The 72,089-nt window shown below is 38.9% G+C and overlaps 3 protein-coding genes and 1 long non-coding RNA gene across 5 annotated transcripts; 2 read left to right on the top strand and 2 right to left on the bottom strand.

The window, feature by feature from the left end:
- Positions 1-17,731: 17,731 nt before the first annotated feature.
- LOC309711270 lies at positions 17,732-19,627 on the bottom strand. Its single transcript, XR_014277924.1, has 3 exons — positions 18,947-19,627; positions 18,713-18,776; positions 17,732-18,323 (listed from the first exon to the last, which is right to left on the bottom strand). It is a non-coding gene; the product is annotated as an uncharacterized lncRNA (long non-coding RNA).
- A 103-nt stretch (positions 19,628-19,730) lies between these two features.
- On the top strand, positions 19,731-29,846 carry LOC309700288 (photoreceptor-specific nuclear receptor-like). The gene is made up of 9 exons (XM_082523774.1): positions 19,731-21,897; positions 24,690-25,244; positions 25,636-25,786; positions 26,450-26,553; positions 26,695-26,997; positions 27,639-27,817; positions 28,443-28,683; positions 29,020-29,125; positions 29,421-29,846. Exons 2-9 carry the CDS (start codon positions 25,160-25,162, stop codon positions 29,551-29,553), a joined length of 1,302 nt encoding a protein of 433 aa, XP_082379900.1. The 5' UTR covers positions 19,731-21,897; positions 24,690-25,159; the 3' UTR covers positions 29,554-29,846.
- Positions 29,847-33,996: 4,150 nt separating this feature from the next.
- LOC309711143 (receptor for retinol uptake stra6-like) lies at positions 33,997-45,009 on the top strand. 2 transcript variants are annotated; one of them, XM_082541204.1, is made up of 17 exons: positions 33,997-34,233; positions 34,420-34,486; positions 36,570-36,655; positions 36,729-36,868; positions 37,134-37,300; positions 37,858-37,965; positions 38,339-38,406; positions 40,104-40,183; positions 40,295-40,356; positions 40,457-40,619; positions 40,720-40,795; positions 41,029-41,162; positions 41,558-41,675; positions 41,773-41,874; positions 42,721-42,884; positions 43,097-43,234; positions 44,203-45,009. In XM_082541204.1, the coding sequence occupies exons 1-17, from the start codon at positions 34,133-34,135 to the stop codon at positions 44,460-44,462; spliced, it is 2,034 nt and encodes a 677-aa protein (XP_082397330.1). In that variant the 5' UTR covers positions 33,997-34,132; the 3' UTR covers positions 44,463-45,009. The 2 variants fall into 2 exon arrangements, with proteins under 2 accessions (XP_082397330.1, XP_082397329.1); XM_082541203.1 differs by having other exon boundaries at positions 44,179-45,009.
- Positions 45,010-48,371: 3,362 nt separating this feature from the next.
- On the bottom strand, positions 48,372-56,322 carry LOC309706638 (immunoglobulin superfamily containing leucine-rich repeat protein 2-like). The gene is made up of 2 exons (XM_082533341.1): positions 56,068-56,322; positions 48,372-54,110 (listed from the first exon to the last, which is right to left on the bottom strand). The coding sequence occupies exon 2, from the start codon at positions 54,098-54,100 to the stop codon at positions 51,992-51,994; it is 2,109 nt and encodes a 702-aa protein (XP_082389467.1). The 5' UTR covers positions 54,101-54,110; positions 56,068-56,322; the 3' UTR covers positions 48,372-51,991.
- Positions 56,323-72,089: the final 15,767 nt, after the last annotated feature.

Here is a 72,089-nt window from a genome sequence, read left to right as displayed (position 1 = left end):
GGTATAGCTCTAAAGAATGTAGCATCATGGGCAGTGTAGTCCGTGCTGCAGGGAGAATGGAGTGCCATACCCGTTATGTGTCTGTGAGCGCGAGAAGGGAGAAAAAGGCGAGTGGAAAAGTATGAGCTGTCATCGAGCAAAAATGGGAGCTGGAAGCATGTAAATATAATAATAACCACTGCAGCCAAGAAGAGTGCCTGACGAGCCCAGTTGTAAGTAAGCTATTAAGACTTGACTGTACACTGTGTTCGTATTTTCCTCCGAAACAATAAGTTCCATTGGAGCAGCCTTTCAACACCTCTCTTTGTCTCTCGCAAGCAAAGTTGACCGACACAACAAAGTAAAGCTATTTTTCGGCTACGAGCCCGACACAGAATCCGCCGTATTAGTCAGAGGTCCAGTTCGGAGCCGCGGACCTTCAGTAACAGTAATAAATCACAGCAATAGTACATTCACGTAGTTGTAAAAAGCATGATAATATATTAAGTAATCCAAAGTATTCAGAATACATTACTCTCATTGAGTAACGTAACGGAATACGTTACAGAATACATTTTGGGGCATGTATTCTGTAATCTGTAATGGAATACATTTTAAAAGTAACCTTCCCAACACTGCCGATAGGGCATTAACATGGAAAAAGGGGGCACAAAGACATACTTTTCTTTCTTATTCTCATTTTTAAATAAATAATTATCTGAATCTTATACCCAAAGTTTTAATCTGATGTAAAATGAATAGAAGTCCATTACTGTATATAGTGACTATTAAGTCTAATAAACCCTAGTAAGCTAGTACTTTTTCCTTTGGGAAGATACCATCTGTGCAGTCTGCAATTCTGTTGAAGAAAGACGTTGAATCTATTTAATTATTCTTGAAAAATAATTTATTTCTGTGCATTTTTTCCCCCACACTGCATCAAATTAAAGTTGATTACATCGATTAAGCATCATGAGGTGGAGGGTGGTTCCCTATTTTTTTTGCTGGGAGTTTGCAACCCTATTAGTTAGGTTGCTTAATATTTCTGCTAAGTACTCTTTAAAATACCAGAATAGGAAGGATGGAGTAGGTTTAAGGTTATTAGTTTGATCAGTATTGCTGAACTATGAAATATTTTGGGTGCAGTGTATTTTTTACATACAGGTATAACAGAATAGCTTTAGTGTTGTTGTTTATTTAAACTTGAGTATGAACTTATACAAAAGGCAGCAAGATAATAAAAAAACAGTTTTATTGATTAAAAAACACACTATTCGTATCAGTATCGGCAGATATCCAAATTTATGATATCGGTATCGGACATAAAAAAGTGGTATCGTGCCATCTCTAGTTTTTAAAAAAAAATAATTTTTGCATACATATCTATAAGTATTCAGGTCAATTTGTGAGTGAGATGCTATAATATCTCACGCAGTACTTCATAGTAAAAAAGTAAATACCTGAAACTTGTAATCCTACTCTTTGATCATAGATGACATTGACAAGGATTATTCAATCCTTATATGGGAATACTGTCATATTCCCATATATCATTGTGATGTTGTTTATTCTATTACTCTTGTTCTCTTCTGCTTGTTCTCTTTTTTTCTTTCTCAACAGGTGATCCAGGTGATCGATATATGCATTTTTTTTCTTTTTTTTTTCTTCTGCCCATTCTGTTGGTTTTTGTTTTTTGCCCTTCTCCCCCGTCCCTCTTCTCAGCTGTTTCTCTTTCCCTCTTTCTTTCTCCCCTTCTTTCCCCAGTCAAGTCTGTCCCGTATTCAGCAAGTGAAAATAAAATAAACAATAAAAGGTGAATCAAATGGACCATTACGGCAAGGCTGGGATGGTCAATTTGGTAAAGTAAATCCGTTGGGCATCTTTCTTTGCCTTTAGATAATAATTCTGATGGCAAAAGAGCCAAACGTGACAGGCAAAAAAAAAAAAGAAAAAAAAAAGAAAAAAAGACAAGGATTATTCAAATCTTCTTAAGCTGATTCTCAATTTAACTGTAACAGGAATTTCAGTGCCCAAGATATCAAATACTTCACTAACAACACTGTAAATACAATAAAAGTTTAATCTTATAATTGGAAATAATAAATTAAATTTATATACCTTTTAACAGCAATTAGCTCTGGTGTTCTGAGTAGGTTTAATTATCATTTGGAAGGATAATATTGTGCCATCATAAAATTATTTCTTTCAATTTCTTATTGAATGGAAAAATGGCATCAGCTGAGGACTTGACTGAAAGCACGTACAGTAGATTTTGCCCTTTTCTGACTGGTTGTAAGCTTTTTTCTTTACTTTTATAATGCGCTTTGTTAGAACTGGATGATTTTAAGTTTTCATTGTTTATTGGCCTTTGACTGAATGTTTTTACTTTATCATGTACTCCAATATCTGCCGCTCCTCTGATGTGACCACGTCCACCCCCCTCCTGTATCCTTTAGAGGCCATTACAGATGCACGAGAGGCCATATAGTCTGCTAGCAGTGTCCAGCTCTGCGTCTCTGTCCTGACCTAGATCTCTGACAGTAAACAGCTGCTTCCTAAAGCGATGTCGTGCAGCCATCAGCAGAATGGCCCGAGAGATAAATGTCAGATTGGACCTCGGCTGAGCCTCTTGATACAGCTCAGGGTTTGTTTAGGAGATCTACAAACCCTTAGCAGTGAATGGCTGTGGGTAGTTGTGTTTTATGTGTGTGTTTTGTTGTTTTTATTTAACTTAAAACTGTTCACATTCAAGGCGTACAAGAGACAAAAAAAAAAAAAAAATCTTCACACTGCCTGAAACTTCACTATAACTTTATAATTATCCTTGAGGTTGGGGCTGTTACAGTTGGAAGAGGATTGCAGTTGGTTTAAATTAGAGATGGCACGATACCACTTTTTAATGTCCGATACCGATATCATAAATTTGGATATCTGCCGATACCGATATGAATCCGATATAGTGTGTTTCAACAAAACTGTTTTTTTAAAATATCTTGCTGCATTTTGTATAAGTTCATACTCAAGTTTAAAACAACAACTACACTAAAGCTATTCTGTTATAACGGTATGCAAAAAAAAAATATTTCATAGTTCAGCAATACTGATCAATCTAATAAACTTAAACCTACACCATCCTCCCTATTCTGGTATTTTAAAGAGTACTTAGCGTAAATATTAAGCAACCTAACTAATAGGGTTCCAACTCCCAGCAACAACAAAAATAAATAAATAAAAAATAGGGAACCACCCCTCACGCTCCACCTCATGATGCTTAATCGACCTAATCAACCGTAATCAATTTGATGCAGTGTGAAAAAAAAATGCACAGAAATCAATTATTTTTCAATATATTAAAATATTAAATAGATTCAACATCTTTCTTCAACAAAATTGCACACTGCACAGATGGTACCTTCCCAAAGGAAAAAGTACTATAGCTTACTAGGGTATATATATTAGACTTAATAGTTACTATATACAGTAATTGACTTCTATTCATTTTGCATCAAATTAAAACTTTGGGTGTCAGATAATTATTTATTAAAAGCTAGACATTTTAAATGAGAATAAGAAAGAAAAGTATGTCTTTCTGCTCCCCTTTTCCCTGTTAATGCCCTATCGGCCTCCCTGACTAAACTTTGCTATATCCGCCCTTGCACAGTTACCAGCGTCAGCTACGTAGAAAAAGATCCTGGTGTAGAAAGTAATATTAAATAAATTCTAACAACAGCTTATCAAGCTTAAACGTGCTGCTGTTGTTTATCCGCTGGTTTCCTCTTTCTGGTGCAAAGTGGGCCAAAAACAAACAAGAGAGACGGACTCGCGACGGACTGATTGAAGTAGCAGCAAGAAGAGGCAGTTGCTCCATATATCGGTTGTTAAGCTTAACGCAGGAATGCTTTACAAACATTCAGAGATGGACTTACACACTTGCTTTACTTCTCTCGGGGATAACTTTGTCGGAGATGAAATGCCGGGTTGCTAGCGAAGCTCCACATGCTATCCAGACCACCGACAGGTCCCGCATGCCACAGCCGCTCTATCACGTGATGCATACTGCTCCGACGTGCTAACGTTCTGAGGCGAGTTACGGCGTGTTGCAAGTTTTGTGAGGTGCTTTCGTGATATTTAATGGATCGGATTACATTTTTTTATTTTTCTCCGATATCCGATCCAGTAATTTAGGTCAGTATCGGACCGATACCGAAACGTAATATCGGATCGGTCGATCTCTAGTTTAAATGAGACAAATATTTTGCAGGGTAATATGCAGAGCATGTTCCACAGCTGTCCATAAAACAAATATATGTGGTATAATTTCAGCCTCCAGTGTTGTTACTTTGCAATTTTAGTATCTATTTAACCGGGATCCGAAAGGTCTTTCAAATAAAAAACTGTCTGTGCCTCCCTTTCATAAATACCCATATGGGCCTCTGTACATATACAGTATACTATACAGCACTGTGTATTTTGTTCCCTAGTGTGATATGACAAATGGCTTAAAATGCCATTTAAACAATAATCCAAACCCAAAACTGTGTTAGGTTGACTAAAAAAATATTTGTTGTATTTACAGGATGTCTTTCTCCATTTAGTGAATAAATAGCAATTGTGACAAACTGGAGTGATATCAGCACAATATTAAAGGTACTGTCAGTAATCTTTTTTAGATTATTTAACAGAAGAAAAGGATATTGATTCATAAATCTATCTCATAAACATTCTCATAAACTTGTAATTAATCCATTAAAAACATTTAGGAGCAGGCGCCGGTTTGTGGAAGCCACCATGTTCCCCCCACCATACTTAAATACAGTGACATCACCCTTTCAAATAATCGCATTTTACCCATGTGGCTAGAGACTGGTTATTAGTGGTGCAACGGATCAAAAATCTCTTGGTTCGATTCAGATCATGGTTTTAATTCATGGATCGGATCAATTTTTGGATCAGCAAAAAAAAGAAAAAAAGAAAAAAAATTAACATTTACTTATTTAAGTATTTTTTGCCTATTAAAAAATTCAACTCAAGACTCATTCCACGCAATTATATGAAAACAAATTAAGGTGCAACACGATAGATGATAACAAGTAAGACTGGTTTCTGAGTTTCACAGCTGGGGTGAACAATGTTAAGCATCAGGCTTTCAAATGAATTAAAAGTCTGTCTTGGTCTTTCATTAATTAATAGGCTGGTGTGAAAAATTGCTGCCACACCGCCCCCTCGGCTTGTGCTTCCAGATTTCTGGTAGTTAGAATGACTCGGGGGTGTTGATTCATTTAAACTAGCATAATCATCCTGCTGCAACCAGGCTTCTGTAAGGCAGAGTAAATCGATTTGTTGATCAATTATTAAGTCATGTACTAACAGAGGCTTGGAGGAGAGAGACCTAATATTTAATAATCCACATTTCACTGTTTTACACTTTGGTTCAGATGTGGATACTGTATTGTTCTTTCTCATTTGTTTGTAAGTGTGTAAGACATACTGTATGTGGATTAGGAGGGAATAGAATCATTTCAGGGTCACAGTCTGCTTGCTCAACAGGTGTGTGATAAATAACTGGCACCATGACTCGTAGTATCTGATTTGGTTGTTCCTGCTTGCAGGGTTTTAAAGACTGTTGTGGTCTTCATTTGAATATAACCTATTTCATCTTATTGATGCTTGTTCTTTTCTCTGTTAGTGTGAGGAAAGACACCTCTCATATAAACATTCATTTACATGGAGAGGGGAAAAAAAGAAGTAAGAGGGAAAAAGTACCCTAGTCAGAACTGGGCTTTAGGTGTTGTTCCTGATACTTTATGTTGCTACAAGACCAGGATTTTGATTGCCATCCCTACTGACAGCAGCTAACAGTAGCTAACGAAATTTTAACAACTCATCTCAGTATCACTGCGATCGGACAGAAGTGAGCTTCGTTGACTCATATCGGACTCCTTTAAAAAAGCTTAACAGCCTCTTCCAGAATGAATAAAGTCTTGCCAAGTACTAAGGAGAAACTCTGGGGATCTGGTCCGCAGTCAATTTTCTATCTGAGTACCACAAAAATATAAGATTGACCATATTCATTTTTATTCTGATTTACTGCTAAGTGTTTCTATTATTTAATACGATTTTTAAAATGTAGTATGAAGAAAATTTTTATAGGACATGTTTGTCCTATAGCAGCCACCACATTTGAATTGGGAGGGACGAATTTAATGGGAGGCAATCATTTTAATAGCAACAATTTTGTTACAAAAATTGTTACTATTTTTACTGCTAAGTCTGAAAATTGTTACCATCGGGCAAGAGGCAAGTTACACCCTGGACAGGTTGCCAGTGTGTTGCAGGGCTAACACAGAGACACAGACAACTATTCACACTCACACCTAGGGTGAATTTAAAATCACCAATTAAGCTAACCCCACTAACTGCAAAGTCCTGGGACTGTGGAAGGAAGCCTGAGTATCTGGAAAGGACAGGCTCCAGCTAGATGGTGACATCAAACCCAGGACCTTCTTGCTGTGAGGCAACAGTGCTAACCAAACAAGCCAAATTTTAATTTATTGGACGTTATAAATGATGACAGTGAATAATCGAATATGATCCCACCAGTAATGTGTTTGTATCACTTTGGACCAGGGGTCTGAAACTTAAATAAGCTGTGGGCCACTCCTGGCACTGTCATCTCATTGGAGGGCCACTTTAGTGTTCAAATAATACGAAACAAAGAAACAAGAAAACACCCACAAATACTTCCGAAAATTTAGTGTTGCTGTTTGGGTTTTTTTTACATTTCAAATATTGTATAACAAGATAAAACTACAAAAGTGAAAGCAATTTTTCCCCATCACTCTTAACTAACTGAAGCCCTTCATGTAACCACCAATTAAACAAACCAGTCCTCTCTTTCCGGCCAGACACGTGGCAGCACCTCTGCTATAGTTTTGTTCATATTTAACCAAATAAAAATGCAGACATAAGTGTACACATATTTAAAGAACTTATTTTAACATTGCACTCAACAACAAACAAATCCTCCCTAACAAAAAAGTAACTTCAAGGGCCAAATTGCATTATATTTCTTCACGTCAACATACAAGTAGGGGTGACTTGGGCTGCAAGTTGTCCCTGGGCTGCAAGTTTGAGACCCCTGCTTTAAACAATACAGAGGCGGACCGTTTGTGTATATATGGATACTAAATCACGTATCAGCTGCCAGGCCAAGCAGAGCAAACTTCTTGCTCAGGCTTAGCTGTCCCAGTCCCATCACCCCATGCCCACACTCCTGACACTGAACCAGCCACACTGATATCTGAAGAAGCAGGCAAGTTCTTTGATGTCAAAGAAATGTCTTATTTCAGGAGGCCCCTTGGGAAAGTTATCTTTTTCTACACACTATTTTATTTGTAATAATACTAATAATATATTATAATTATAACCCACATATACAACACCTTTGGAGAAGTATGTTCTTTGTATATTTTGACTGTTGCAGGTGATGAGACCTTTTAGTAAACTATAACTGATTAAAACCTACTTGAGTTCCACCAGGCCTCAGGACAGAGACACAGTTCAGCTGGCTATAATTTGTTTCAAAATTAATATTGAAAGGATTATTTAAGTTCTATTTGCCAATATTTAATATTATTAGAAAATATGTAAGGAGTAAAAAATATTAGTATTACACCACTTTATAGAGAATTTAGATTTAGTTTCAGCCGTAAAGCTGATGTATATTTAATTGTTAGGTACCAATCAATGAAAAAACAAAAAAACAAAACAAAAAAACAAAGCAAAAAAACCAAATGAACCCCTAATGATGTCATCATTCAGAATATTGAAATGTAAAACATGGTTTCAACAATACAACTTTCCCCAAATTAAAAAAATCTCTGTATCGAAGCAGAATATTATCCATATAACAGTGTTGTATTATTTTATCACGGTTTGCAATATTAAAGTGGAGTGGCCCAAAGTCTTTTTTTTTTTTTTCATGGGAACCCAAATTCCTGGTGGCACCCCTGAGACACACACACACACGCACACACACTGAGAGTGAAGCGAGAGAGAGAGAAACACAGTAACAGTGACAGGCTTAATGTGGTCAATTCAGGATCCACTGAGATGATTGATGTGGAAGATAAAGATTGCTGCCAGAGCTTTCCATATGACACACAGGTAAGAGGCTCAGCAGCCACAGTCAGATCCCAAAGGCAGCTTTATCATGCTGTTATATAACACACACACACACACACACACACACACACACACACACACACACACACACACACTGATGTGGCCGATGTAAGGGCGCAGCCACACTGCCATCGTCAGCACTGGCCAGATCAGATTTAACACCCAACCCCCTCGCACACACAGCCAATCTACCCTCCTCCTTGAGTTCCCTTTAGTGATCCATGGTAACACTTCTGTGTGTGTGTGTATGTACACGTGTGTGTGCGTCTTTCATTTGTGTGACCTGCTGAGGCCAGGCAGGTTACTGAGTGTCAGTGTAGTGATGTAATCCAGAGTCTATTGTAATGTGCGAACAACAGATGTAATAACGGACTCGTTCTCAAAGATGGACTCACAACAGAACCAATGAACACTGTCTGTTTATGCCATATAATAAATATTGTATGACACGTACATGCAAATGCAACCGTTTGTTTGTATTTTAATGCTGTTGTCTGTGAACTGATGCAATGCTTTTATAAAGTGTAATAGTTACAGTAGTGCTCAAATTTCATGTTGCAGGGTAACATGATGACGTCACAATATGTAATCTAGATTAGAGCCTGCAGGGACCTGAGATGTACCAGTGTGTTAAGTTTGCCCAACTCTTGATGTTAAAGAAGGAATTGGGAACCAAAGAAACAAAAACACAGTAAATACACACAGAGACTGTGTGTATTTACTGTAAGATTTATACATGCATATACTGAAACACAGGTAAGCGTGAATTAATTAAGCAGTTTTTATTCAAGTGAATAACCCCCCCCCCCCCCCCCCCTTAGATCGATTGATCTATCTATCTATCTATCTATCTATCTATCTATCTATCTATCTATCTATCTCAAAAACAAAAGAGACATTTTGCGGGACAGATAAAGGACGTTTTGTCAGTTTGAGGCCAGTGGATGTTCGTCTGTGTATTGAAGTATAACAGAGACTCATTATTGTCATTACATAACACGGCTTCTCTAATCATACGTTGAATCCTAATATTAGACTGCTCCCATGCTAATCGATTTGTCTTGGCATAATCTATGGCCTGCTCATGTAAGCAAGTCTCCTCCTAAAACTTGATGGTGTCACTGTGTACTGTAGCTTATTACTATTATGTAAACAGCTATACTGCTGTATTTGGCCTGGCTAGCAGGCTTCAGCCACTCAACTTGATGCTGTCTTCTAAATAGATCTGATCTGCAGCTCCACACCGTCGCTCTCCCACAGCAGGGATCGCTTTTATACAAAGCGGATGTTTTTGATAAAGAGAACAAAAGCAGTGGATGACTTTAAAATGCCTGTTAATTCCTTTCATGTTTTATTCTTCCCTTTTAAAAAAAAAAAGATTATTTCACTTTGATTGTTTCTAAATTAATAAATGGGTAAACCCTATTAGTAGTTTAATTTGGTGATAAAATGCTGACAAAGGAACACGTGATTTGTTTTTCAGCAGTTACAGTTTTTCTTGATTGGTTTGGCTCATTTCTTGAAACAGAAATTACATTCTCAAAATAACATGGACAAACCTCCAAACCTCTTGGTAAATGTTCACAACAGAATGGCATTTCTCATTCATTTTATCAAATGGCAAATGCCTTAGTACATGTCTCAATTGTCTCAGTGCATCTTTGCAAATGATTAAGTACAGGTAGCCTACAGTTATACAGTTAGCCCACATTTAGCACATTTTCCAAATGAATAGATCTCGTAGATCTAAACTGATTAGTTGATTCTCAGTCTAATTATCATTCCCTCCAAAAAATGTCAGCATGATTTCATTGTATAAGTACTCGCATGCACAACTGTTTGTTCAATTGTCAAAATTGGTCAAGAACATAATACCATGAATATTTGATAAATTGATGACAGTCATTGACAGTCAGGTGAAACTAGACTAACGAAGGGGGAGTGTCACACACAGGTGTTTTCCATGATTGTGTGCTGCCAAACACAGATATATAGTAGGGGTGCAACGATACACAAAATTCACGGTTCGGTTCGGTTCGATACTTTGGTGTCACGGTTCGATATTTTTTCGATACAAAAAAATGTTCATGCATTTTTAATTTGTCATTTATTAAAATTATAAATATATATTTTAACTCAAAAGTACAGTTTTTAAATTTAACCCTAACCCTTGTGCGTGTTTTTTATTTTGACAGCGAATGCGCACCTGCGGACCACTTATGTGCAGCCCTGGTTATTTAGCTCGTCATATTGCAGCCACAGAAATTCTTTTGTCCATGAAACCATAAAGCTGCACTTTCTTTTTGCCTTATAGTCTGATTTGTCATAACTTCTTCGTTTTGTGGTAAGCTTTTCTTTGGCTGTCACTTCTTCACCCTGACCTGTCTTATTTGGCTCAGCAGAACTGAAATGCTTTTACACACTCACTCACATAAGCTCAGCGATTCTCTGCGCGATCAACCTCTCACATGTTTAAGCTTGCTGCGGGAGATTTCACTTGTCATGTTTGCATAGTAAGCTAACGATTAATAAGACGATGTCAGAGGAATTGGTGCACAAATTATCATCACTCACAGATCAGTGCTGTCGCTCTCTATACACAGTTCGCACGATTGCAAAGTGAAAGCAAAAAAACAAGCGCAAATTCAAACGCGACTTCAATATGTCACATATTGACAGTGGCTCACCGATGCCAATGACATAATTACCCAGCTACATTTCTGAAAGAATGCAAAAGCATTGACATATATTTTTCCTACAATAGCCCGACGGGCAGGGAAGAGATAGATTTTGGTAGCCCGACTGAAAAAATCGCTAGCTCCGGGACGTCGGGCTAGCGATATTGCGAGCCCTGTATCTGATTGAGGAATCACTCATCTTTGGAAAAGAGAGTTTATTACAGAGAAATGGCTCTTTCCAAAATAAAAGCTATACTATCCGCTTCTTCTGGGCTATATTCTCAGCAGCATAAGGAGAATCATGTGCTAACAGCTGTCTAAATGACTCGGCTAAAGTTAGTAGCATGCTTGCTTTTTTTTGTCTGCTTCCACTTGTCTTTGCACTAGGATGATGTCGGCGTAAATGTGCAGTCATATTCGTTGTGTTCCCACTAGTGCTTTCAGGTTAATCTCGTTGAAATGACCTTAACGCCACAACACGGCAAATCTCCGTTAACGAGCTACCGCCGATCGCTCCGTGCATGGGGCTAGACGGCCAACACGTTAACGAGCTAACTGCGCTAGCACACTAGTTCACACCAATGTAATTGAGCATTGCATGGCACATCCAACATACTGTTTTACTTTAGTCCATGACTCGCTTACCTTCAGGGTCATACGTCACATGAAAACCAAAATAATTCCAAACGCCAGAACTGAATGAGGGTGGGGGAGGTGCCCTGCGCTCTTCCTTCTGACTATGCTGTCTGTGTTGAGCGCTCAGTGGATCTGCGCTGGACAGTGCAGCCTAGGCGGAGTAGTCGAACACAGATTCACTGAGCGCTCAACACAGACAGCATCGTCAGAAGGAAAATTGATAAAATAAATTACAAATGTTGTATTGTTCGATACATATGCGTACCAAACCGAAAGCACTGTATCGAACGGTTCAATATCGATACGAATATCGTTGCACCCCTAATATATAGAGCTTGACCAGAGCCAGTCCGATCTCTGAACATGGATAGACAAGGCCAAGCAAACTGACAAGGGGAAGTTCTTCCTCAAGGAAGAGGAGGAGGAAGAAGAAGAAGAAGAGGAGGACTGAGAATGTGTGGTGGAGGAATAGGGGGAAGAGGCCGAGGTGCGCGAAGACACTGTGCTGTCCCGAATGAAATTCGGGCCACAATTATAGACCATGTCATAAACCATGGCCTCACAATGGCAGAGGCAGGTCGTCGAGTGCAGCCTAATGTGCCTCGCTCTACAGTGTCCTCCATCATCCAAACCTTTCTCAGGGAAAACAGGTATGTACTCTATTTAATCTATGATGGAATTATATGTTGTATAGGACAGGGCACTATGTGTGAGGCAAAAAATGTATAACTTACTGTAGAGATTTTGTGTGCATCTGCCTACAGTAGTAGGTCTATACTAGCAGGTGGAGAGGACTAGTGGAATGTTTTGATACTAAATATGACAAGAAATATATTGAACAAATTACTGTAAACTATGGAATTACATAATTTATACAGTTTAGAGTAGTATTCCAGTCACTGTGCAATGTTGCATTAGGATTGTGGTGAAGTTACTGTGAGTAAAACAATAATACAATTACACTGATAACTTACTGTATTCTGTTCTTTGTGTAGGATTGGACGACAACCTCGCGTGGGTGGCAGAGGAAAACTTCTCATTGAACAACAGGAAAGAGAGATTTGTAACATGGTGATGGCAAATGATGCCATCACATTGAGGCATATCCGTGATGCCATCCTTCAGGACAATCATATATTCCAGAACATAAACACAATAAGCATCTCCACAATAGACTGGGTTTTGAAGAAGCATCAGATGACAATGAAACAAATCTACAGGGTACCATTTGAGAGGAACTCTGACAGAGTAAAGGAGCTGCGCTACCAGTATGTAAATGTAAGTCAGTTACATACTGGTCAGTTACATTACAGGTACATACTGTACCTGTAATCACAGTAAGCAGTAGTTCACTTATTTGGTTTCAATACCTCCTTTACCTGATTTCAGAATCAGTATTTGCTTCATCTGACTTCAACAATTTCAACAGAAAACTGCAGTTTACTGTATGATACAATTCTCATTACAATCCTTATTTTGTTGTCCCCCAATCAAATCTATCTAATACTGTAGGTTTTACTGTAACATCTCAGTAAGTCATCAGTATTTCCCACTCCCCTTTCTATCAAATACCCCTGCAGTACTTCCTCATAGGCCTATCACTAGTTTAGAACCACTGGAGTAGTAGCCTGTAGTATATTGAACCTGTGGGGGAGAGCATGTAATTGTCTAACTGTAGTATATGACTCTTCTGTATGACTGATTTTATGTTCTTTACTCTATTTTAGAGAATAATGTCATTGGAAGGACATGAGACCCCTTACATCCTGGTGTTCGTGGATGAAGCAGGCTTCAACCTGGCCAAGGGCCGAAAACGTGGCCGTAATATTATTGGCCACCGGGCCACAGTGGATGTCCCAGGTCAGCGAGGGGGCAATATAACTATGTGTGCTGCCATTTCTGAGAATGGTGTGGCCACTCACATCCCCAGTCTTGGCCCATACAACACACACAAGCTCCTCATCTTCTTGGATCGCCTATATACCAATTTTATCCCTGAAAATGAGAGAGGTCTCATAGGGCCTCACCTACCCATTTATGTAATTGTGTGGGACAATGTCAATTTCCACCATAGGGGCTGGTTTGCAACGCATCCCATGATGGTCATGGGGTTCCTACCACTTTACTCTTCTTTCCTCAATCCGACAGAGGAGTTTTTCTCTGCTTGGAGGTGGAGAGTGTATGAGCATCATGCTCAGGATCAGCCGTCCCTGCTCCATGCTATGGCCACAGCGTGTGACGACATTACAGGAGATCAATGCAGGGGATGGTTGCGGCATGCACGCCGTTTTTTTTCCTCGTTGCATCGCAAGAGAAAGTATCCGCTGTGATGTGGACGAGAATCTGTGGCCAGACGGACAACAGCGTGTAAATAATCAGGAGGGTGAAGACAGTGGACAAGAGCAGGAGAATGAGTACAGCGACCACTGAATAAGTCCTTGTTTTTTGATTTTGTGTTCATACAATTTGCTACTGTAATGTACATTTTCTTTTTACATATGTATGAAACTTTCTTTGCCTGTGAATAAAAAATGGTTATAATTTCCTTGGTAGTGAGAGTGCAATCTGTGATGTCAAACCTTGGAGGCTACTCTTTTCTGTTGTATATTGTTGGTCCTCTGCCATAGTGACAAAACATCTAAACATTTTGTATGGCAGTACTCACACAATGCCAAAGGGACGATGCATTTTGGGGGCACTGACTATTCAGATTAGAAAGAAATGTAGTTTTGACACATGAGTGAACTGTTTTAGGAGAGATATGAGCTTTTGCAGGTGGACCATGTTGTTGTGATCAACCATCCAGGTTGATTTTGACAAAAGCACCAAGAATGATGAGAATGTCCGATCTGTGTCGAGAAATGAGCCAAAACTATTGAGAAGGATCTTTGCCATTTTGGAGACACTGACTGTTTAAATGAGAAAGGGATTTAGATTGAAGCCTGAGTGAACAGTTTTGGAAGAGATATGAGCTTTTGCAGGTGAGCTATAGTGTTGTGCTAAACTGTAAGAGTGTTTTGCCAAATGATCTTAGAGTTTTGAGAATGTAATTTCTGTTTCAAGAAATGAGCCAAACCAATGGAGAAAAACTGTAATAGTGCTTGTAGTTTTGCATTTGTATGCTTATGTGCTTTTCAAACATGGGTTTGAACCATGTCTCGTAGTTTTCAGAATGATCTTGAAATAAGTGGAAAAGTAGAGAATGGCAGCAAATATTCCTACAATTGACCTTTGGACTAAACCAAGTTAGGCATGCTGAGGCCTACTAAGAGCATGACAATCTGCCTGCTTTGAGCTGATTGTTTTCTTACCTGGAGGGTAGATGTAGGAGCAGTTATGACAAACAATTATAATTTTTACTGGATGACCTTACCCGATGTTAACATGTTCTCATCTCTTCCACAAAATCCTGAATAAAATAGCAGAGAACTGTAATTACAAATTTCTACAACAGAAGTATTATGTAGACTCAAGTAAAAATCCAAGTGGCTTGTGCGACATATAATAAATCTGTTTTGTTTTTTTTCATATGCCGTGCGCAGTGATTACAGTCAGCCAAGTAACAATACCGATAGGCAAAGTAAAGGCTAATTACTGGTTGTGAAATGAAGGTGAAGTAGTGCTTGATAAGATCTGCAACAAAAAAGTACCACAGCCATTTTATAAACCCAAATATCTCAAAATTTTTAACTCCAGCGTTCTTAATCCATTTTGGTAATTATACCAATCCCAACCTTCTATACCGGAGTTTCAATAAATAATAAAGCAATAATGCAGCCACTTACATACTTCCAAGCTCATAAGCTATTTAAAGGAACCACCAGCACGTTCTGTGTAGATTAAAGCTGCATTATTTATGAATCTGAAGCAAGTCACATATGAGGCGGTCATTTGAGCACCTACTGGTGAAATTGCTGCTTTTCAAGCTTTTTAACTTCCTAAAATTTTCCAATGAAATGGTAATAAGCGATGGATATTATATTGCCTATAAATACACATACAGTACTGTGCAAACGTTTTAGGCAGGTGAGAAAAATGCTGTAAACAAAGAATGCTTTCAAAAATGGAAGTGTTAATCACTTATTTTCATCAATCAACAAAATGCAGTGAATGAACAAAAGCAAAGTCTTAATCAAATCAATATTTGGTGTGTCCACCCTTTGCCTTCAAAACAGCATCAGTTCTTAGGTACACTTGCACACAGTTTTTGAAGGAACTCCACTGGTAGATTGTTTCAAACAAGAACCAATCACAGATCTTCTGTGGATGTAGGCTTCCTCACATCCTTCTGTCTCTTCATGTAATCCTGGACAGACACGATGATGTTGAGATCAGGGCTCACTTCCAGTACTTCTTGTTCTTCTTTACGCTAAAGATAGTTGTTAATGACATTGGCTGTATGTTTGGGGTCATTGTCCTGCTGCAGAATACATCTAGGGCCAATAAACAATCATTTATATTTCTGAAAGCATTCTTTGTTTACAGCATTTTTTCACACCTGCCTAAAATGTATATGAATATGTAGAATATGCATGCAGGGAGAAGATTTTTGGTACTGGATGTTTTTGGCCAGTCAAATTAGAGCAAACTTTGGTTACAGGGTTAATTTAGCTATAAAGTCAAAAGATATGCCCATTTTATAACATAGTGAATATTGGTTTATTTGAAACAGGACCAATAAACTGACCAGCCTAAAATGTCTGATAAAAACATCTTAATTCAAATGTATTGATATATTCAAGTGCAAGAAAATATATATGCTGCTTAGTGCATTATTGTACATACAATGTGTACATCCTTCTACTATGGAACGCCAGGACTGCCATAATGAATTAATTAAATACACCATTAAATAATTAAGAATTCGCTGAAGAGGAAGGAACACAGTAACTGATTCATCATAGCATTTCCCCAATTTACCAAAAAGATCAGGATAGAAAGAAGAGAGCAGACATAAAATTCAAACTTAGGTTTCCAGGCATTTCATTATTGTGCATGAAGGCAGGCAGATGTGGATGCTGTTAACATTTACAGAGTCCGTCTCAACATAACTAATCAGTGTGTAATTGGGGGAATCCACGCGGAAAAGCAGCAGATCACTGACATCAGAAGACTAATTAAATGGTAAATCTTACAAAGGTCAACAGTGTGTTGGCTAAGGATGAAGAGAGTAGCCACCATATGGCTAAAGATGCCCTCAAGAAGTGTGTCTTCACTGCTCTTTTAATCTTTTGAGCTAATTGTGCCCCCCCTGCACCCCCAGTCTTCTCGTGATTGTGGCCAGTGCTCAGGCAGACAAAATGTGGTCAAACTCTAATCTACTTAACTGCTTGGCACTTTGTTTTTCCAATTATGGTTAGGCCTTGTTATTGTAGTGCTGAAACCCGCTGACATCAGCATTTATTTGGCTTTCTAAGCAAATTTTCTACTCAGAGTTTAACAGACGTGAAACAGTTTTTACAGCGTAAAATAAACAGATACAACCAACAATTTATGAAAGAATCATTTATCCAATGAATACACAGAAACAGTGTGAGGATACTGATCCGATCACTTTTGCTGAGCGTTGTAATGAGTTATTATTTAGCTATTCAGCCCACAACAGTTCACTCTCACTGCTCTCACAGTGTAAGTTTTACTAAAGAATCTCATTAAATTTACTGCTAACCAAGAAAGTGTCAGACTGGCTAATCAACACAGTGGAGCACCTGAAAGAGTACTTGAATGATTGTGAAGATTGGACTTGTATTCATGTTCAGACTTTGAGCAGAGAACACTATAGAAGAACAGCCCATTTTATACTTACCTTTCATTTAGGGAGATGTAAATGAATTGTAAGGTTGCAAATTTTGTAAGGTGCACTGTAAAATCTAATTAGTTCCCAGAACTCCAAAAAATTGAGGAAACTCGTTGCCTCAAAAAAATTGAGTAAAGCTTAGCTAAAAATGACTAAATTAGGACAACTTATTTATTTTGAGTACACTGTACAAGCTCATTTGTTCCCAGAACTCGAGAAAATTGGATCAAGTTTACTTAAGATGACCAAGTTAGGGCAACTTACTCATTTTGAGTACACTGTACAGCCTTGTTAGTTCCCAGAACTCAAAAAAATTAAGGAAACTCGTTGCCTCAAAAAAACTAAGTAAAGCTTACTTAAGATGAATGTTAGGACAACTTATACATTGCAAGTCTGCAGTATTAAGAATAACTTGATATTTCTGACTGTACAATACTAATTGTTTACTTACTGACAAACATTTCAAGTTCAACTAAATGAAAAAACAATTTGTGGTAACCTGAATATGATTAAAAATAATTAACAACACTTTTTGTAATGATGTTAAAATCAGCCCAACTTTTATTTTCAAACACAACAAAGTATAACAGCCAACATACTGGACACTGTTCTGCTGAACAACAAACAATTAATATTGCCATCACTGTTATAATGTTATAATCTTAAGTCTCAGATGTAATTATTCTGAATAATAAGTTTAGGTCTACCACAAGTTTGTTTTGTACTTACTTATATAATCAAAATAAAATATTTATTGTTCTGTCACAAGTGCAATCTCTGATTTAAACAACACATTTGTTTTTCATTCCAACACAGGAGCTGGAATGTTGTAATGTTTTAAGGATGGCTTGTTTCCAGTCCAGGCATTACTGCCTGAATGACTATCATGGATCGAGGTGATCCAAATGTAGGTGCAGAAGAAAGTCTTTAACTTCCCTTAAATACAGTGGCAGTGGATGTGGGTTGGAGATGCAATGAGCTTGAACCGGCAGGCGACCATCTTCACTGACCACACCATCTGTGACCGAGGACTCATCTCTCCTGGTGTCCTGCAAGCAAACAATCATATTTTTTGGAACATGAACTTAATTGCTTTCTTAAAACATTTTTTTCTGCATTTGGTATAGAACAGACTCCAATTTAGACAATCTCAAGCTTCCTCCCAATCAAAGAGGTGACAATGTCCCAATTGTCAGTCTGGATAGCCGTGACCACCACCCAACATACAATAATGTCATGAAAGCATCATTTTAAAAAGGGCTATGCAAACATGGCCAATAACTTTCATTCTAATGATGTGCAAAATGATTTGGGCACAAAACAAATTTTGTTGTTAGAAAACTTGCAGACTTCACTATATACAGTGTAGACCCTCTAAACTAAGTTTGGGGGATGTGATCTTTCAAGAAATGCAGACTGTTGTTGTTTGTTTACTTACACAGCATGTCTTGTAGAATTAACTGGAGTCACCAGCAACAGCATAGTGCAGTCATATCTCAAGTCTAATAACAGAAGACAGGAAAAGATCAGTAAAGAAACAACTTCCTCAAACCAAAGCACAAAAAAAAAACAATAAGTAAAACAGGCTGATCTAAAGTATGATGAAAGTTCAGCCTGATTAATATAAATGTCACTGACAGTTGCTAATATATTGGAAAACCAAAATACTTACCACTGAGTTGATGTCTTTCTGTCCAACAACAGGAGAGCCTCAAAGACAGTAAGAAGCAAGCAGAGGGAGAAAAAAAACAGAACATTTTTCAGAAACTGATTTGATCCTTAATGGCTGTGCAATCATTGTTACATAGAGTTTGCTTATGTTGTTAAATAAAGGCTAGATTTGACATTAATAGATGTCACAGATGTTCAAAAGCTGCCACAAAGCATGAAAAAAATGGACGTCTCTGAAAACTTCGGCGCATTTTTGCAAATATGTGATGTCTTGATAACTCGAGAAGATATTTGAACTTTACACAGCTACATTCGAACCTGAAAATATCTTAAAAGTTTATTTTGTGACCCAGAAAAAGTAATACGTTTTTTAGCCACGCTCCTCCGCCATTGCCACGCTTACAAGTATGCACAGGCTCTGACAAATGCGATCCTCCTTTTCCCCAGACTACCCTTTCTGGGTCACAATATAACCTTTTAAGATATTTTTAGCCGAGAATGTAGCTGTGTAATGCTCAAATATCTACTTAATTTATCAAAATATCACATATTTGCAAAAGTACTTCCACGTTTTCGGAGAGCTCTGTTATCCACCAGCGCGATAGCTGACTGGGAGGTCAAGGCTTGATAACAGTCTGCGAGCACAACTAACTCCTGGCTTATTGTTTTCAAACCCCCTGCGGTCTTTTGCTACTCAGGTTAAACATGATATATATAATTAGTTAGTTAGTTAGTTAGTTAGTTAGTTAATTAGTTAGGGCTATGGATTGAAAATACCCCCCACACCCCACCCCTAAAGGCTGCACCTCCCGAAGAATTTTGTCTGGGCTCTTAACTCACTTTTTTATTTCAAACAATCAACAGAAAATTTCACCGACATAGTTTTATGTAAGGTTTTTAAGGCTGTGGTGTTAATTTTTAAGTAACATGAGCCCAGCGGCAGCAGCAACGCTAGGCTAACACTAACTAGCTAGCAAGATTGTAAACCTGGTGCTAAACTAAGAGAAGCCACAAAATCAGTTTGAATAAGAGTAAACATTTACTCACCAAGTCAGTGTATCAGGTAAAGATCCACAGCAATGACAATAATCTCTTGAGCTGACGCTTTTCCAGGTTTGCTCTAGTGATGTGCGATACCACTGATTTCCTTTCCGATCCGATACCAAGTACTATTCAGGGTGGTATCGACGATACTGATCCGACACCGATACTTTGTACAAAAACTTATTTTATTTATTGTATCTCAAATTATAGTGTCATAATGATTACAGAACATCAGATTATTTGTTCTTATCACTTAATAATGCAGAGTTCATCATAGGGCTGGACGATATGACCCAAAATTCATATCTCGATATTTTTTACCTGGACGGCGATATAAGATATATATCTCGATTTTTTTTTAAAAGCCATAAAGTAAGAACAAAAAGAGAGTTCTTAGTCAAAGCTGTGTCCCAGATGTCACACAGGCACTTTTATTAACATAGAGCATAGATGTACATAAGATTTACTCAAAAATAAATTATGAGCATTTATTAAATAATAATGCTCCATAAATAAAAGAAAACAATGTTGTTTTTGTGCATAACAAAAAGCTCACAATTGTGCAGTCAAAATGTAAACTAAAAGACGCTGAGCATAGTAACAAAGACAGATTTCACAGCTGCTCTGTTCCCAACTTCTACTGTGTGACTGACAGCCTGGAGTTTGAAATCCTCTTGTAACCACGTCTCTTAACAGGTGCCATTTATAGTCCTTATACACAGTAGGGTAATATTACGTTGAAGCACAGTACGTATCACTCCGCAAAGGCTCCTCGGTAGCCGTAATGCTCTGACAATCCATCAAGCGGTGCAGCACCATAGCTTACCAAAGTTGTACTAAAACATTTTTGACTTTTGATTGCTGAGCGCTGTGTACCACATAAAATCGGTTCGCGGCCATCAAGGACAAACAGAATTCATACATAAGGCGCGCTGTCAACTTTTGAGAAAATGCAAGGATTTTAGGCTGTGCAGCGCCTCTGGGCTGCATGGCGTTAGCGTGGTTAGCTCGTTAGCGTGGTTAGCTAGCTAACACGTTGACGGCGTCCAGCCCCACGCACGGCGATGTGCAGTAACTCGTTAACGGAGATTTGCCGTGTCCATCTTGTCGCTTCCTGCAGGTGAAGCGATGGGGGAGGAGGGGCGAGGCCGAGTAACGTTGCGTAAAGACAAAAGTGGACGAAAGAGAGGCAAACTTGCGGCTCCACAAGTATCCGATTGTTCAGTCTGACGTCACTAGCCGTGTCTGGGTCTAAACTCCGCTGCAGGTCCATATATCAAACGATCACTATGGCATTACTGAGAGTTGTCTGTCTAAAGTCTTTCATCTTTAATAAAATGATCAGCGTTCTGCTCTACCAGGTGTAACAATTGAGTTTAACATCCAGGCATCCATGAAAACGGAATTTATGACATTTAACGTAATTAGAAGTTAGCAGGGAGTTAGCTCGCTAGCTTCTATCTAAATACAATATAGCATGTCCTGACTGCGGGGTTTTGGAAACAAATTAAAACGTACAGCTCTGTTATCACTTCCAGCATAAATGAAGACAGAAAACTAAACAGCAGTGACGTTTGTAGGGTTACTGAAGTTGGGCTAGCTGGTATATAATGATGTGCTACGTGACCGCTAGCGACACAGCTATGTTAGCATAATATAAACAAGCTAACTTTTTTTCCACTCGATAAAAGTTAACGTGAGTGTTCTCGGTGGTCAGGAACAAATGTAATCGCATGGCAGGATTTCTCCCAATTTTCCACCCGGACAACAAAATTGAAAAACCATATCGCAGAATTCATAGCGCGGCCCAGCCAATTCCAGTTTCCAACAATGACGGCAGCTACTTAGTTTTAATATTACTCTTATTTGTCTTTCTGGGTCGCAAAAGAACTTTTAACATATTTTCAGGTGAGAATGTAGCTGTGTAAACTTCAAACATCTGAGCCGACCAACACATCGTTTTCAAACCCCCGCGGTCTTTCACTGCTCGCGTTAAACATGATATATAAGTCACTTTGCTAACTTAAAAATGTTATTAGGCTTTTTCAGTGTTTTATTTGTTCTTGAGTAAATTGGTTTGGCTGAGATTAAAGTTATTAGATTAGATTAAATTAAATGTAACTTTATTAATCCCTCGGGAGGGTTCCTCCGGGGTTTTCACACAGCTGAATAAACGTCAAACAGAAAACTAATTAAACAAAGTGTGAGACGGTAGAGAGTTTACGCCAGAGCCCGGTTATATTTTAGATAGCAAGGAGCAGACGGCAGAGTCTCACTCCACCGAGGGAGCTCGTGATGTACTACCCGGCTTTCTTTAGACCGCGGTCGGGCCGGGTCCTCAGGTGGAACCAGCCTCTGAATTTGGACACGGGGGTGTCCAAATTCAGAGGCTGGTTCCAGGCCAGCCAATAATAACGGTGACATTTCGCGTATTTTATCCGATAAATAAACACTGTAAAATGTATTTATCCCCCCCAAACAGCCCTTTTGAATGTCTCCCTAATTCTGAGGTCTCAAGGTTGGCAATTATGGCCACAACACCTCACTTTTTTTGCCACATGTAGGATCGATCCGCACATCACTAGTTTGCTCAACATATTCCATAACAAATGCTGGCGCCATGAACATGCGGACTGATCCGAGAGGGAGGAGGACGGTAGTCACGTGGCATTTTCAAAACACATCTTTCATCCTTCCGCCCTGAGAAGCAAAACTTCCAGCTTACTTAGTTTTTCTAAGTTAAGACAACTCAAATAAATTGAGTTTATCAGCATTTTGCATATAAAGTACTGGTAACTTATTTAAATCGAGTTCTAATAACAAATTGATAAAAAATGAGTTCAGCCTATTTAATATTTTGAATTAAACACAATATTACATTTTACAGTGTGCTTTGTGATAACATTTATTTAAAAATTGTTTTCATAGCTTGTTTTTAGTTAAATAAAATATAGCTAATGGCAAGTTTTCAGAAATACAGAGGTCATGTGTAAAATTCTTCAACACACCCCACTGAATGCATATTTATTAATTCATCTGAAATATGTGTTAACTTGTTTATTGAAAAATTTAAATGCATTGTTAGGTTGTTAAATTTCACAAACTTACAGAAATAAACTCAAGAAAAGGATCCTTAGTGTCATCCATGACCCTGTTTAAGTCCTCAGAAAGCGAATCCATAGATCTCCAGAGTGTTTCTGTGTGTCTATTTTAGCAGTTATTTTCTATTCAGCTCAGTCCCAGTAAGAAGCCTTTTGTCAGAGAGCTCAAAAAACACACCATACGTGATTTTCTCTGTAATAAAAAGCAGACAGTTGGCTATTAGCTAGTTAAGAGTGTGTAATATATTGGAGCTTAAGACACCAGAGCTGAAATGCAAACAAACATTGGACTTAGATTTATCATTCTGCCAAAACAGACCACGAATGAACACTGTGAATTTTGCTGGCATATGCAGGATGCTGTTTTCTAAAGCGATTATGTCAGATGGTGTAAAACAAAATTAATTAAAGCGTTCATACGTCCAATCTAAGAGCAGTCGTTAGCGCAGTTATTCACACACGTTACAAGCGCAGAACAAAAAGCAAACAAACAGTGAATGAGTACAGATGCCACTGCGCAGATGTCAGAGACCCAGCAGCTTGTGTCCCCTCCAGATTTGCATCTTTCACTTGAACCGCTCAACTGTTCAAAGAGACAAATGATGAAAATGAGCGGGGAGGCACGAGGGCATTGAAGCGTCAAGGGATGACGATGATGATGGCACTAACAGATAGAAGTATTGTTTGACACCTGTTCTGAATTTTACATTTGAAACTTTCCAGCAACCTTCCATCTCTTATCTCTAGTTTGATGTAAAAATCATGTTAGCAAAGAATATTTTATAGTTTGCTTTTCTTGGTTTTGAGTCCTTTCGCACCTTAATCATAAAATAATGTAGAAAGCTTTTCTCTTAGCCATAAACTTACTGGTATTTTGGTAAAACAAGAACCCAGTCTTATTTAAATATGACAAGAAAGTTGCTTGTTTCATATTTCCTACCTCAGTTTTGCACGCTTCTCCTCACCTCCTCACCAGATCCAATCTCATACCTGCTCCGGCTAATAAACTGCCGCTTATGTAAATGCCACATGTATGATAATTCTAGCTTCTCAATAATAAATGGGAAAACCTCATGAATGAGCCAAATTAGTGCTGACCATCACATCAGCCCCCCCAAAACTCCATCATTCTCTCTGTGACCTTTCTCTCCTGGCAACCTGAGGAAGTGGATGATCTCCAGTTTGACAAAAAAAGGGGTAGAAATGGGAGTTAATAGGCAGCTCCTCTGCAAACACTGGGAGTCTTTATGAATAGGAGGCAATCACACAGATCAAATATACAGCAAGGGGAAATGGGTCTGGAATTCAGGAGGCAAAAAAAGAAAAGAAAAGAAAAGAAAAGAAAAGAAAAGAAAAGGAGGGGAAATACAAATTGAAGATGCTGGTAAATATAATAATGTGTGCCTCATGTAATTGTCCGTTTAAATGCAGATACTGAAGAGGAGTGTTGACTGATGTAGACAGAGGAGACACAAGGAGGAGTGCCTGGATGGGGACTGGTCTACAGTTACAAGACTTCTAGCACAGAGCTGGAGATTTTGTTGTCATTGCTGATTCTTTTTTGTTTGTTTGCTTGTTTGTTTGTTTGTTTGTTTGCAGACTTCATGACGATCCATGTCTGAGCAGCACCATTGTGCTGGCAATGTGACTGATTGATCAGTAGATGAACAGTAAAGATTAAGAGGATGACAAATAAGCATGCTGCTTACACAGCGCTTGGGGCTAATCCTACCCCCTCCACCACCCCCCGGGTTCCCTTTTGAGGACCTGCTGCTGAGGAGAGCCCACAGACAGTGACAGACATCGGAGGGAACACACACCCACACACAACCTGTTCACGTGCAACAAGTGTCAGCTGGAGCTCATGACAGGACCCCAGCTCATCTGAACAACCACAGCAGAGGTTGCAACACACAGCACGGGCTCACCCTGCCATCTGTCCACCGGGGACCACCGGAGGCCCTGCGGCCCTACGTATTTTTATTTGAAGCAACTGAGCAGAAGAGGACCAAAACCTTTTCTTATCTGCCTTCGTCAATCACTAGAGGAGATATTTTGAGAGAAAAATAATGGAGGATCACCTTACAAAGATGATGCCATCCTCTTCCCCCACAGAGTCATCTGGCAGCGGTGGGACTGATGACAGCAGGGGAGGTAAGAGCTCCACACCAACGACAACAAGTTGCCAATGGAGTCTGAAGAGTGTAACACTGACTTGGCTCGGTAACAGGGAGGAAAAGTTAGCACTTAAACAATATGAAAGTTTGAAACACCTGAAATTCTTTACTCAACATGCATCGGGTTATGAATGAAATCCAACACAAAAACATTAAAAACTCTCATAAAAACACATAATTATGAGCAAGCAATGCTTTTTTTAAATTATAGTTAAGGATTTTATTCAATTTTTGTGAGTGTTTAGACAGACTGTCCTGCTACCAGCAGACAGAGCTGACTGTACAGATGGCAGGCACATGTATGAAACAATACCAGCCCTAATGAGTGGCAATAACCGACCTACTCTGTGACTGTTTTTGACTCACAGCCAAGAGTCCTGCACCGGGCAAAGCTCTGAGCCCAGCTCTGGTCTGCAAAGTGTGTGGAGACACCAGCAGCGGGAAACACTACGGCATCTACGCCTGCAACGGCTGCAGCGGCTTCTTCAAGCGCAGTGTGAGGAGGAGACTCATTTACAGGCAAGAGGAAACTCAGCTGTAGACAGTTATTCCAGCTTCATCGTGTGACGTTTCCTCATCTATTTAAAATAGTCAATATTCAAGGTGAAAGGAATATAAACTCTGGTTTTAGCCTCTACAAACCCCATATTTTGCCAACTATTATTGTAAATTAAAGTGTTTCCTATTACTGTATAAGTAAATGCCTTTCAGATTAAAAAAAAATTGTAGCAGCACAAGTCAGTGTGAATGAAAAAAAATGCACTTTTTGCACTCAAATATAATAATAATAATAATAATAATAATAATAATAATAATAATAATAATAATAATATTGACAGAAAGTAACTAAGAGAAGTAAAAGTAAGTAAAACACAAATAGCTTTAATAAATATATATTAAAATCCCCTTTAATTCCATCTGTGATTAAAAGTAGAACCCAAAACTTTTCTTTTCACTTTTGATATTTTTCTTTTGATGAATGGCAGGTTAAAATTAAGGACTTAGCCACACTGGTTTACTCAGAATTCGGACATTTTCCATATACATTCTAATAGCTGATCTTTAGTAATTAATATGTTCTTACTGCTTTCAATATTCTGTAAGCCAAAAGAAAATAAGTGAATGTTATTTTGTCATTTTGAGTCGACTCTCCCTTTAAAATGCGTGACTGTTGGTTAACAGGTGCCAGGCCGGTACAGGCATGTGTCCAGTGGACAAGGCTCATCGTAACCAGTGCCAGGCATGTCGGCTGAAAAAGTGCCTGCAGGCGGGCATGAATAAGGACGGTGAGTCGTTTTAGCATTCATGAGCTTCATTAAACTGATTGGTGTCCAGTGGAACTCAAACATGAACCTGTGAGCGGTTAAAATCATTCCTGTATTATCACCTTAGATAACAGGTTGTGCCTTTCTGTCTCCCCCCTGCAGCGGTTCAGAACGAGCGGCAGCCCCGCAGCACAGCTCAGGTCCGCCTGGACTCCATCGATGTGGACCCGGAGAAGGAGCACCTGGCCACCACACGGGAACCCACCTCCTCTTCTTCCTCCTCCTCTTCCTCATCTTCTTCATCATCCTCCAATGGGTCTGTCATCACGTGGCCCCACATCACCTCCTCCATGTCCATCACTTCCTCTGTTGCAACCCAGCGCTGCATCAGTCCCCAGAACAACCACCGCTTTATGGCAAGCCTCATGACAGCTGAGACCTGTGCCAAGTTGGAGCCTGAGGATGGTGAGCAACAGTTGTCAAATGAAAGGTTTTTGCTGTAAATTTAAGGTGAAGCTTTCTCCTTCACATTAGGACTTGCAGGGGAAATGATGGTTAGAAAACACATATTCTTGGGTAAAACGCAAATGAGTGGGGTTCAGTACAAAAAGCAGAGCATAAGAGGGTGTTATCAGGTGGGCAGTGAAGAAGGTGGGGTTGATTTCAAATCTGTCATGGTTACATCTCCACTTACCGGAGCATGATGAGATCACCATGATGATCAATCCCATTCTGGAGTGATCAAAAATCTTTACTAGCTAACCAAATTTGCAACTCTGCTTAAATATTCTTCTAATTCAATTTAATATTTTAAAGTTACTATTTAGCAAACATCAGGTGAGTAGTAGCATGTACAAAATGCTAACATGTGAAACTATGATGACATGTTCTTTAGTCTTAGAGAGACTTTTTTTTGTCCATATGGGCATCTGCTGACTTTCAGCTGGAGCTCAAATTTTATGACTTTATTACATAGTAATAAAGTCTAATCTAACCTGAACTGAAGCACATCACAACTACCTGAAGTTTAGTTTGATCTGTCTATGCAACAAGTTGGTTTTGTTTCCTCTGCACTCTTGATTCTGAGCTCATCTTTTCTGTTTCAGTTGATGAAAACATAGATGTGACCAGCAATGAACCAGAGCAGGCGTCTTCAGAGTACCACATGGCTTTGTACCCGTCTGGTTCTGAAAATGTATACGAGACCTCAGCAAGGCTTCTCTTCATGTCCGTGAAATGGGCCAAGAACCTGCCCGTTTTCTCCAACCTGCCCTTCAGAGACCAGGTAAGCTGAAAGTGAGGGTTTTTTTTGTTTGTTTGTTTTTTAAGATAGTCTCTATAAACTTTTTCACTTTGCTTTGGAACTATTTTTAATAGGTTAAAATTGACCTCTATTCTTGTTAGAAAAAAAAGTATAATGATAAAAGACAAATTAAAGTTACAGATATAAAAAATATAAAATGCAGATGTCTCTTTTATATCTAAAAATATATTGAATCATGATTTATCTTTATATGCGACAATGACAGAAAAAGACAGAAATTCTTATTTTTATCTGTAAATTCCAAATACCGATGTCATTATGTGCTTACAGGATTACATATGTTGATGTAACTTCATGTTCATGACATTCATGACATGGCCACAATGACCACAAAGCACATTCAGCATTATGAAATGACAATATGACAGTTAATAGTACCACAAATACTGTCTGACTATAAATAAGTAAGTGAACACTGAATTAGTGGTCCCATTCCTGTTTGACAACATTACAATGTGATTGGCTCTGCAATAAAAGGGAATGTCAGGAATGAGCATCTATAGTTTTTCTTTGTGATTTCTTTGGGTCGAAGGTGAAGCTGAGTACAGGGGTGCATATTCAGTTTCTGGTTTTTCTTCTTCACCAGGTCATCCTGTTGGAGGAAGCATGGAGTGAACTCTTCCTCCTCTGCGCCATCCAGTGGTCTTTGCCACTAGACAGCTGCCCACTGCTGTCTTTGCCAGACCTCTGCCCTGGCATGCAGGGAAAAACCAGCTACACTAGCCTGGACCTGCGCCTCCTACAGGAGGTCTTCAGCCGCTTCAAGGCCCTCGCTGTTGATCCTACCGAGTTCGCCTGCCTGAAGGCCATTGTGCTCTTCAAGCCAGGTGAGGAACAAAACACTATTCAGTTGATTGTCTACAATCTGGCAGATTACCTTTAACATGATCACAGTACGTCCACTGTCATTGTTTTCAAGAGATAAGCACCACGCAGAGGCTAAAATTTCCCTCAGTGTGTTTTATTTAATTAAGATCACTATATTACCATACATGTCATTTAGTAATCATATCATCACTTTATAATTATGATGCCCATCAGTATGGTACATCAAAATTATAGAGTCTTTTTTTTTTTATTACATGGAATGTTATACAATTTTTGTCAGGAACAGTTTTCCCTAGAAAGCAAAGATTCCATAAAGTATTTCTTCTGCTTCACAGAGACTCGAGGTTTGAAAGATCCAGAACAAGTGGAGAACCTGCAGGATCAGTCGCAAGTCATGCTGGGACAACACATACGGTCACACTACCCTAGCCAACCAGCCAGGTAACAACCTACCTGATAAAGGTCACCAATTCAATGGAACAAAATGACAAAACACAAAACAAAACTCCAGTGTGTTTATAACAAAACAGAATTTTTGTTCTTTATTATGTTTAAAAGTTGATTTCTGGATTTGAAAGTAACCTTCATTCCTTCATTCTGTTTCATGACAAGCATCCTTAATTTGAGGTTTTATATAAAAAACTGATTTCCCTATGTAACTGATTCTACAATGTGAAAGGCTTTTGCTTTAAATTATTTGACATGGCCTTAATTTTATTATGATCTTTGTGTTTAGGTTCGGAAAGCTGCTTCTTCTCCTTCCCTCTCTGCGCTTTGTGAATTCTGAGCGGATAGAGCTGCTGTTCTTCCACAGAACCATTGGAAACACTCCCATGGAGAAATTGCTGTGTGACATGTTCAAAAACTAAAAGAATCACAGAGAAACCCATGCAGTCATCAGTAATGTCCTGTTTTGGATGGGATGATGACTGACAGATATTTGTTTTGTATATATACAAGAGATTCTGCATGCTGTTGTTTGTTGTCTTCTTTTGTCACCTCCACATCAGTTAATTTGACAAAGAAGAAAATGCAGTTCAGTTTTTGTCATAATGCGTTTTCTTTGTATTATATCAAGAGTCTCTGATTTGAAGTTATGGTCATACTAGTTTTGTTGTTGTTGTTTGTTTCAATAAAAATACTTTGTTTGGTAATAGTGTAATTTGTTTGGTAACGTGTGTGTGGCCCTGCTGATGTTAATGTGACTGTTGTATTTATGTTGTTACGCCTTGAAAAAGTAAAAACAAAGAAGAAAAAATCTAAAATATACCTGTTGCTTTAATTCTATGGAGCAGGAATGTTTTCAGTATACTTGCTATGTTACTAAGAGCTTGCACCGAACCCATGAAACAGTGCCCTCTTCTGTCTGGTTAATACACAGATTCTTCAACACACTCTCACACACAATAAATATAATAAAAAAGATGACTAAGATGTAAGTTGAGCCCCTTTAATCTGTACCCCCTATTTAAATTAGAATTATGAAAATTAAGCAAAGTGTGAGTAAGACTAATGCTTATAATGGCGTATCAGCATTACTGCTTTCCACAGACGTGGAGAGTGACATTTCACTTTATGTCTTTGTGTTAAGCATTAACTGTATCAATTTTCTTATTGCTTCTCTTAAATACAGCTGTGGAGTCATTTGAAAACATTGTCATTCAGCCTTAAGTGAAACTTCATTATTTTGGCGTGTTGGAATGACAGCATCATGTATGTGGCACCTTTCCACCCACTTTCTCAGTGACAACCAACGAAAAAACCAAAACCAAAAAACATTGGTGAGACATCTTTAACACTGCTGGTAGAAGCAAAAAACCTTTTTACTTTTTCACTTTTTTTTACTCCAGATGAACCATTTTCACTCAATTTTTAGTGTGAATGTTGCAGAACACACACTGACAGTTTGGACTGACAGATTTCGGTCAGTCCAAACTGTCTGTAAATACGGGACAGAAATGCTTCTGAATTCTTTTGCAGCTTTTTGACAGGTATATATTGCTGTGTTACTGACAAGATTAGGAGCCAATGTGCAGGAATCAGAATCGCCACTGAGCTCAAGATACAGCTTTTTGTGCTGGACTCACAAGGATCAAAAATAGAAAAGAACTTAACTAGGGAGAGACTAGGAATTTGCTAACTAGGAAACTACAGGAGACACTTGGAACATGAGGACACTCAGCAAGCGGGAATGAGGGACAACACAACAAAGGGCAAAGGGACACCGAGACAATAGCTGTGTCTCACTTCAGGGGCTGCAGTCTTCGGAGGACCCGGCCTTCGCGGTCTACATGTGCCAGATCCTCCGAAGACCGAGAAGGCCGGAAGCGAGGCTGTGAAGTGGGATGGTCTAGCCTTCAGATTTGCCTCGCCAGCTGTCTCGGTGGAGTTTAATAAAATGAGCCGTCTGCTCCTTGCTATCTAAAATATAACAGGACATTGGAGTAAATTCGCTACCATCTCACACTGTTTAATCAGTTTTCTGTTTAATCAGTTTTCTGTTTGATGTTTATTCAGCTGTATGAAAACTATAACTTTAATCTCAGCCAAACCGATTTACTCAGGAACAAATAGAACACTGAAAAAAGCCAAACAATAACATTTTTAAGTTATCTAAGTGACACGTTTAACCTGAGTAGTGAAAGACCGCGCAGGGTCTGAAAACGATGTGCCGGGAGTCCGGTGTTCTCACCTTGGCCACCCAGTCAGCTATCGAGCTGGTGAGTAACAGACGTGTTACAAATATGTGATGTCTTGATAAATCGAGCAAAAATTTGCAGTTTACACACCTACATTCTTGCTTGAAAACATGTTAAAAGTTTATTTTGTGACCCAGAAAGAGTAATATTTCAAACTCGTTAGCCGCACTTCTTCGCCATTGCCGCATTTGAAAAGTATTTTTATATTATTATGGAAATTTTTTGGAATAATAATTTAATTAATAAAGTAATAAGAGTAATTTTACAACTAAGTAGCTGCCACCATTGTTGGAAACTGGAATTGGCTGGGCCGTGCTTTGAATTCTGGGATAGGTTGGGCCAGGAAGGATACACCCAACCTATCCTTGAAATCTGGGAAATTGAAGGACGCATTTGTCGGCTGGAGCAGCCTTCGAATTACGTTGCGTCGCTATGACGTAATCGGCCTTCAAATGCGGCCTCTGAAGGATGGACTGAGATACAGCTGGTATACAGTCAATAAAGGAAGAGGAAACAAAAGCAGTTAAACTGAAAACAATGCACACAGGATAAGAGGACCTTCAAAATAACACAGGAACCTGACACTTAGACAAAACAAACATGGACACATGACTGAAACACGGGTCACAGAAAGTAACAGTTACAACTTATCATCAGTTATCATGCTGTAACTGCTCACTATTATGTTATTTCTGCTTAATGTATTTTGTCTTTTTTGTGAAAAGCATTAAATTCAAAATACAAATACACATTTGAATATATAAGTATATGTATACTCCCATGTATTTCTATGCCTCTGATTGTCAATTCAATTCAATTTTATTTATATAGCGCCAAATCACAACAAAAGTCGCCTCAAGGCGGTTCATAGATACAGAGAAAAACCCAACAATCATATGACCCCCTATGAGCAAGCACTTTGGCGACAGTGGGAAGGAAAAACTCCCTTTTAACATCCAATATTTAAAAGGTAAACAAACAAAAAAATTATTTTGACCAGACTGTAGTCAGACACCTGACTACATCAAGAAGTAGTAGGATCTTTACACTCTGTACCACGTGTCTTCACATTTCCATCTACACAGTGACCTTATAACAGTATTATTAAAATGAAGTAAATTCCACCTTGAAATGAGGTTTGAAATGATGAGTTCTATGTGGTTTAAATGAGCGTTGGTGTACCTCAGCCAAATGTCAGCTTGATAAGAAACGTCAGTCAGTATTTCTTTACCTTTTGATTCAAACACACTGCCACTGTCAAAGAGACACAGCAGAGGAAAGGAAGTGGACCCCTGCTGCATTTCATTGAGACATCAAACTTGTTTTTTTATGCTTGCAAGCTGAATTGAAAGAGTTTTCAGTTGCTTACAAAGGCAAGCAACTGAAAACTCTTATTTTAACACAAATATTTTTCATTCTAAGCTGAAACTGAGCTTGAAGTCTGGGGTTTAAGAAGTTAAGAACAGCATCCAGCACATCTGTGGTGATTTTTCTATGTTGAAATAGCAGCATTTGAGCCATCTGGATCCAGTGCCAGGCCCTTACAGTCCCAGTCTTTGGATCAGATCAGCTGGCCCTCTGCAGCCTTATGACAGAAACTCACCAGTCCAGATTAAAACACTTTCAGCTCCCACAGGCACCAGATTTCCCAGCAAAATATGCTTTGACTCAAATGGTGCTATTAAATTTTCTTTTAAGATACACAGCATGAGCACTGGAAATCATCATAAAGTCCTGCTTCAGCTGCAGTTTGGAGAAGGTGAAGGTCTGTTGTTAGTGTTCGTCCTCTGCAGCGGCACTGGATGCTCGTCACATGGTTTCTTTCTGTCTCATTTTTATTTCATAAAACTTTAAGTTGAGGTCCTTACGTAACGTGTCCCATTCTCATTTTCACCTTTCTGTCACTCGTTCACACAAAGGTTGCCTCTGTTTCAGTGAGATTTTCATCTTAAAAGATTAGTCTGTTAAGTAACAAGCGGAGGGAGGCAAACAGGTTGGTGCCATTTGCTGTGCAAAAATAACATTACCTAATCTGAATGACAAACCCATAGAGTCGTAGGTGAAGATCATGAGATGTCTCATTAGATGAGCAGCAATAGCTGGACCAGTCTGTCTGGCAACAACCAAACGACAACCTAATTTGATGCTCAGTTTGATGTTTCTCCCATGTGACTGGCTGAATTCATATTTGTGCTGAAGAGCAATTGTGCCTAATACATGGCTCTTGACTGTAGTCTTGTTATTGATTAACACTCCCATTGGATAATACAACTTTAGCATGTTTCACTGTAGAAATGGTACTGGCCAGATGTGAAGAATTTACTGGACTCAGACTTATTACTTACGAACCATTTAAATATCTGCACCACCAAACTCAACAATGCATTTTTTTTTGTTAACTTGACTGTTAATTAAATCCCTAAACGTGATGCTACATTGTCTTTGACCAAATATTATTCTATGAATCACTTTTAAATGATTATGTTGCAAGGTTTAAAACATTTGTTCCTCCACTTGCTTCATTTCACGTGAATGTTAAACCTTGCTCCACTCTCCCTCCCTTCTGTGCAGCCCTTAATCTGCTGCGTTTAGTTATTAGCTGGACTGGAATGTGTTGGGGTTCTTGGGCCAAGCTGTCCTGACACGTTGCAGCAGCACCAACAGACTGCTGACTGGAGCTGGACCAGGAGGAGTCCTCTGGATCCTTATTTGTCCTGCTTCACCTGTATGACTTGATTAAACAGCTGCAATGAATCAGAGCAAAGAGGGAGTTGAGCCTTTTCAATATTCCTATTATGACTATTCAGACTGGTACTCAAACAACGCAGAGCCTACAAAACCACCCAAAGAGTGAGTATAAAAAAGTTGAGTCAAAGGTGTCAAATGGGGCCATAAGCATTGATTATTTTCACAGGTTGGGTCCTGGTACATCAACAAGGTCAGAAAAGTGCTGAGATGTGGTGGTTTGATTTGTTTTAGGCTTACTTTGCACATTTTTTAATGATGGTTTTATTCCTTATTTTCTTTTTGTCGCAGAGTCATTTTACCATGTGACCCGACAGCAGATGACAAGCTCTTCCATATATGCATATTATCGATATCAGTAAGTATACTTGGACCTGACTACTCTCTTAAGGGCTGGGGGTTGTTTTGTTGGGTTACTGCAGATAAATTGGGGTCACTTAAAATACAGCATAATATCAAACTTGTTGAACACATTAGCACTCTCCATCACCATATTCCAAACACCAAAAGAGGGAATAATTTAGAAGAATGATGTTCTTCTTAATCCAGTACAGATCCACAGACGTGGAGAATCAATATTACAGTGCACTGACGTTGTTCTGGTTGTACATGGTGACACAACACCTTACTCAAGTCACTGAGTGTTGCTTTTTTTTCTTTAACTTATCACCATCTAAGTTATGATCATATGGGAAATAATGCTAATAATGCATTAATTTATCGGACCTATAGGCTACTGTAGTAGCACAATGAAATGTAGTATTTATAGCTTTGCTTCATTAATGTATAACTGCAAATTGTTGTTGTGTTAGGCTAAAATAAGTCCCTTTATAATTTAAAAGGTGTCTAAGGAGATGCAGCTTTAAAAAGTAAAGTATTATATATTACTCTTTACTTTTCTTATAAGTAATGCAATGCAATTAATTACTTTCTTTGTGATTCATTACTTAGTAATTCATTAGTAATTCATTACACTACTCATTAAAATGCAATAAAAAATAAGAGGATGCATATCCACTCCTCAAAGGCTGTATCACCCCACAAGCTTTTTTCCTCCTGCACAAGAACTGAAATTGGCTGATTGTGGCACGAATCAGAATCAGAATCAGAATCTGAATACTTTAATAAGTGCACAGAAAAAAAACATTTGTTAGATGTTTTTTTTTAATCCACCTGTGTGCAGATGACTGAAGAACGCAGTTTATAACACAAGCAGTGGCAAAATTTAAACTGTAATGAAATGACTGAATTTAGTTCAGTAACATGCTACATTACTGTGTTGCTGAAAATGTAGTGTGACTACAGTAATGTGTTACTTTTTAATCTGTTACACCCAACACTGCTTGTTTCTACAGTAAGGCAGAATGAACAAGAGAAACACTGATAACTTTGTAGTTTCTTGGGAATGCATGGCTTAAGCAGTTTATAGCAATTATAGACTGTATAAAAGAGTGGACATTGTCACCAATGTAATCCGCTAGTCATCTTAGTCTTAAGATAGCTTTTTGCAAACAAACATAACAAGCAGGGGTCAGCTCTGACTCACAAGCCAAGAAATTTTTATGTAGTATCAGATAAAATTATAGATTTGAATGTCTGCTGCCAACACAGCTTGAACATTTAAACTATTCTCCTTTTAAGTGGAACATAAGAGGATGAGAGAGGTTCATTTCCCAGTACATCCTTTGGTGCATTTTCCAGGAATCCGTCAGTTGTCTTTGCTCCCAAAGGATATGCCATTTAGGGACTTTTACTGTCATTTAGCCTTCAACCAATTACGAATGAACACAACTGACTCAGTCATAAAAATCCTTCTACTGTGTATAGAATGGACACGACCCAATTTCATTGTACGGTAAACAATCTGAAAAACTATTAGAGGTGGGTCATGAAATATGTTTTCTACCAAACAAGGTTATTTATTTGAGGTTCTTCTGACTTATAGGTCAGTTCCTGACATATCTACAGTGCTGTGTTATTTTGGAAAGTTGAAGTTTTAATGAGCTCCTGGAGCTGGCAAAGGCTCTGATAAACACAATCAAATACAACTTAGCCCTGAAAGATAGGGGGCACAGTAAAGCCTTATCATTTAGTGACACGACAGCATATTAAGAATAACGTTTGCAGTTCACCATTTGTACCTGAAACGAATGTCATAATCCTGTCTTAATCAGATTGTCCTATCATTTCAAGGAAGCATTCGATTACACTTGTTTACAAGTGTGTTACAAACAGTCTTTTTTTATGAATCTGCCAACATTTTGGGGCAGCTTTTGACAAAAGGAAACTTTTTAGAACAAGCTAGCCTAAAATTACGTTTCCAGCATGTAATGTAAAAAAACTATACTACTTTACTATATTAGTATATAATGACAATCACTGATGTGGCATTAACTGTATGACGCGTAACGGAAGATCTAAAATTTTGTCCTTCCATCTAGCTGGTGATCATGTTAATCCTGGCAGGTCTCACCAGGAAAAATAAATTCTGCCAGGGTTTCGCAAGAGGATCCTCAAGCATCTTCAGGTAAATTTGGTAAATACAAATTTAACTGCACATTTGTCTCATGTTATCTGAGCCTCCCTGTGTGATCTCACAGTCCAGCCAACTTCCTGGATCAGACTCAGAAAAAAGGAGTGGTTATGGCTGTTTTTGGACTGGTGTTCAGCAAGCTGGCAATGCTGGTGATCACCCCAGACCCTCTGCCTTTCTCCAAAGATACTCCAGCAGATAATAAAGGTAGACATCTGAATGCTTGTTTGTTCTTTAGTTGCAATGAAGATTGTAATTGCTTCAGTTATATGGTGGTTTGATTATCATGCCAGTCAGTGGTTTTTGAACATACACTGCCTTTATTATTATCCCTTTATTATTAAAAATCAGATTATTCACGTGGAGGATTCTAGAGAGTCCTTGTTTTTCCATTTTGTCTATACTGATTAGATTAGAGGTTTCATTTTAGGAACTGATATGCCCTGTCTTTTTTTGGGTCCTTTTTTTCCAGAGTACATGAAGATAATCGCCATATTTTATTACCCAATCCTGTATTATCCTCTGTTGGTATGTGGAACTCTGCAGCGCAAAGCAGGTTATGTGTTTGGGACACTGCTCTCCTTCACTCACTTTGGAGTCCTGGTGTGGCAGAAATTTGACTGTCCAAAGACTCCAGAGGTAAAATACCAACAAAAAAATACTGATGAATAATGTTTAAGGGAAACAAATGAATTTCATATCTGAGAAGAATACTTTCTTTAAAAGTTTATGTTGCCCTTCTGTTTTCAACGTCAGACTTGGTATAAAAAAATCCTACACAGATTTCAAATATCTGCTGAATTTAAAGACATTTGTTGCTATGCAACCTCATGGTAGATTTTGAGGTGCATGAACAAGCTACTGTGGCAACAACTCAACCAATCCCAAAGATTTTCCTTTCCATGTTTCACTTTCATGACATGCTTGTACAGTGTTGATCTTGCTTCTAGTTGTAGCAGACATAAGCTAGTCTAGTTAAAAAGTTTGAAAACAGTGCAAAAGCTGGAAGAAATAAAACCCAAACAAGATGGGAACAGCCAAGTCTGGTTATAGTTGTTTAACTTTTGTGATTTGTCATTAAGTAAAGTCCTTTAGTAACTGATAATTTTATATAATTTTGGGTTTGTATAAAATACATCACGTTACAATTGAAGGAACTGATACTTTAAAGGACAGCATATTTTATTTGTTTACAGATCTATAAATACTATGCTCTACTCGCAAGTCTGCCTCAGCTGGCCTGCCTTGCATATCTCTGCATTCAGTTCCCTTTGCTGTTTGTGAAAGGACCAAAGACGGACGAGGTGAGAAAAGTCAGAATACACAAACATTCTAAATTTCAACATTCTAAAAATGTATGATATTTATCTCTGGCTGTGGCTGGTGCACACGAATAAGTACGTAACATAGTTCAATTATGTAAAACAGAACTGTGATTACAATGAGCAGCTTGTGCAGAAAAAGAACAGGTTTAACCCTGTGTCCTTCAGCAGATTATGACGGGAGAGGTAACATTTTCCCACCTTCAAATATATTAATCCAAGATTTATACTTCAAAAGCAGATTAAATCCCCAACAAACACTAATTGGTAACATTGAAATTACAGAGTTATGAAGGAAATTAAACTTGTAGTTATGTTCTGAAATACTGACACCTTAAAATGTTTTTGCTCACAGGACCTTGACAGTAGCTACTACACCAACTATGTGAAGTTACTTCTCAAGAAAAAGTCCTCAACTGCCAGGTGAGCAGAGATTAAAGAGTGATTTATTTTATTAGACTCAGAGTGGTGACACAAAAAAAAACATGATAGAGGTCGGGATCATATTTCAATGAAGACGACAAAATTTATAATGAAAGCTTGCTCATTGGCAGTTTTGCTGCTGACTTTAATGTGTTCAGTTCCAGTTCCATTAACTGTGCCATTACAGTGAGCTAGCAGCTTACTTTGTTGCAGTGTGATCATTTTCTGATTTCTCAGTTTCAGAATGTAATATGTGACAGAGGCCTGATAATGTTTGTAGGTTTATTTTTAATCGATATTTATAGAGTAGTATTTGCTAAAGATTTTCCTTTCAGAATATTCTTTTCTTTCTACATTGTATTAGCTGACTGTCACTGGTTCAGAGCCCAGGCTCCACAAGTTATAAGCTAAAATAATCGCTCTTTTGGAGTAACTTCAAAAATGAGATTAGTGGAGTCTAGCATTTGATATTAAATCAACTGATCATTTGCTTCTCTGGCTTCATGCAAATCAAATTAATTGCACTTTCAAGCCACATGCCAAAATTATTATTTTTTGTCTGTTTTTTAAAAGTGAGATTCCTACTGGCTTCAACTGTGTAATGGTGTATAATCCTTTAAACCCACAAATATGTTGAAATTTACCACATTTCTCACCACATGTATGCATGATTTTCATTCAAAGTAAAAGCATTTTAAAACTGTGGATTACCTATATTTGCTTGCACCTTCAAAGGTGATAAAATTAGGATAGTTAAAACAACCAAATTCACCTTAAAAATCCAGGTTACTGTTAAGACTGATAGGAAGAAGAGGAAGAACAAAGTTATTTTCAAAACAAGGTACAAAGAGTTTACGTGCAATTAAAGAAGTATGAGTGAAGTTTATTATATAAAGACAGGCCAAAAGCAAGTGACAGTTTTTAAAAAATAAAGAAAATGCTGAATTAAAAAAGATGAAGTGTTATCTTTGTTTATCTTCAACAGGCCATTGAACAATTAAGGTGCTTACAGAAGGTTTACTGTATATTTCGGGGGATAAACCTCTATAACCGAAATGATCATTGCAAAATGGGATTTGGATATTTATTCAGCTTTACCTGACGATCAGTCTGTGAATAATTTAGACATTCTGAATCAGCTCAAGTTTGTTTTCTTTGTCTTTGTTGTGTGAGCAAAAAAAATGAGAACAGTGGATTAATCTAATCAAAATCAAAGGTAGTATTTTCTAAATTATTTTATAGACAAGGTTTTTTAATTTTGAGAACTGTAATATGCATAAATAAACAATTACGTTAATATCCTTGTTGAAATTTTAATTATTTAAAGATATTTTTTAAGCATTTATTAAATAAATACTTACTGGAAGAGTGAGATGTGAACCAAAATAGGAGGAAATATAGTACTACAGTGTTGCAATGGAGCTTGTGGCCTTGAATTGTTACTGTAGAAAATGTTTGGTTACTAGCGTAACCCAGATTCTCTGAAAACCAAGGGGGATATGAGAGATTATTCTGATTCTGATTATCTGATGGATCATACCGGAGGGCTCTTCCCATAGTGAGGTACTGGGGGAGGCTTGAAAAGGAACTTGCAATTCAGTTGCAGATATCAGCAATACATAAGTAAATAAGTTAAATAAATTAAATATAAATCGCATTCATGTAGTTTGCAGCTCTCACGACTTGTTCTCTTGTAGTTTGTCAGCATCTGACAAACCAGCGCTTGCAGAGAGAATTCTGGAGGTGATTAAGGGTTACATTTATATTCCTGAAAAAGGTGAGTGTTCTCATACAGATATATTTTTTATGTAACGCTGACTTAACTTCTTCTGCATATCTGACATATTGGAAATGCTGCAGTAACCTACTTGATCATTTTTCCTTTCAGTGTTTCGTTTTCCACTGAAGCTGGCGGTATCATCTTTTGTTACCTGTGTGGCTATACACCATGTGAGCTTAAATAAGCCAATAATACCTTTACCTATTTTAAAATGTCATACCATCTTGGTTCATTTGTTTTACATTCACCATTGCCTGTTTCACCCTACAGACCGCACTCTTGATAGTTGTCCTGGTGGTGCCTACTCTCCACATTGTTCGTGCTGGTATTGATGAAAATATCGCCTTCTTGTTACTGGGTTTTGGGATTGTGTTATCAGATGACAGGATGGAGGTTGTTAGAATTGTAACTTTTTACACATGGCTGCTGGAAGGTATGTGGGTCTGTTTGCTGTCCCTGTAACAAAATACCAAAGTATTTTTGTTTTAAAGTAAGACTAATTTGTTTTTTCTTTTGCATCATTTGCTTGTTAGTATGCTACCTCTGTGCGATGACCCTGTCTTGCTTGGTCAGCCTTATTATGCTCATGAGGTCCATGGTTCTCCACAGGTATGTGCAGTAAATCCTCAGAGACTGGAGGCATTGGTTAAAGGAAACTCTATTTTCTCCATGAAAAGTTTACTTATTCTGAATACTGATTATAGTCTAACCCCAATATTGCCAGACTTCTCATTGTTGCCTGATGATAAGTATTTCAACTTTGTTACTTATTTTTCTCTAGATTTTTCTCAGACAGGCCTTCCTGTCTGAACCTGATGTGTCACTGGCTTAATGTGTTTCAGATCAAACCTAAGAGGACTGTATAAGGGAGACATTTACAAGCTTTGCAACAACCAGAAAACCATGCATCCATCTAGAACAGGTGTTGTCTGTTGGATGGGCTTGACGGGATACCAGGCTGCAATCGTCAGCCTTGGTAAAGCTTGAATAAACTGCATCACTGACTTTAGTTTTAAGAATAATGCTGGAAAATACCACATCATGAAAAGAAAAAAAACAAAACCCTTTTGACTTGTCCTTTTAATAGGGATTGTCTCTCAAAAAGTTTTTTGTCCGAAGAAAAGAACTACAACTAAAAAAGACAGGCTGTTGATCTGGATGGCATGTTCCCTTATTACCATGAATGCACTCATTGTAGTTTACTAAAGTACTAACTATGTAGTAATCCAGCTTTGCAAATGCTTGTGAGTGATGCTTAATAAAACCTGTAGTGCTGGCCATTTAAAAAAGGCTTAAGGGGTTAAGGAAAAAAAATACTTTTAGAAATGATTTTAATATTCAAAGTGGCCTGTTTCTGTGTTAACTCTGCAGGAATGGCTATCCAGACCATTGTGTTTTTCATCTGCTTCTTGTTCCTGGTGTTTTTGATCATTATCCCAGTGTTTTACGGCCGTAACATCATTGTCTTTGAAATTGCAGGAAAGGCATGGTGAGTCAGCAACAATTCATATAGCTCTTTCCTTTTTTCTCTTTTCATGAATCAATGATTCAAAACACTTTCATTTTCCACCTTTGTGATGTCTCAGGCCGGCCTGGGTCACACTGATACTGGTGACAGGGCTTCAGCATGTGACTGCTAAGTTTGCTTTCATCAAACAAAAAGCCAGCACAAGAGACCTGAACAACAGGTGTGTTTGTTTAGTCCTACTCATTTGTTGGAATGCAGTTTAATTGGGTGTTGTTTATTACTTAGACATTTCAATTACTAGTTGTAATTTTATTTTTGTTCGATACTAATAAAAATGCAATGCAATTCTGAGGATGAAACTGTTTAATTATTAGTAACACGTGTCAGTTATTTAGTTTAGCTCTTTTACAGCATAAATGATGTTTTTAAATTACAAAGAACTGAATAAATAAATAAATGGTTTTCCAACTATTAGTACTGAAGACTTTGTATCTGTATCGTCAAAAAATACTAAAGAAGTAGATTAAGTAGATTACAACATGAATACTTTCTCACTGGGATTCAACTTGTTAATTAGAGACATGCAACTACTTCTGAGGACACTGGGGTCTTTGTTTTGTGGGAGAGGGGGCCTCAGAGAGTTTCTGTTGAGTAGTTTTAGCTTTAGGCTGAAAACTGATTCAAAAACATCCATTTAATACAAAGACATTATTTAATTTATATAGATTGTTAAAGAATAATGAGTGGTTTTATTTAATTTTGTACTGAGGCATAAAGTTGGAGAACAAAGAACAAATCTAGCTGAAAGGGTTGAGATTTCTTGAGTTTTAAGACCTATTATGGTCCAATCTCAAATACCATTTCCCACAATGCAACTCAGAATCCTTTATTTGTTGTTGTTGTTGTTTATTTGTTATTACTTCATTTAAAAATGTGAAGCCTCCACTCATCAGAGGTCAGCACTTTCAGGGTCACAAGCTCTGTCACAGGCTTTGTATTGCTAATGTAATTAACTTCATGTTTACACTCAGTTTTTTCTCACAGTCTCCTCCATGATGCTTTTCAGAGAGAGTCTGTTCCTCCTGACGTACCTGCTGTTCCTAATCAACACCGTGGTGGGGCTGGTTGTTGCCATATGGAGAATAGTAATAACAGCTTTGTACAACATCATCCATCTTGGTCGTATTGATGTCAGTCTGCTGCATCGCACAGCAGAGTCCTATGACCCAGGTACGATTCATTCAATTTGTCTAGAACAATGGAATCCTGGAGTATTGAGGAATAGGCTATATAGACCTTTGTGAACACATCCTTTATGTACAGTAACACTGTTACTAATTTTAATCATCTTGAATGACTTGATGATAATAACAAAAGTATGCAATTGCATTTTTCAGACAGTCTGATTTAAATTCTACTCTGTGACCTTTAACTCTATTTAGCCTACTGCTACTACACACACTTCCTGAAGGTGGAGGTCAGTCAGTCGCACCCGGTGATGAAGGCTTTCTGTGGGCTGCTGCTGGACATGATGGTTGGGGGTGGGAGAGCTGGACAGAAAATACAAGATGCAGAGGAAGGTAGAAATCCTAAACTGGAAACACATAAAGACAAACATCCTCTCTCTCTCACACACACACACACACACACACGCAAACACAGTCCAGCTTTTGTGCCACTACATTTAAAACATATTGAACATTAAGTATTTAATAAGAATGTAATAATAGTGCTTTATGAAAAAAAATGCGTTGTGGGCAGGAGAGGGAGTTGTTGTAATACCTAGAATGATCACAATTGGAAAAAATTAAGCAGTGCTGACTTATTCTTTTAATACAGCCGTGGTTTAACTTCTGAAGGCCACAATGTGTTACTCTCAACATGTCAAGCTCAGCTCTACACTGTCCAGCTTAATTATCCTCACTGTCAGGAAGAGCTTTTACCGTAGACTCAGCTAATTGCTACTGCTAATGCTGTGGTCCAATCATAATATGTTTATTATTTAGCATTTCTGCTTATTATGCTGCTATGCTGAAATCTGCATCCTGGCAATCCTCACTTTATGATTATTACTACTGCATGTTGCAATTGTGTAACATTGTTAGTATAAATGATAAAAAATTTAGCTTACAGGAAAGAGCAACATTTATCACTTTAGAATGGCATGCCAAAATTAGCGCAGGACCATTGTGTTTTCATTAAATCCACTTTTCTCTATATTATATTATAAGTTGCTGACTCTCAGATGAATATGCTTGTAATGACAAATATCAAAATGGATATTTAGTTGTGTAGCTTTTACTGACTACAATTTCTAAACCCACAGAGCTGCCAAATACAGAAGGCTTTGAGTGTTTCTCCACAATGTGTTCTTTTCAGTGACACACACATGAAGCATGCTTATGCTGTTATATGGGGTTGTAACAATTTCTTAGCCACTGTTTTCAAAATACGTCATGCATACATTGATACATGACACTAAGCATATTCAGCCCCTTGGTTTGCTGTCTCGTTCTGCCCTCAGCCTGCTCCTCCTTCATGCTTTCAGGAATTCAGGAGAATAAGCCAAGCAAGGCGAACAGCAGTCAAAGGATTCGCTCTCGCTGGCAGCTGATGTACACATTGGTTAACAACCCCTCCCTGCTGGGCTCCAGGAAGCATTTTCAGACTCTGCAGAACTCGGAGAACGTCCTGAATGGCACCCCCAACCGAACCTCCAAAAAGGGCAGCAAGATGGAGGCCAGCAAGCTGGGCGCAGAGCCAGCAGAGCCCACTGAGACCCCTGAAAGTCAAGAAAAAACTGAATGAGTTTGAGTTGGCAATATATTTCAAAATTGTACTGGGTGTAATCTGCATTAAACAAACCTGCAAGTGCTAAATATAACTACTGCAATCAACCGCTTTGCTTCAGAGATCTTTTAGCATTTAACTTATGTAAATAGTTGTCTAAATTATTCTGTTTATTTCTCTTAGGTTAGCTTTAGGCAACAAAAACATTACATTAAGATCGCATCCAGAAAGCACAAAAGTACAGAATATGTACTTAAACAGAAGTACAGATACTAGTGTTAAAAAATACTCCAGTGAAAGCTGAAGTATGGATTCAACTTCTATACTAAAGTAAAAAAGTACCGGCTCTGAAATGAACTCAAAGTAATAAAAGTAGCTCTTTGGAGAGTGTTTCTACTACCTATTTTTGTGCAAAGTTAACTGAACTCTGTGCTGTATTAATGTAATGATAAAATAATATCAGTAGAGGGAACAAAAAACATGTTTCAGTCTCATTTTTAATTCTAATAAATGTATTCAGCTTGAATCGATTATGAGAAGAGAAAAAGAAGGAAATAAAATAAAATAGCTCTTTTTTTTGTTGCTTACATTGCCGAGGCTGATTTTGCCTCTAAAAATGAGTACAGTCAGGGGTTAAAGTGAGATTCAGCAGGTGCAGGAAACCTAAAATCAGTTCTAATGGCTCAGAGTGGGGAAAAGAAAAGCATCACACATGAAATTAAATAACACAGTTAGGGTTAGTCTACCTCAGTTTTTGTTGCAGCTTGTTTCACAATATGAAAAAAACGTGTAACATGTAGAGACACAATATCTGATTTAGAATAAAATAGACCTTTATTGTCATGTACAATAAAAGTATAGAAATTATAATTTAAAAACATGAAGACATCATGTAAGCTTTAAACTTCTGGTTTATCAAATCCTAATGAGGAAATAGCTGTAGTCCTTATTTCTCTTCTTCCTCTCCTGTCCTGTCTTTCTTATCTCCATCTCTGAATGAATTTAGCTCTCTGACTTTTCTCTCCCTGTGAAATAAGCAGTAGCAGCAGACAAACTGCGCACAAACAGTGTTTTTGATGATGCTTGCTGTGCTGATAAAAATGTTGTATGTGAAATTACCTGCCACTAAAACTATGTCACTCCATTTTTGTTTTGTCCTCTTCTGTTAGGCTAGCTAGATGCTGAAGTACTTGTGTTGTGTCGGTGTTGTGCCAGAAAAAAAGAAAGCACAAACCACTTTAACCCCTGACTTTGGCACACAGGTTTGCCTCTTTCATCTCTTTTCCCCTGGTGAACAGGACTGCCTGTCTTGAGTTACTGTTCAGGCTTAAATCGGTTTGATGTATGAAGGCCCGCAGTGACGTAAAATAATAACTCCCTGTCAAATGTTTTAAAACAAAAGTAACAAGTCTGTTAAGAAGTAGAACGTACAGATATTTATTTTAAAATGTAGGGTGCAAAAGTAAAATGTTGTCAGAAAAAAAACTACTCAAGTAAAGTACAAATACCTGAAAATTCTACTCAAGTTCAGTAAGTTTTTGTAATTCGTTACTGTATGTGTAACAAAGTAAATCATAGGCATTGTATGTGAAGTTTGTGTTTACTGAGATAGCTCACAGAACTCCCTCACACAACAGTTAGAGTGACAGAGTTCTCTTTGCCACAAATTGACTCCACCAGTTAAAACTACTGAAAGTGCTGCAGGGACACACTGAAGCCTGACCCAAAGGAACCACTGTGCATTTCTCAGTGCCAGAGAATAAAGGATGTGCTGAGAAGTTCCCAGTCGGTGACCCAAAGGGTCAGAGACCCTAGGTAGTCTACAACTTAATATGTGGTTATAATCTTGAGGTTGATTGGAGTGTCTATCACTAAAGTATCCCTGCAGAGTGTACATCACATTTCAACCAACCAAAAGGAACTCTGAAGAAATGTGGCTGCGAAAAGAAGATCCAATGGGATTCCAAAAGAAATATTAATAACAATGCAGGTCTCAGCTCATGTATGAAAAATATAATTTAATTTTGTTAAGCTTTACTTTACAGTATTGTTCAATTAGTCTGGAAGCCTTTTTAATTAGTTAATACTGACTTGCATGACGCACAGACTGATGGCAGTGATCAATGTCAGCATCAGACATGCAGCACGGAGTCAATAAGCAGTCCTAGTTTATTTTTGTCTGGGTAATGTAGCTATGCCAGCCCATACTGATTGGATATTTGTGTTCTCAGTGGTGTAGGAGGATTTTTAAGACCATGGACGGGCAAATTTATATATAAACCAACTTCACAGCAAAATCTCACAAGCTGAAGATACAAATATTTTATATTTACTCTAGTATAAACATTGTTTTCTGCTGCAGAATACAGTGTACGATCTTAATATGCTGTTAGAAGACTGTATGTGTGTTTGTTTTTATTTACATTTCAGCTTTGTCATAATATCTTATCTTATCTCATATTTAGATACCTAATTACAGTTTCCTATTAGTTTCCTATTATGTTTGCTGTTTTACATACAAGTCCTGAAGATAAATAAAAAAGCAAAAAGATAATGTGCTAGTAAATTTGCATATTTCTTTTTTTAGTCATTCCTTTAAAACTATGTCAATATTTTTTTAAAGAAAATTCACAGTTTTTATATGAATTTATTTTGTTGATGACTGTAAATTACTATCCAATAATGCATGCATCTTCTGGGCTCAGCCAATCAGAGCCAGCAGATTTCGTTACACAGGCATTTTGCCGTTACAGGGGCAGAAATATTGCTGTTAAGTGCCTTCATAACTTGAATTTTTCGTTAAATGGGGTATTCGTAAGTCGGGGTTCCACTGTACTAAGAATATTAAGCAAATATATTAAATATTATATGTTTTCATGGTTTAATACAGTTCTTGCTTGGTGAGTGAAAATATCCTGAAATGTAAATGTTTCAGACTGGGCTGACATCTTATTACTGTTAAAGAAAGACAATAAACTAAAAGGGTAAATAATGGAGGACATGCTGACCAGGGTAAGGATATACTACTTTACTGTAATTTAACAGTAAAAATTTCCTCCTGTGTACTCTTCCAAATACCAGAATTTATCATATGTTTAGTGTTTATTGATCTTATTATCTTAATCATTAAGCAGCTTTCTTGTTTGATCTAGTCATTAGTAAGTTTTTACTAAGAAGTCTTTTACTTCCTGTTTTTCTTTTTTTTAATGTTTAACTTACATTTTTAAGTAATCACATGATCATTTTTACAAGAACTTGTGCATCATCTTCCATGCATGTACATTTCACCTATTGCATTATTGTTTTCTGATTAACAAAACAATGTTAGTGCTTCAAGATGTGCACTGTGAGATAAAATTTGAATGAATAAGAAATTACTTTTTAAAAGTAAACAGGACTGACAGTTGAGGTGCATTACATTAGAGTGATAGAGAGACGTTCCAATGAGTCACAGTGCACGGACAAGTGGACAAGTTACACGAGAAGTACAGGCCAGAATGCTTGAACTGTATGGGTACTTCTTTGCTGCGGGCGTTCTCTTAGGTCCACTCTCAATTGCTCCATTTCATCACTAAGCATCAATTAAAAGTTGTTCTGAGTGATCATCTTTATCCTGTCATGAAACATTTATGTTCTGAAAGGAATGACTCTAGCCACATCCCAAGACTGGTTACTGAATAATCTGATGAATATAAATATGACACAAATTATATGCTATGGCCTTCACAGGGTTAGACACGTTAGCGTGCTGTCCACCATGGCATCAAAAGCATGACATTTGTTTGAAGAATGGCGCTTTGCCCCTGCTATGTGGATTAGAAGGACTTGGAGAATATACTGTAGGTATGCCAAGGTACACTGACAGCTGTGCTGGCAGCATGTCGTAGCCCACTTTGAATTTTGAGAGAGAGGAAAACAATGTGGGGTTTTTTCAAACTTTATTGAGGCACATAGGGCAGTTACAATATTTAAACACTTTGGTAAAAACATACTGTTCCCTTTATCACAGGGATAAAAAAAACAGAAAATAGACAACAAGAAATACTGATCTAAAGTTATTATTTGGGCCATTTATAAGACACAACATACTGTGACTCCACAACAGGCAGCATGCAGGTCCTCTAACACTGTGCCCTGGGAAAAACAGCAGGACGGACACATGACCCAGATACAACAGAGCAATAACAGAGCACACACACACACTCATAGGTGCTTCTACATTTGGAGTAGGGTGTCTACATTTTATCACGATGGAGTCTGTTTAAAGCAGCCTTATATTTGGAGTCAACACACTTCTCCTTATTGGACATGTTTACCGTATAGCTGAACAAAATGCTCACAGCTGCAGTACACAAAGATTTGATGTTTTTTTTATGAAACAACACAGTTTTCATTAACATTTAAACTCCATTAAGTGATTTTTTATTAAATTTCTATTTTAAGCCACTACACTCCTAATAGAAGCACACACATTTACTTTAAAGCAGAACATAGGCATATTTGTTAGTATTGATTTCACTACGCACATTGCTTTGCGCTGCAATTCATATGTGACACAAGTCATTTTTTTCCCCTTAATCAAACCTTGATTGTGACTGTTGTACTCATCCTGACAGGCAGAAACGTGTGCTCTCATCCATGACCCGCCTACTGTTATCTAGAAACAGGTTTAGCAACAGTGCTTAAAAATGAATGAGATATCAACGTTTCTGAGGTTACATAGGCTTCCATTTCTTGTCATACCTGCACTCATGTAAACGTGGATATAACCGTTGAATAACTGGTCTGAAAAAAACATTTACATGCAGGACTTAGTGTTGGTTAGTCATAGTGTGCACTTTGAAATTATTAATAGATATTCAGTCCCTACTGTGAAAATTTTACCTTCACACCACAGAAGATTTTATTCTTGCTGTTTTGGTCATACTGTGAATTTTTAACTCGTAACTTTCTGATTTTATGTAAACAGCATTTACTGGGATAGAGTTACTAAAATTTGGTCAAGTCCGTGCATGTTTTGTGGGGCTTTTTTTTCTTTCTCAAGATCACCAGTACTGAAATAAATTTTTAAAAAGACGTTTGAATAGTATACTTGCTATTGTGTGCATGTGTGTATATGTGTATTTTCATGTAGATCTGTATCTAGTAGGGGTGCAACAATAGACAAAATTCACGGTTCGGTTCGATACTTTGGTGTCACGGTTTGATATTTTTTCGATACAAAAAAAATGTTCATGCCTTTTTAATTTGTCATTTATTAAAATTATAAATATATATTTTACCCCAAAAGTACAGTTTTTAAATTTAATGTTGCTGAAACAACAAAGTAATAAAAAAAATATATATATATATCTGATTGAGGAATCACTCATCTTTGGAAAAGAGAGTTTATTACAGAGAAATGGCTCTTTCCAAAATAAAAGCTATACTATACGCTTCTTCTGGGCTATATTCTCAGCAGCATATTAAACATATCAGGTCCCCATAAGGAGAATCATGTGCTAACGGCTGTCTAAATGACACGGGTAAAGTTTGTAGCATGCGTGCTTGTTGTTTTTGTCTGCTTCCACTTGTCTTTGCACTAGGATGCTGTCGGCGTAAATGTGCAGTCATATTCGTTGTGTTCCCACCAGTGCTGTCAGTGTAAATCTCATTGAAATGACGTTAACGCCACAACACGGCAAATCTCCGTTAACGAGCTATCGCGGACCACCCTGTGCATGGGGCTGGACGGCCAACACGTTAACGAGTTAATTGCGCTAACACACTAGTTCCCACCAATGTAATTGAGCATTGCGTGGCACATCCAACATACTGTTTTACTTTAGTCCATGACGCGCTTACCATCAGGGTCATACGTCACATGAAAACCAAAATAGTTCCAAACGCCAGATCTGAATGAGGGTGGGGGAGGTTCAATTTGCCATGTTGCAAGGAGAGCTTAACTTCTGTCTCGCTAGCTCGCCCTGCGCTCAGTGAATCTGCGTTCGACTACTCTGCCTAGGCTGCACTGTCGTGCGCAGATCCACTGAGCGCTCAACACAGACAGCATCGTAAGAAGGAAAGTTGATAAAATAAATTAAAAATTTTGTATTGTTCGATACATATGCATACCGAACCGAAAGCACTGTATCGAACGGTTCAATATCGATACGAGTATCGTTGCACCTCTAGTATCTAGGTGCACATTTAAAAATGTAAAAGATTTTTTTTATTCAAAGAAGAAAACCAGGAATTCTGCAGATGTGGTCACAGTGCATACGTCCTCTATGCTTTTCAGTTTGCTTTCTTTCTTCAACTTTCTCCAACTTTTTATTACAGTTTTCGTAAATTCACTGTAACCTCGAACTTCACCAGGCAGAACAGATCTCTGCATTAAATACACTTCACCCTACAAGCGTGATATTAGAAAGTCTACACACTGCGTGGTTTGCCCACGTGTGAACAGAGCAGGCGATAGTGTGCCCGGTGATGAACATCACATCCTGCCTCCTGCACGCTCCTCACAATGTGCAGGAGGAGTGTTTTCAGTAGTAAATACACATCTGTACAGACAATCCCCTATTTTCTCTTACATGTGTGAAAATGACCAAATGAACTCTTTTTACCTTTAGTTGTTTAGTGCTAAGATCAATCAATGGTCACCATGGTGATAATCATGTTCTCACCAAGAAGAGAAACTTCTTTCCAAATTTTAAAATAATAATTTTCAAGTCATCTCTTAACAAGGTAGAAGTGTACAGACAATTCCTGCTTTGATGGAGGGGATTTTATCAGCGCGTTGTTGTCCTATTTGCTGCACTGGAGTGTCTGGAAAATTTCCACAAGTGATCAATAGACAGGCAACCAGTTGCCCATCCAATCATTGAATGCTGCAGCATGGATTGTTGTTTCAAGCGAGTATAGTAAAGTCATATTTCTATGAAACTGAATGGCACCAACAAATGAAGCAACATAACAATTAATAAACAAATGATAAACAATCCTGGATCCAAGATAATTAAATTCATAATTTAATTATCTTGGATTAACTGATTAACTGATGTAGTTTATTATTCATAAACTACATCAGTAGTCACATTTTAGGGGAAATATGGTTTCCAAAGTCATCATCTACGATAATTTAAACCAGGACACTGTGTTTCAGCTCCTCCGTGGAACCTTTTGATTTAAATTATCATGGTTTGGGTTAAATTCCATGGAGACTGGTCTTGCGCAGCTAATATTTACATAATTGCTAAAAAATGGAGCATCAGAGAAAGGTGAAAATATAACTGATATGTTAATTACAATCAGTATTAATGAAACAAATACAATCATTCTGGAGGATGTCATTTAGTTGTGTGGGATTGTAATTTTGAGGTGGTGGGGATGTTACGAAAGCAAGTTACATTATATCACAGGTAGTGATATTTACTTTTTAATTATTTTATTTGCATTTTTAATCACTAGGGTTTGAGAGTAACGAAATTTCTATTCTCTGTATGTCCTGTACATGTGGCAGAATTGACAAATAAAGTTGACTTGACTTGACTTGACTTGACAAGTTACTGACTGGGATATTTGTAATTAGTTGTAATATTCACTGCTTCAGCTCCCAGAGGCAGCCTGTCACTGTACTCAGATCCCACCTCACAGTCGTCCAAATTCCCCCTGCACTGAGACAAAGTAAAGGAGTCAGTCACCACACTCTCTTCCGTATCAGCCTCCTTGTCCCCATCTCCGCTCTCCGTCTCGTCTTCCTCTTCATCCAGCTGGCTGCTGTCAATCTTCTTCAGAGACTCGGCGTGAGGTGCGTAGATGTTGAAGTTGGTGGTGAGGTTCCTCTCTATGTGATACTGGTCTTTGGCCTTAAGGATCAGCTTGTAGGTCTTGCTGCGGTACTTGTACACCAGGTGGAAGCACGTAGCCCCGAGCAGAGGCACAGTGGACACGGTCAGGAGGCAGATGCTGACTGAGATGATGATGAAAAGGTTTGGCACCTTCCTTCTTGTGGTGAACAGCACGTGGACCTCACAGTCCTCCCCTCTGTAGGTCAGGCAGAGGGAGTAGTTGGTGCCTGGTCGCAAACCGCTGAACTGATACGAGTTGACGCCATCCCTGATCTTCGACCATTGCACGGCAGAATGTTTTAGGTCCGCGGTGACGCACAGATACAAGCCATTTGAAGGGGCTTTTTCTGAGATGTCTGGAAGGCCGTGGTGCTCTTTGTTGTCAGAGGTGGCATCAGCTGCCTGGTTGCCCTTTTGTCTGGCCATGAGAAGAGGATTGAGTCGCACTGTTGCCTGTGTTTCTGACACTCCTAATGCAATCACACCAAAGTCAAACATGTATTTAATGTCATCTAGGCTCCCGTTTGAGACAGGGCTTGAAATATAGCTCGTATTAGCCGTCAAGCCACATTTGCTAGATAGATATTTTGTTAAATCCTCATTAGGTTCGGAAACACTGTCTGCAGTTGCTCGGTGAGTGGGTATGATGCTCGTAATTTTTTTTCTCTGCGCGGCATTAAAAGCAGATGCTTTGACTGTTTCCTGGCGTGTAGAAGGGTTTGTTTTAGTGTAACTGGGTACTGTGGTCATTTGCTTCGTGGGTGTTGGTGTAGACAGCGCCATCACCTCAACTAAAACTGAATCCTCCGCTCTTCCAAGCTCATTTGTGGCAGAGCAGCTGTAGTTGCCCCCATCTTCCTTCCTGAGGTTTGAAACGAGAAGTGTGCCGTTATTAAAGACTTTGACTGAATCCGACTCGTAGGACGCCGAGGAGTCCTCGCTGGATTCTGCAGAGCCCTCCTCAGCAAACAACAAAGCCAGCTCCTGTTTTTGGCTTTTGCTGTGAATGCTCCACAGGACTAGTGGTTTTGGGTTTCCTTTGAAATCACAAGTCAAGACCAGTTTGCTGCCCTCATAGAATTGTGCATTATCTAGCACAGTCCATACTGTGACATTGGGGCTTGTACATTTTGTCTCAGGCAGTTTCCTGATCTCCATTCCTTTAAATTTCTCTGGTGTTGCACAAGTGATGGGACTGTGCTCAGTGAGTGATATGGTGGTTGTTGAAATCCAAACTCTGAACCATTCCAGGGAGCAGGTGCAAGCGAATGGATTATTATAAATCTGCAAATGTGACAAAGACAGCAAACCTTCAAATGTTCCTTCAGCTATGGTCACAAATCTGTTATTGTTGAGCCGAAGAGACTTCAGATCTTTCAGGTTGGAGAAGGCGTCCATTGGCAGGCTGACCATCTCATTGTGATTCATCTTCAGCATATACAGTCCCGTGAGGTTCTGTAGATCCTCCCAAGGAAAGTCTACTATTTTATTGTGGCTGATGTCTAAGTTTTGCAGATGAACCAAAGGCACAAGCGCCCCCTGTTCAATGGACACAATCTCATTGTGTGACATCCACAAGGAAATCAACCTGGTGACATTGTCAAATGTCCCCAGAAGTAGTACACTGATTTTATTAGCAGAGAGACTAATGGTCGCAACACTGGGAGGAAAACCCTCTGGGACTTTATCTAGCTCCTTGTAGGAGCAATCTGCAAAGAGACGGCTGTATTTAACCGAGCAGGTGCAGAGCTGAGGGCAGATCAGTCCTGTGGTGAAGGCTGTAGAGACCCACAAACTGAAGAGGAGGATGTATGTAGCTGCCATTCTTCTGTTCCTGTAAAATGGAGTCACAGTCCATCTGTTAGTGAGTGCATTAAATCGGATAAAAAGTGCTGCGAAAAAGTATCCGCCCCTTCCTGATTTTTAAAAAAAATAAAACCATCATTTAAAAACTGGATTTTGTATTAACTCTGGTTATCTTTGTTTAACTTGAACATTTGTCTGATGATGTGAAATATGTAAGTGTGACAAATATGCAAAAAACTAAAAAACAGGCAAATACTTTTTCACAGTGCTGTAAAAGACAATATTAAAAAGAAGAAACATTGGCATATAAACAACATGAAAATGGAGCGTGTTTATATAATCCAAGACAGATTTGTAAATCATTCAGAGAGTCTCCAAATGAGTTCAAAAAGCTGGAGAGAGTCCTGACTGCATTAACAAGCGTGCACACTGCTCTCTCTGTCAGTCTGCAGCCCGACAGAAGCTACACAAAAAATCTAATTTTCCCAACATTTACACCATTGATACAATGAGCTTACAGATCACCTTACTTTTAGCCAAACTGTGTATTTGTGCTTGAGACTTTACATGGAAAGGAAATGCACACAAAACATCATTTAAATAATTTGCTTCATAGCTTGAAAGGACTGATAATCTTTAGAATTCATGGAATTAAAATAAAATGAAGCTTTTTCTGTTAAAACAGCACAGAGGTGGTTCCAGCTGGAATACTGCTCTATGACTTCAAATTGTTCTTAATTAAAAGCCAAAAGCAGTGAAGTTTGAATGTTTAAGATCCTGGCCAGCAAACAAAATTAAACCAAAAATATAAAGTCTCAAATATTTACAGAGTGTCTCTGGCTCAGTAAATGTTACTGATGCTCTAACTGAGCCCATCTCTTGCAGATACAAGACTAATTATGGAGAAATTTCACTTAGGCATTGGAATTCCTACAGATACAAAAGCAAAACTGTCACTTTTTTTTCACAGTTTTTATAATTTTAACAGTGACAGACAGATTGACCATACCATCATCTAAAGAAACAACTTAGAAACAAAGCCACTGACATCTATCAGTCTGGAAAGTGTTACAAAGCAATTCCTAGCCCTTTGGGACTCCCGCGAACAACTTTGAGAGCAATTATCCACAAATGGAGAAATTTTTAACAGTGGTAAAGTCCGGTCCAGCAAAATGTTAATTTCTCAGTTATTTCTCTGGCTCAGTAAATGTCACTGTTGAACGCTTAAAGTTGATCCATCTCCTGCAGGCACACGAAAAGCTGTGGAGAAATCTCACTACAGTTCCTGCAGAGACACAGACACTGTTCCATGCAGAGAACATGAAATAATATTTAGCAAGCATGAGTTATTAATCCATTTACAATACAATGCTAACCTGTTTTACACCGTCTCACTTTTGTTCTTTCTGCGATTCACATAAAACAAACTGTACTGGAGAAAGAATGCCCCACCGCTGATATTCCTCAAGTTTCTTCTCTATTTCTCTTTAAATATTTTCACGCATTCGTGGCTTTCTCTCATGCCAGCTCTGTACTCTGACTAAACACGTTTCTATCGGAAATGGCAAACAAGGAGGAGCCCTGTAGCGTCTGGAAAATCAGGAAAGAAAAGAAAACAGTGACAACGATGTAATTTTCGAAGCTTCGAAGGTATGCGCTGACAAACTACAGTGAGTCAGTGTATCCTTCAAAGCAGCAGTGGTGGAGCTGAGTGCTGGGCCGCTGGGGAAAGCCTTTGGTTTCAAACTACGCAGCAGCCTCTGTCCTTGGTTCTGAAAGATGAGCAGCGCGTCTGCGTACACGCACCCTGTAATGTCGCTGTGAAAGAAACTGTGAAGCTCGCCACCCGCTGTTGGTCGACCAAAACACCAAAGTTTTCCTGTGCGCAGAGACTTCGACGTTGGGTCAGCATGTAAAAATAATGCGGGAGGAAAGAGCACACCTATTCTCTGCGTTAGCGGCCCTAAACCCGGTGACGTGCTTACCTGCGTGTGATTTGTTTTGCTTGTTTCTGCAGAGAAGCCGCTGTTTGCAGTCACGGCACCGCGAGCTTCAGGCCGGATGGAAGTTTAAAGCTGAATGTGACTTAGCTCGGCTCTCTGGCTGCCTCTACATGATGAAAACACGCGTGTCTCCTGGATATATGTCAAACTGAGGTATCCCCCCTCCTCACACACACATACACATCTCCCCTACTCATCCTCAGCCCCGGACAGAACTGCACCAGTGTCCCCCCCCCAAAAAAAAAAAAAAAAATTTAAAGGGGAATTGACCGGCTTGGTTTGAAAGACATGGCGACTGATGTGAGAGCTCTTTAAATGTGGCAGAGCTGCTTAATCATGACAGCAGCAGCCAGCGATTATCCTGCTGATCAGCCAGATAGTTATTCATCAAGTCTTCATGTGTATTTCAAAGCTTGCTTACTTATCGTACTTAGTTAGTTACAGTTAGTTAGTTGTAGTTAGCATCTGTAAATACGTATTTGTGCTTCTGATGGTTTCCCCAGAAATTGTGTGAAATAGTCGTTAAACCTTAATCTGAAGCAGGAAAGAGGTTTTGAACACACAGCATCACGTTTTCTGATATCAAACAAAACCAAGTTCCTCTCATGCCCACTTAAACCTGGCTCCAAAACAAAACATTTCACTCAGACTTCAATGTTAAAATATCTGAAATATCAAAGGAAAAAGCATTAAAAGATTTTAAACCTTCGAAAATGACCTAGACCTTAAAAACAGAGAACCAGTATATGATCATAGCGAAGAGGTCGGTGCATTTCTACCAAGTTGAAACAGGGCCGGCTTTAATCTTATCTAGTACCACTCTGAAACACAGGATGGGGAGCTGAGTGAGTGTATACAGTTCAGCAAGAGAGGTCTTTCAGCTGCCTTGGGATCTGGAGCTGTGAGGGATATACTCCTGTGTTCAGTCTAGCACAGCAACAAATTCAGAAAAATTTAGATTAGGAAGCACTGCTCAGGCATCACTAACAATGCAGCAAGTAGAACCTAGACCCTTGCTTTTGGCAGGGGTATCAAAATAAGGCACATGGGCCAGAACTGGCCCAGCAAAGACTCCAATCTGGCCCAGCTTCATGGCTTTGGAAAATGTGAAGGAGGACATCAGTTCTGGACATTTGACAAAATTTTCTGTCAAACATTACAGCTTTTGCTATACTCATCCTACATCAGAGTACTTAAGTAAAAGAAAAAGAACTCAGTGACTTTCTGTGTCATAATTACAAGACAGCCTGTGCTATGAGCTACCAGAACTTTTTCCGTAACTGCACATGTTTATTTCTTCCAATTTAAGAAGAAAAAGTCGCACTGACAGATTATTTACTTTTTAAATTTCTTCAGCAGCATTTCTTTATCATGTAGAAAAATTGAGATTAGATTTATTTTTATTGTATTAAGATATCTCAGGTTTTAAATATGTAGTTAAACTCCTTTACGCTGACAGAAAGGGGACTTCGGCTGGTTGTGCCTTGAGGCGACAGTTGTTGGGAACTGGCCCAGCTTATTATACACAGCAGTTGCAGTACAGATTACAAGGTTGACAGTTTTACTGCTGTTTATGTGCACTGCTGCTATCTTGGATTGTGAACACAGAGTTATTGGGAAAGCTCCAACTTTCCGAGTTGGAAATATGACTTATTAAAGGTCCATTTGAAAATTCTGACTGGGAACTCAAGAATATCAGCTTCTGACTTGAAATGGAGTGGACTGATATCAACATTATTCAAGATAATGTTAAACATATAATGTGATTCATGTTATTCACCAATTTACTTTGGTACCTATGAAAGCACAGATTAAAACACAAAAAACAAACAACCAGATATTTGTTTCAAAGTCATTTTTCAAAATAAAAATAAAAGGTATTTGGATGCTCCTTATTCCCCTCACAGTAAATCCGTATATTTGATTTACCACTGACTTTATGCTGGATGTTGATCCTGATGCTCTCATTTACCCAGGCTTGAGACCAATATGAGGCACATATTAGCTTATGCCCCCTGAGATATAAACATCTCAAACTAGGGATCTTTTTCATGAAGGGCAAATGTCTTAACCAATTGCTACATCCCCAAACAAGGGCTAGAAGATGAAATGAGAAGTAAGAGCCAGGAAAGACAGAAGTCAAACTGAGTGGTGTACATAAAGAGTAAGCTTTCATTATTTATTTTTATTTTTATTTAAAAAGGACAGTGCATATTGATGAACATATACCAGTGTAAATATGCCAGATTTATCCAGAAGGCTATTTTCCATCTGTAGTCCCTGACAGGTCAGACAAAAATGATATATAAAGAATATAGCACACCATCAGACAACAAACCCAACATGAAGAGATGGCTGTGTCACTGTATCAGCTAAATACAAACCTAAATATCCTAAAAGAAAAAAGAAATGGTTAAACAAAAGAGAAACAAACCCAAGCTCCTCACTAGCAGCACTAAAACAACACTAGGCTCAAACAAATCACATCACAACAGCTCTAAACTCTCAGGGCTGCTTCACACACTAACTGACCAAGTAGCTCTTAACCAGGTTATTACTGAGTGAGGCCCCGTGCACGCTGGCTTCTCAAGAGCAAGACTACACACACACACACACACACACACACACACACACACACACACACACACAGATCTACTGCATGTAACACCAGTACACAATGGAATAATTTCTTATGAAATATTCTTCTTACATAGAAGAAAAGATTGAATCATGTTGTGCTAGACTTAAAATTTCTGGTAAAAGTCTGCCACCTTATGGTTAAAAAAAAACCTTTTGAAAAGAATGTTTTGAGTCTCTGGTTTTGCTAATTCTGGCAAAGTTACTCCAAAACTGAAAGGATTCAGTTTAAATGTACTTTTTCTAAGACCATGGCATAATGAATGCTAATTCTTTCTCATAGTTTAATAAGACATTGATCTGAACTTTGACGAGGTTTGTTTGGCTTTTTGTCACACCTAAGAGGACAAAACAATATCAATATGTATGTGATGCATTCAGGGTCTGTTAGGATGCCTTACCATTTCATTTAATATTTGTGTTATAAAGTCTGTATTTGAGATGACATGTGCTCTTGTGAACACTCAGTATGGCCTAAAGCAGGGGTTTCAAACTTGTAGCCCGGTGACCACTTGCAGCCCATGTCACCCCCTACAGCAGGTATATTGACGTGAAAAAATATAATGCAATTTGGCCCTTAAAGTTACCGGTTTGTTAGGGAGGATTTGTTTGTTGTTGAGTGCAATGTTAAAACAAGTTCTTTGAAAGGCTAAAAATTATTTAATATGAAGATAATTCAATTCAATTCAATTCAATTCAATTTTATTTATATAGCGCCAAATCACAACAAAAGTCGCCTCAAGGCGCTTCATAGATACAGAGAAAAACCCAACAATCATATGACCCCCTATGAGCAAGCACTTTGGCGACAGTGGGAAGGAAAAACTCCCTTTTAACAGGAAGAAACCTCCGGCAAAACCAGGCTCAGGGAGGGGCGGCCATCTGCTGCGACCGGTTGGGGTGAGAGAAGGAAGACAGGATAAAGACATGCTGTGGAAGAGATAATATGAGCAAACAGTACAAACATGTTGAGGGACTGGCAGTAAGAGAGTTATTTGTAAAGAAAACAATTTTCAGCAGCAGTCGAAAACTAATTTGTACACTTATGTCTGCATTTTTATTTTGTTAAATACGAACAAAATTAAAGCAGAAGTGCTGCCACATCTGACCAGAAAGAGAGTACCAGTGTGTAAAAAGCTTCAGTTAGTAAGGAGTGATGAGAAAACAAAAAATAGGTTCACGTTTGCAGTTTTGTCTTGTTATACAATATTTGAAATATAAAAAAACAATTTTTGGAAATATTGGAGGGTGTTTTCTTGTTTGTTTTGTACTATTTGAACACTAAAGTGGCCCTCTAATGAGATGACAGTGCCAGCAGTGGTGTCATGGCTACTGAACGGACTCACGCGCAGACAGTTCTTTCTAAGAGAACAAAAGGAGATTTATTTACAACAGGGATCACGTCAGTGCTATATATATGTACAGTGAGTTGGGAGGGGGTTTTCCCTGGGTCTTTTCCCGGGTTGTAGTTGTGTGTCTTATTTTGAAATAAATTTTTGTGCATTACCATACCGACCAGAGAGCATTGAGCGGCAGAGAGGAGGATGTTACGCTCAATGTTGTTGGTGCATTTCAGGAGGACACTGCTAATAAAGTTACACAATTACACAGTGAATTCGGGTTTATTATTATATTTACAAAATACCACAGTTTTTGTCTTGGTCGTATCATTTTATTTTGTTGTATTTACTCCCGACACCGTGAAAATACATTAAACCGGTCAATGGTTCAAAAAAGGTTGGGGACCGCTGATCTAAAGGATATAACTTGTAAGCTAGAGAGGAAATGGCACCTCACTAATTTAGAAGATCATTTAGCCTGGAAAGATAGTTTACTGCTTTGTTTTGTTTTTTTTAAAGCCCACTGTAAAGCTTATTATTCATCACTGATTGAAAAAACAAGAACAACCCTAACGTTTTCTCCAGCACTGTGGCCAGGCTGACAAAATGTCCGAGCTCTGTTTAGCCAAGCACTTTAACATGAACTAGTAATGACTTCATGAATTTCTCTAAAAATAAAAATTTTACCATTAGAGAAAAAATGACTCATAAATGACTCATAAAGGCTTATAACACACAAGCCATCTCACAGACGTAGCATTATGGACAGCTATTTTCAGTACCATTGATATTTAGCTAGACTTTTTTTTTCTTTTTCTTTCTTCCTGAGTTAACTTAAGTGAGTTAACACACACCAAATAGTTAAACTGCATGAATGTCTTAAAGACATAAAGACCTGGATGACCTCCAATTGTCTCTTTCTAAATCCAAAGGTTATTGTACTCGGCCCTAAAAATTTAGAAATATGGTACCTAACCAGATTGTTACTCTGGATGGCATTACCTTGGCCTCCAGTAACACTGAGAGGAAGCTTGGAGGGGGTTTTTTTGACCAGGATATGTCCTCCAGTATACAGATATTAAACAAATATGTAGGACTTTCTTCCATCTGCACAATATCTCTAAAATTTGTAATATCCTGTTTTAGACTGACTCTGTAAAATAATTAATAATTAATGCATTTATTACTAGGCTGCACCACCATTATTATCAAGTTGTCCTAAAAAGTATTTGAAAAGCCTTCAGCTGATCCAAAATGCTGCAGTGAGAGCACTGACAATGTGCTCTAGTAACACAGAGCACATTTCGCCCAGACTCTTCATTGGCTTAAATTCTTCTCATCATGTACAAAGTCGTGAATAATCAGGCCCCATCTTATCTTAATAAGATTATAAAACCATATCACCCCAATAGAGCACTTTGCTCTCAGACTGCTGGTTTACTTGTGTTTATTAGGATATCTAAAAGTAAAATGGGAGGCAGAGCCTTGAGCTTTCAGGCCCCTCATCTGTTGGACCAGCTCCCAGTCTGGATTTGTTTCATGTGTGGCATCATTAGACCAGTTTAATAACATCAAATGAGTGAATAGTAGAATAATCCACTAGAATAGCTCAGTGAATTAAACATACAGTACCAGAAGTCATAATGAACTTTAAATGGTGCACAGTTTGTTCTATTTGAATCTGTCTTAAAGCTGCACACTGTGTAATCCATCCTTCTGAGGCAACAGTGCAATGTTCAACATGAGGTCAGTTTTATCATGTTTAGATGTGATCTGCCATTTCCTGAGCACAAAAGCCTGGTTTCAAATCTAATGAGGCATATGAAATCAAAGAGAAGTCATGTTTTCAATTAGCAGGCAGCAACTGTAGCATCACTGGGCCAGATGCAGGGAGGACTACAGTATCACGTCCTGTCAGGTTTTCTGTTGTCTCTGTGAAATGATCTGGTAGTATGGAAAGCTATTTCTTGTAAAAATTCAGGAAAACATGGCCCACACTGTGTCATGAAACAATACAATCAAATAAGTGTGAAGAAAAACATGGTAAATGTTTCATTTCAGCTTAACGTAGTCTGTAAATCACAAAATCAAATAAATTCATTTTTAAAAACATGTTTTTCGTAATGCAACTGGGTTTGATCATCAGTGAATTTTAACTGATCACCAACATGTTTGAGTTACCAGCAGAACTACTGTGGTCACCCGTAGTTAAAGGGGTTATGTATGTTGTAGAAAAGAGGCATAAATCAGTGTCAGGCTTCTTTCTTCTTTTACTCTTTACTCTCTGTGATTAGCTCTATGGCTCTATCGTCAACAAAATGAAACCAAAAGCCCAGAAATCATTCCTCCCGAGTAAGTGTTTCATAGTTTATTTTACAGTGGCTGTAGAGCTTGTGCTAAAATAAATTTGAATTTTGCAGTATTACCATGGACTCAATGTTACCTGGCTTGTGTATTGAGAATCATTATTGCTGGGTCTCATCTGGAACTCTTCCACTGAAATTCCTGGTTGTTGTTTAAGGTCTTCACATCCCACCTGGTCACAGCCAGTGACAGCCAAGACCTGAAGCTGGGTCTGTCAGAAGTCTCTTCCTGTTCATCTCATCACATTGGGTTTTTCTTTCTTTAATATTGTGTATTACTGGATTGAATATCCTGAGAGGATATTATCTTCATACCACAGCGTTTTCATAGTTATATTTAGTTATATTGGCATTCCATTGTAATGCAAATGTGTACATGGCTAAAAAGACAGTAAGTACATAACAATAATGTGGCTTTGAAATTTGACGTGGTATTCTTTGTGATGGTTTTTGAAAGAGAGGTATGTTTTAAGAGCCGTTTAGCTTAAATGCGATCTCATAATCTTCATTTTTAGTAAAGAAAAGCAACACAGTCTTTATTTTAATGATTTTGACACTGTACAGTTTTATTAATTTCAAGTTCCTGTTTGTTTATTTAAATACTAAAGACATGGAAACAGGGTGATTAAAAGAGATTCATAGGCACACTGGCAATGTGTCTGGGGTTTGTTGTTTAAAGCAGATAAAGAGAAAAAGAGACCTTTTTTTTACATTGTTTTTTACTCTTTTTTTTGGTTTACATTTTTGTTGCAAAGAGGTGAATTTACCAGCAGATGGCACCACAGTCCTTTTATGCATACTCCTCCCTTTACAAGTGCATGATGGCAAATATGTCGCAAAACATGAAGGAGCATCTCTTCTAGTCTAAACAAAATAAAATCACGATTTGCTTTCACATCAAGTAATAGTTTGCATCAAAGTGAAAAAAGAGAAAACTTGTCTTTCTGCTGTTATCTCAAAGTTTATTGTTTTTATCAAGTCTCAGTGGAGAGTTTTAATTGACCATTTCTTTATAAACAACATTTTAGTAAATACTTAAAGCAGTCATTTTCTGTTTTTTGAAGTTGTTTATTGAATTCAATGCTTCTTGTGCAAGTCGCAGCCAAACAACAAAAAAGCAAAGTGTTGCTGCCATCAGGCTTGTTGTTAAGGTTTTCTTTACATTTAATTGAACTGCTTCTTTTCTAATCCAGTATTTTTTGATTTTGGCCAGAAAGCCTGACCACTCATTAAAAAAAAGGTCTTGCTTTTCCAGATGCTTTGCAGGGTTACTGGTACAGTTAGCTTCTGATGACACACTGACCCTGTTTATGCATTAAAACACAAAGGTGTACTACAAAGTGTGATTAATGGCTCAGTGACCCATATTGAGCTCAAATACTGAGTTTTCTGTGTGGTGAAAGTATATCTGTTTTTACCTGGCCCAATGTCCACGGTAATTTTTGCTGAACATGGGAAAGATTTGATTTGTGAACATTTGTGAATAAAATATGGGCTTATGAGATTTGCAGATCATAGCATCCATCCATCCATTCGCTTCCACTTATCCTTTTCAGGGTCGCGGGGGGCGCTGGAGCCTATCCCAGCTGTCATAGGGAGAGAGGCAGGGTACACCCTGGACAGGTCGCCAGTCCGTCGCAGGGCCAACACACAGGGACAGACAACCATTTGCACTCACATTCATTCGAACATTCACACCTAGTGACAATTTGGATTAATCAATTAACCTATCCCCACAAGCTGCATGTCTTTGGACGGTGGGAGGAAGCCAGAGTACCCGGAGGGAACCCACGCAAACACGGGGAGAACATGCAAACTCCACACAGAAAGACCCCGGCCTGATGGTGGAATTGAACTCAGGACCTTCTTGCTGTGTGACAACAGTGCTAACCACTGTGCCACCGTGCAGATCATAGCATTCGGTTTTTATTTGCATTTGTGATCCAGCTTTGTGGAATTGGGGTTGTAAAGTGAAGATTCCTCATAAATGAAGAGACAACTACTGTAAACAGAAACAGAAACAATTAATCACATCTATCATAAATACTTAGTGGGGCACTTTCACGTGTTAGTTACCAGCAAACAAACATGTAACTGTTTATACAGGTGGCTGTAATTACTTAAATGTTGTTACACTGGGAAAAAAAAACAAGTCAATAAAGGAATATTCTAGAGGTCAGCAAATAAAATTTATAAAAGTAAAACATTAAACATGGTAGAATGAGATCATGCAAACTGACCCATATATGTACATGTAAATATATACCTACATACACATATCAAGGATTGAGATCAAACCATGTCACATCAGATTTGAGCTCATTCTGCTGTAGCACCTCTGCACCAAAGTTAGCAGGGTTTACAGTTTATGGCATCTACCATAAAGGTATCTGTGCTCTATCTAAATACACTCAAAATGTAGGCTTATTGGAATGGTGTTAGTTTTGCAGCTATTTGGTATTCAAATGTTGGACAAACTTAAAACTTAAATTTAATTATGACACTAAATCAGTGGTCAGAGGTGAAAGTAGTAGTAGTATATCTTAGGGTGGTCAGAGGTGAAAGTAGTAGTAGTACGCCTAGAAATCCTAAGGTGTACTACTACTACTTTCACCTCTGACCACTGATTTAGTGTCATAATTAAATTTAAGTTTTAAGTTTGGAATCCTGCTAAAGGTGTTTCATGCACAAGTGATTAAAAAATATAAATCAGTTGCATTATGTATTATTGATTCCTAAACTAATTAAACTACACTCAGTTTAGTGACTGGATTAATTGTTTGTTTGTTTTTAATATTCTGTATCATGTTTCACTGTAATTATAAGCTGGTGTATAGTGTGTCAAATGCTATGAAACCTACAGAAAAAGTAACTGACAAACACAGTCATGTTCAGAAAATTAATAGATGATAAATATAAATAAATAAATGACCAAGAAAGACTAATCTAGCCTGTAAAAGAGTTTTGTCAGTGCAGCTGCTTCCCTGCCACTGAAATATGACAGAGAAAATGACTAAAGATTTAGTTCAATTTAACTTCATCATCTTAGGGTCAGTGCATGGCGACGAAGTGAAGTGATAGTTTTCAATCTACATTATGGTGCAGTGTTGTATTATTTTTAAGATGGTATTTGGCTGGAGAAACAATTACTGAATAAATTATTGATAAAAGTTTTGAGCAACAACACCCTAGATGAAAAACTAGAAAATCCTGAAGGTGAATTTAATGAATACTAAATTTAACGGCAGTTAATTTGATAGTTCTTGAGACATTTCACTCAAACCACAAATGTCAACCACACGGTAAGGTCAGCAGAGCTGCCAAGTCATTACAGTCATTACAATGTGTCCACTGGGGACTATAACTGTCTGAAGAAATGCTGGTGTAAATTTGTAGACTTGGAAATATTTAATAGGATAAGGGAAACCTTTGACCTAGCACTGGTTAAAATACACTCATATAAAGTTTTCATGTGACTCTATGAAGTCCTGTTAAAAAATGCTTCCAGATGACTTAGCAGTGAGGTGCTGTTAATCAAATGCACTTGATGAAGTGATCAAAAAGCGTGAAATAAAAGGAGAAGTTTTGGTAGTTGGGTTTTTTGTTTTGTTTTGTTTTTTTACATCTGGAGCATTCAGCTGTGTGTTAATACATCCATCCATCTTCATCCACTTTATCCGAGGCTGGGTCGCAGGGGCAGCAGCCTAAGCAGAGAGGCCCAGACCTCCCTCTCCCCAGCCACCTCCTCCAGCTTATCCGGGGGAACACCAAGGCCAGCCGAGAGATATAATCTCTCCAGCGTGTCCTGGGTCTGCCCCGGGGCCTCCTCCCGGTGGGACATGCCTGGAACACCTCACCCAGGAGGCGCCCGGGGGGCATCCTTGTCAGATGGCTCGAAAGGAGCCTCAGCTGGCTCCTTTCGATGTGGAGCAGCAGCAGCTCTACTCTGAGCCCCTCCCGGATGGCCGAACTTCTCACCCTATCTCTAAGGGAGAGGCCAGCCACCCTTCGGAGGAAGCTCATTTCTGCCGCTTGTATCCGCGATCTCGTTCTTTCGGTCACTACCCACAGCTCGTGGTGATAGGTGAGGGTAGGGACGTAGATCAACCGATAAATTGAGAGCTTCGCTTTTACACTCAGCTCCCTCTTCACCACAATGGACCGGTGCAGCGTCCGCGTTACTGCAGCTGCAGCCCCAATCCGTCTGTCGATCTCCGGCTCCCTTCTCCCATCACTCCGACCCGGAGTGGGCACTCCACCCTTTTCCGGCTGAGAACCATGGCCTCAGATTTGGAGGTGCTGATCCTCATTCCCGATGCTTCAGACTCGGCTGTGAGCTGTTCCTGTACGAGCTGGAGGTAATTCACCCGATGAAGCCAACAGAACCACATCATCCGCAAAAATCAGAGATGAGATTCTGAGGCCACCAAAGCGAAAGCCCTCCGCCACTTGGCTGCGCCTAGAAATCCTGTCCATAAAAATTATGAACAGAACCGGTGACAAAGGGCAGCCCTGACGGAGCCCATCACCCACCGGGAACGAGTCCGACTTATTGCCGGCAATGCGAACCAAGCTCTTGCAATGGTTGTATAGGGATCGAATGGCCCGTAGCAATGGGCCAGACACCCCATACTCCCGCAACACCTCCCACAGGACACCCCAAGGGACATAGTCGAATGCCTTCTCCAAGTCCACAAAACACATGTAGACTGGTTGGGCTGGTCCAGTGTTCCGCGACCAGGATGAAAACCGCATTGTTCCTCCTGTATCCGAGGTTCGGCTAGCGGACGAACTCTCCTTTCCAGCACCCTGGCATAGACTTTCCCAGGGAGGCTGAGGAGTGTGATCCCCCTGTAGTTGGAACACACCCTCCCCTTCTTAAAGATGGGGACCACCACCCCGGTCTGCCAGTCCCCGGGTACTGCCCCTGATCTCCACACGACATTGCAGAGGCGTGTCAACCAGGACAGCCCTACAACGTCCAGAGCCTTCAGGAACTCGGGGCAGACCTCATCCAACACCAGGGGCTCTGAAACCAAGGAGTAGTTTAACTGCCTCAGTGACCTCGCCCCCGGAAATTGGCGGGTCATTCCCCTCATCCCCAGACTCTGCTTCCTCCTCGGAAGACGTGTCAGTGGGATTAAGGAGGTCCTCGAAGTATTCCTTCCACCTCCTGACAATTTTCTCAGTCGACGTCAGCAGCGCTCCGCCAGCACTATACACAGCGCAGGTAGAGCACCGCTTTCCCCTCCTGAGACGCCTGACGGTTTGCCAGAATCTCTTCGAGGCAGTCCGAAAGTCTTTTTCCATGGCCTCTCCGAACTCCTCCCACACCCGAGTTTTTGCTTCAGCCACTGCCCGAGCCGCATTCCGCTTGGCCTGTCAATACCTGTCGGCTGCCTCCGGAGTCCCACAGACTAACCAAGCCCGATAGGACTCCTTCTTCAGCCTGGTGGCTCCCTTAACCTCTGGTGTCCACCATTTGGTTCGGGGATTACCACCACGGCAGGCACCAACCACCTTGCGGCCGCAGCTCAATGCAGCAGCTTCGGCAATGGAGACGCTGAACATGGTCCATTCGGACTCAATGTCCCCAGTCTCCCTCGGAATACTGTTGAAGCTCTGCCGGAGGTGTCCGTTGAAGATCTCGCGGACTGGGGCCTCTGCTTCCCTGCAAATTCACCCCAAAGTAAACTTGTAATGCTCAGAGATCTTGCAAGAGATCCAAGAGCTACTTCTCAGACTCTACAGGCCTCACTTAGCATGCCAAAGGCTTTTAGCCTCATAACGGCACAATTAAAAAAAGTCTTTAAAAAGTATGGCTCATTTGGAAGGTTGCTGGGAGACAGCCTCTATCTAAACCTCTATCTAAAATTGCACCTGAAGAAACCACAAAACTTCCCGAACAATGACAAAATCAATGCACAGTGTCACATTTAAACGCCTCATACCAATTATCAAGCACGGCCGAGGAGGGGTGATGATTTGGGCATCTTGCGGTCATTGAGTGGACAATGAACTGAGTAAACTGTGACTCAGTTGCAAATTAACTGTGAGTTAATTGTGAGTTAATTGTGTGCCAACCAGAGATGGGCAGTAACGCGTTACTGTAATCTGATTACTTTTTTCAAGTAACGAGTAAAGTAAGGGATTACTATTGCAAAAACGGTAATTAGATTACCGTTACTTTCCCGTAGGAACGCTGCGTTACTGCGTTACTAAAACCGTGATTTTTTGCGAGAATGTCTCACGACAGTGACGTAAGCGAGTGCGTCGTTAGTGACAACAGCTGTGTGCAGATCAACAATGGATCACATATCGATTGTGGGAGAGAGTATGAGCGTGCAGCGTTTAAAGCGTGGAAGTACTGACCTTACTTTGAGTTTGATTCCATAAAAAGTGACAAAAACATTAGTGTCCATCGTGCATGGGAAGAAAACTTCTTTTTACAGCGAAAAAAAACCCTAAACTTCCAAGCAAGCACCGAGTGCGCAATGACGTAATGGGAAACTCACAGAGAAACTCGCGGATTCTTCAACTGACCGTGGCACACCTGCACCAGGGTAAACCTCCGCCTACCGAAAAGGGACCTCTCCATTTGATTACATTTTGTATGATGGATTATGTAGAAAAAGTCGAATTGGGCTGAAAGATCTATGCTTTATCACCTCTTCAGGTTGTAAATCGTGTTTTTAAAAAGTAACTAAGTAACTAAGTAATTAATTACTTTTGAAAATAAGTAATCAGTAAAGTAACGGGATTACTTTTTTGGGGAAGTAATCAGTAATTAGTTACTGATTACTTTTTTCAAGTAACTTGACCAACACTGGTGCCAACTAGAGTCAAATGTGAGTCCATCTGATGTACAACTAAAGCTTGGCTGCATCGTGGTCCTTGTACGAGAGGACAATGACCCCAAGCACGCCAGCAACTACAACAAAAGAATTACGGTGTTGCAATGACCCACCCGACTGAAATCCAGCGGAAGGACTTTAAGAGAGTTGTGTCTACATGAATGCGCACAAACCCAATTAAACTGAGGTCACTTTGGAAAGAAGAGTGGGCCTCCACATCATTCTCAGAGTCTTACATACACATAGAAAATTAGGACTTCAAGTTATTGTTGTTCTACAAGCTGCTGAATCATGTGGTGTACTCATTTTTGAGCATCTTTTCAGTATTTTGTACCAATTCATGAAGGTAATGTTGTTTTCTTACTTATGCAGGGTTTGGTAGTTTATGGCCACCTCCTCCTATGTGTGTGTTTAAATGTGGAATGGTAAAGTGCTTTGTAAAACCCCATTTACCATTTAAATTTTTTTACTTCTTCCACTAAAAGTAAAAAATATCTACTTCATGATGTTGTTACAGGAAGATGAATCCAGCTGCCAGCATTGCTAAAAGTGATAATAATCACTCCTGCACTTCACTGAAAGCCACAAATCGATGCTACAAAACTGTGTCATAGGGTCTGAAGGAGCATTTCTCCCGTTAACACACTTGAATTTCCAAATGCACCAGAGGTGGGTGTGCAGCCAGTCAGTCAGTACACGCGCTGCTTTGCATCTGAATCCAGCCGAGACACAATCTAATCAAGTCATCATCCATATTTCACACTGCCAGGGAAATTAAAAAGAGATCATACGTGTCAGTGCAAATTGTGGAGAGGCCGCACCTCTCCCCCACCTTCATCGCCCTCGCCTCCTCCTGCGAGCTTCATCCATTTCCCCAGTAACTTACACCCCTCAGTGGAGGAGAGCAATGTGATTTCAGCAGTAATGCGTTTCTATTGCTCCTCCTGTGATGCCCTGCGGTATCACTGACTATCACACCGCTGTATGGAGAGCTTGGAGGGGCTGTAGAAAGCCTCATTTACCTCCATAATCTTTCACATTCATCGACACGCAAGTACAGTGCAATGCACTCATGCACACACTCTAGACAGAGTAAGAGAGAATGAGCCTAAACACAAAAGAGTCCTCTTTACATGGCTGAGTTGAGGGAGGATTAACATAGTGAAGACTCTGCATTATGCAAATATGTTATGGTTCCTCTCTGACAGTGCTGGTAAATTGGATGATGTTTTATGATGATGTAAGAGTGAGTTAAGGCAAGGCATATCAGTGCATTTAAAACCTTCTTTGATATGTGTCTTCCTCCTCAACTGAGCCCCCATCAGCCAACTCGGAGATGCGTTTGGCGTCTTGGCTTCACAACGCTTCCCACAAGCTGTTACGAGCCTTGGCGTTCAGGCCCAGAGAGTTAATAAGACAATAAAACAGCATTGGATTAGCCTGCGGATGAACAGGGGGAAGATGCTGGCTGTATCAGCTGACTGTGTTAAAGCTTACTACTGGCATAAAGGGATTGGAAATGTGTTCAGGCCTGCCACGGCTCACCTGGCGGTCATTTTTACTGAGTTAAAAAGAAAAAAAAAGAAAAAAAGATGCGCGTTTTTGGTGAGGTTTGCAGTCTTGAGGACAAATAAGGATAAACGGATCATCAGGAAGGTCAGACGCTTAAAAATAAACACGAATTAATCCTGTTACAGTGGCTAAGGTTGGGTGAAATAAGGGAGCGTTGCAGTAACACACACAAACACACACATACACAGCAGCACACTCGGGACGCAGCCTTGGCTTTGTTCTAAAGCTCTTAGCCGTTTGTCTAGTGTTACACAGGCTCCATTTACTCCTGATTGCCTGTGACTGGTGACCTCTGAACCCAATCCACACAGGTGCTGCAGGAGGAACCATCAATACTGGCAGCAGGTTGTTTTTGCCTCTGGGCTGGTGGATAAATGATGCCCTTGGTGGACACACACACAACCAAAAGAGAGACACAAGCACATTTGAGCAAAGACATGCAGGAAGGGCTGCACCAGTGTGTTTGCATGTTTCAGCCATTTAATACAAATTGATTACCCTTTACACAACTTAACGTTTCCCTACTGTGTTTTAGAAATGTGGATGTACTTTGTTTTCTGTTGCAGGCAGCTGTTTATTCATCTTCATTCTATCTGATATAAAAGTCATTAGCAATTGCAACTAGCAATTTGTAAGGACCTAATATGCTTTATCTAATTTTTAGATAGGCTTTTAAACTTAAACTCCACTAAACTGCTCTGGACATAGCTAATCTCATAGTGTGGACAAACCTGTGTGATGTGGAATGCCATGCAAGGAGCTGAAAGTGCACTAATGCACTACTAATTAGAGGAATAAGGACCCTTATTATTTGTGAATGTGTGTAAATCCACATAGCTGGTCCACTGACACACAGGTGACACAGGTGGGTCCTCCTTCTGTTTTCCAGGAGATGAATATACATATTGATCTCCTACAAAACTAAATAAAATAACTCTGTGGGTTTTTCATTTATACCCGTTCGGTCATCAACAGTGACCACTCTGCCTCCTTACTTCTGGTGCTCTTGTCTACAAGGTAGCCCACTGACCTTGCTTTGCTCAAAGCCATGAAAGACAAAGTAACAATGCCTCTTTCCTTAAAGTATTTTTACTGTTGTGAACAGTTGATGTAAGAAGTCTCCTTTTTTTCTAGGAAACACCACATATTACTTTTTCAGTTTGTCAGGAAAAACAGGAAACATAAATAATAAAAACCATAAAAAATAACAAATAATATTAAAACAGTAAAACAGACAA

The sequence above is a fragment of the Aulonocara stuartgranti genome (assembly GCF_965226115.1).
Source record: "Aulonocara stuartgranti genome assembly, chromosome: 1".
Lineage (NCBI taxonomy): Eukaryota > Metazoa > Chordata > Actinopteri > Cichliformes > Cichlidae > Aulonocara > Aulonocara stuartgranti.
This window is presented reverse-complemented; position numbering and strand designations above follow the sequence as displayed.

What these genes read in the sequence shown, in the direction of transcription:
- LOC309700288 (XM_082523774.1), top strand. Translation starts at nt 25,160, where the DNA reads ATGGAGGATCACCTTACAAAGATGATGCCATCCTCTTCCCCCACAGAG. An exon ending in GACTGATGACAGCAGGGGAG is followed by an intron (nt 25,245 to 25,635) that starts GTAAGAGCTCCA and finishes TTTGACTCACAG; the next exon opens with CCAAGAGTCCTGCACCGGGC. An exon ending in GGCGGGCATGAATAAGGACG is followed by an intron (nt 26,554 to 26,694) that starts GTGAGTCGTTTT and finishes TCCCCCCTGCAG; the next exon opens with CGGTTCAGAACGAGCGGCAG.
- LOC309711143 (XM_082541203.1), top strand. Translation starts at nt 34,133, where the DNA reads ATGAATCAGAGCAAAGAGGGAGTTGAGCCTTTTCAATATTCCTATTAT. An exon ending in AAGGACCAAAGACGGACGAG is followed by an intron (nt 37,966 to 38,338) that starts GTGAGAAAAGTC and finishes TTTTGCTCACAG; the next exon opens with GACCTTGACAGTAGCTACTA. An exon ending in CATTTATATTCCTGAAAAAG is followed by an intron (nt 40,184 to 40,294) that starts GTGAGTGTTCTC and finishes TTTTCCTTTCAG; the next exon opens with TGTTTCGTTTTCCACTGAAG.
- LOC309706638 (XM_082533341.1), bottom strand. Translation starts at nt 54,100, where the DNA reads ATGGCAGCTACATACATCCTCCTCTTCAGTTTGTGGGTCTCTACAGCC.